This window comes from Sturnus vulgaris, chromosome W, assembly GCF_052056855.1.
Source record: "Sturnus vulgaris isolate bStuVul1 chromosome W, bStuVul1.hap1, whole genome shotgun sequence".
NCBI lineage: Eukaryota > Metazoa > Chordata > Aves > Passeriformes > Sturnidae > Sturnus > Sturnus vulgaris.
Window position 1 is genome coordinate 27,507,070 of NC_142282.1, and position 72,089 is coordinate 27,579,158.

A 72,089-nucleotide genomic window follows, 5' to 3' on the forward strand; every position below is an offset into this window, starting at 1 on the left:
TTGTCAAGACCAGAAAGGGGAACTGAAGCAACTTTTCTTGAAGCCATCAGAGTTGCATTGATGAAGAAAGCCACAGAAACTGAAAAGATGTTAGGGAGCAATGCATGTTGGAGCCAGGACAAGGGAGAAACAGCATTGAGCACCCGTAAGAGGAAGACAAACAGCAATGGCAATGTGGGATCCCTCCAGTGTCTTCCCAGTCACAGGAGCATGTCTACTGTTATTGCACCAAGTGCTGCACAACTTAAGGAGAGATTTTTGTACCATTATAATTAAAGCACTTATTCTCACACACAGACAGTAGTTAGATAATCTAGGTGATCACTTATGTATAGCCTGGAACAGTGCTCCTCATAGCTGTGTAGAGCTCTTTCCACAGCTAAGACTTACTGAAAAGAGGCTATGTAACACTTACAGTGAAGTTTTGTGTTTAGTACTACTTAAGGGACTTGTTCATCTGTCCCTACAAAGAGTGTAAAGCCCATGACAGAAGGACTGGGGAGATGACTCTTCCAAAACAATTCAGGTTAACATTTCAGCATAAGTTCTGCCCTGACAATAGCTTTTAATAACCCTGGATTTTTATATTACCTATACATGTATATGTATTTACATATGTATATGTATTGTCCTGGGTTACAATGTAAAAATGTACCCAAAGTATGTATTCTATCACCATCTGTTGAAACCAGGTGGGGCAGTGTTCTTTATCTTTTTCACGACCCATTCTTCCTCCAGGAAGATATCTTCTGTTAATGGGTCATTGAGTCCCACTGCATGACTGATAAAATTACATCATCCCATTGTGAAATGCTCCATCCAGGGGCAGGAGCCAAGCATTTCCTACCTAGATAAAAACTGAGATTTGGAACACCAAAGTAGCCCTTACCCACTGGTTTCCAGAGGACAAGAGCTACCTGACCTTTTTACAGTATCACTACTTCAACAAGACCACTTCATCTGGAATGCTACCACCACCCTAACTAGCAGGGTGTCAGGTTGTATTCTGACTCTGTCAGTGGTTTTCTTTTGTACTATTGCATGTATTTTATTTTTTCTCTTTTTTCCTATTAAATTGTATTACTGACTTGGAGTCTTTCACTGGTTTTGCTTTCAAACCAATACATAGTTTTGGCTCCCAAAGTGGGGCAGCAAGGTACTGAGAAAAGTCAGAATTACAATCTTGTATTGTAGAAGCCACCTATTCACTATGATACTCAACATGTTTACATGGGTCTTATATCTAGCTCTCTATATTTTTCTGCACATGGGGAACTATCTGCCGGTTGTAATGCTCCCGTGTAGACCAGGGTATGGTATAAAAATTGCTTTATTGGTGTATTACGTCTATTGCATGATAACCTCCAAGGCAATGAACATCATTTGGAATATATACTCAACTTTGTTTGCTTGTCCTAGCCTAGGCTGCTACATCTGGGGCCTCAGCAATCACACCCAGCCCCTGGGGAGGGGGGTAAAGAATGATTTTTTCCAGCCTTTCAGGCCTGACACACCAGTTTTTGGTAATGTTGAGTTCTCTCTGGATGCCAAGGACAGCATAATGTTGTTGTTAGTTCTGCTTTGTCTCCTCTGCACAGCCTGCAACATGCTTAGAAACAAAACACTACAAGGTGTGATGCATCGTCTTCTTGAGGAAGAGGTAAAAAGGAGCAAAGCAACAGCATCCATGTCTGCACAGAATCTCACAAAGGATAGAAGAACCAAACGCAAAGCAACAGTGTCCGTGTCTACAAAGACTGTCACAGAGGAGAGAGGAACCAAAAGCACCATCAGCATCTCCACACAAACCATCACTGAAACACAACAGCCTAGACCAGTGGCAGTTACCCCTGTTCAGAAGAAGAAATCAAAGAGCAAATCAGTCCACATAGTGACTGACGAGGACATGGCCGGATCTTCGCACCCAGCAGAAGAGACAGAGCCGGAAATCATCACTCGCTCTCTATCCCTGGGTGAGCTGCGTGACCTGTGGAGGGAATTCACCTGCCAGACAAACGAGTTCATCCTGACCTGGCTGCTCCGCATCTGGGATGCTGCAGCCAATGACACCATTCTGGATGGATGTGAGGCCAGGCAATTGGGATCGCTGTCCTGGGATGTGGTCAATGACCAGGGGATTGGGAGAACCCAAGAAACTCTCAGCTTCTGGTGGCAACTGCTGACAAGTGTGAAGGACAGATTCCTTTGTAAAGAAGATCTCCAGGTGCACCAAGGAAAATGGAGCACAATGGTACAAGGTATCCAATGCCTGAGGGAATTAGCTGTGCTGGAGATCATTTTCTCAGAAGATGAGAGATTTCCTAAGAGCTCAGATTGTGTCTGGTGCACGTCACAGATGTGGTTGAGATTCACACGGCTTGGACCAGAGATGTACTCCCATTACCTGGCAATGCTGCAATGGAGGGAAGGCGAGGACATGGTAGGTGTCTTGGTCAATAAACTAGGAATTTACGAGAACACTGTCACCACCCCATTTCATACCCATGTCCTGTCCATGGAAACAATGCTGATTAAGCAAGTCTGAAGCTTGATTGAAGAGGGCAATCAGAAACTAAAACAGGGACTTAAGGAAGAAAACTACCACAGCTCACCAGAACCAAGACGAGTCTCTGCCATTAGGAGCTGGCGCTCCCCAGCCAGGGAGAGAGGACACACTCCACGAGGTAACCTCTGGTTTTTCCTTCAGGAGCATGGAGAAGACATGAGGAAGTGGGATGGAAAACCCACCTCCTCCTTAGCAGCCTGGGTACATGAACTGAAAAGGGGAACACTTAACACAAGAAGCTCATCTAGAGTCAACACTGCTCCGTTCTCTCATGCACAGAACTCCAGACAGTATCGGAATGATGATATGACTGATCCTCTTGAAGGGACCACAAGAACCTATTTACATGAAGAGAGCAACGTGTACCAAGACCAGGAATAGAAGAGCCCTGCCTCTAGCCAGGTAGAGGAAAACAACAATCGGTCTATTGGACTGTGTGGATCCGACGGCCTGGCACATCTGCCTGACAAAAACATAAGGCTTTGGTTGACACCGGCACCCAATGTATTCTGGTGGCATCAAGGTATGTAGGAGAAGAATCCATCTCTATTTCTGGGGTAACAGGAGGATCTCAGCAGCTGACTGTATTGGAGGCCGAAGTGAGTTTAACTGGGAACGGGTGGCAGAAACACCCCATCGTGACTGGCCCAGAGGCCCCATGCATCCTCGGCATAAACTATCTCAGAAATGGATATTTCAAAGACCCAAAAGGATATCGTTGGGCTTTCACGATAGCTGCTATAGAGACAGAAGACATAAAAAAACTGAATACCCTACCTGGTCTCTCAGACAACCCCTCTGCTGTGGGACTTCTGAGAGTTGAGGAACAACATGTACCAATCGCCACACCAACAGTACACCGTTGGCAATACCGTACCGACAGAGACTCTGATTCCCATCGATGAGATGATTCACAAACTAAGGAGCCAAGGTGTGGTAAGCAAAACCCATTCACCCTTCAACAGCCCCATCTGGCCTGTGTGCAAATCTGAAGGAGAATGGAGATTGACCGTGGACTATCGTGCATTGAATGAAGTGACTCCACCACTGAGCGCTGCCGTGTTGAATATGCTGGAACTCTAATACAAGCTGGAGTCCAAAGCAGCAAAGTAGTATGCCACCAGACATTGCCAATGCATTTTTCTCCATTCCTCTGGCAGCAGAATGCAGGCCTCAGTTTGTATTCACCTTGAGGGGTGTGCAGTACACCTGGAACCGACTGCCCCAGGGGTGGAAACACAGCCCCACCATCTGCCATGGACTGATCTAAACCGCACTGGACAAGGGCGAGGCTCCCAAACATCTACAGTATATCAATGACATCATTGTATAGGAGAGCACAGCAGGGGAAGTGTTCAAGAAAGGAAAGAACATTTTCCAGATTCTGCTGAAAGCTGGTTTTACCATTAAGCAAAGTAAAGTTAAGCAACTGGATCAAGAAATTCAGTTTCTAGGAGTCAAGTGGCAAGATGGACGTCATCAGATCCCAACAGAGGTAATTACAAGATCACCACTATGTCTCCACCTACCAACAGGAAGGAGACACAAGCTTTCCTAGGTGCCCTTGGCTTTTGGAGAATGCACATTCCTGAGTACAGTCAGATTGTGAGCCCTCTCTACCTGGTTACCTGCAAGAAGAACGATTTCCACTGGGGCCCTGAACAACAACAAACCTTCACCCACATCAAGCAGGAGATCGCTCATGCGGTAACCCTTGGCCCAGTCAGGATGGGACCAGAGGTAAAGAATGTGCTCTACTCTGCAGCCGGGAACCATGGTCGGTCCTGGAGCCTTTGGCAGAAGGTTCCTAGTGAGACTTGGGGTCTACCACTGGGATCCTGTAGCAGAAGCTACAAAGGATCTGAAGCCAACTACACTCCCACAGAGAAGGAGACCACAGCTGTCTATGAAGGAGTTCAAGTGAACTCAGAGGTGATTCACACCGAAACGCAGCTGCTTCTAGCACCTCGACTACTGGTACTGGGATGGATGTTCAAGGGAAAAGTTCCTTCCACACATCAAGCCACCAACACCACATGGAGCGAGTGGATTGCCCTCATCACTCAGCCCGCCCGTATTGGAAATTCAAATCGCCCTGGGATTCTGGAAATAATTATAAATTGGCCTGAAGGTGAGACTTCTGGATTGTCTTCTGAAGAAAAAGAGGAGCAAGTGGCACGTGCCAAGTAAGCCCCACCATATAATGAGCTACAGGAGACTGAAAGATGTTGAGTTCGAATGGCATGGGATCCGAGACAGAAAAACCCCACACTCTGTGATCTATGTGACAAAAGCCTTTATTGAGTTCTGACCTCGCTTTTTATACCCCTTTCAATGTTCCCGGGCAAGCGTCTGTGATTGGTTCCCAGGTCGGGCTGCCCAGCCCTCTGACCAATAGCTGTCTGCAGCCAGGGCTGGAACTCATTGGATTAAATCCTTGTCTCTCTCTAAACTTGTCCTATCTCTGTTCTTTGGGGGCTGGCCTTTTCAGCCAGGCTATTTATCCAATCAGTAGTCAGATTAACTGCCCAGTACAGGCCAGCCTATATTGTGACAATTCCCCGTTTCTTTTTTATTAATTTGAAGAAAAATTTTGAAACACAAATGTGCGGCTTGTTCTCTGTAATCTTGCCTGCAAGGGCCCTTTTGCATGCAAAATTACATTAACAGCATCTATTTAATTGGAATAGGGTTTTACCTAGCTTAATAAATTTGGCTTTTTGGATAGTGATGAGTTCCACATACCAGAAGCTGCAGGGCTTTTGTTCAGGGGCAGTCAGGTGAATTAAACACTTTTGGTTTCACATATAACAATTTAATTGTTTAACATAAAAATATAACTTAACTCTATAACTATAAAACTTTAAACTTTTCTTTTGAAATTATAACTTAATATAACATTCAGTTTTAGAACTGTGCAAAATTCCAACTTGATAAAACAATTGGTAAACATTAAAACATTTAGTAAAGAAACAACTCTGTTATTTCAGTGTCCCATAAATCTGTGAGGTAGGTGCAATTTCTGTCATTTACTTTCTCCACCAATGATACATGAGCTTTTAAGGTCTGATAGATGAACTGGGATTCTCACTCAGGCACTTTGCCTGCTTAACAGGCTGGCTGGGTTTTAACTTGTATATTTTAGAAAAGTTGCAATATTTACTGCCATGAATCCTTTAAATTTAATTTTTTGTTATTGAATCTTATAAGCTTAGTATTCCAAATTATTGATGTGCTTGATGTATCATTGGAGTTATGTTGTTTTTATTTAGAAAACTGTTAACATGATTTTCAGCTTGACATGTTACAGGCTCAATGCTTAATAACTATAGTGTTACAATTCAACAGTAAACAAGAACCACTTAGTTCTAAATCATTAACACTTTTTAAAAACAAGAAACCATTTAACTTAAAACCATTTCAAATAAAAACATATGTATTTCCTTTATTCCTTACTCCCTTTTCTTTGTTTTATTTAAAAAACAATACACTAGATAACTTGAAACTGTTTCAATTAAGAACACATATTTTCTATCCTTTCTCACCCTTTTTTGTTTTTAGAATTCAAAACAAGAAGGAAAACATACACCTTTAAATTATTTTCTATGTGGTGATAATAATAATTACTGATATGTTGTAATCCAATTTTAATGTTTAATACCGTTGAAGAGTTTTCCTTTAAATTATAACTTAGGAGAATCTTTTCTGGATAAGATTCTTCATGTTTATCCAAAAGGAAGGAAATTTAGCTTTAGCAAGGCTAAATCAGATAGTCAAAATGATTTCTTTTCATTTTAAACTTAGAAACTTTTGGATGTTATAATTTTATCTCCTTGTCAGTGAAATTCCAATTTGGCCACAACTGAAAGAGACTGAGAAGGCTTTGATGATACATATTTCCTTTTGCTTAGTTAAAATCCCAAAATGGCCAGAGTTGAGACCTTAGACTAGGCAAAATTCTTTATTATATTTTAAAACAAACCTTTAATAAATTTTAAACATTGTAAACTGAAGTGACAAGTGGTATATACTTTAGAAATTTTGCAACTGTGATTTGCCAATGAAACACCTTTTACTAAACTTATCCATATAAATTTGTTTTGTAGAACTTCGAGTAAACAAGATTTCAATTCTTAAGATAGCTGATTGACTATGATGCTATTGCAATGTATATGAATAAATTTAGCAAACATTCAACTGTGAACTTCAATACACATTTTAAAATTTGTAGACTATATTTGGAACTCTGATAAAATATTCCTTTAGCGCCTGTAAGAAAACAGGTTAACAAAGTGTCCTGGTTTTGGGCAAATTTGGGGGAAAACCTCCAGAAGGAGCCCCCAGACAGCAAACCCCACGACTCCTCCCCCCCACCCCACCGGGTTCGGGAAGAATTTCCTCGGAGAAGAGTGGGAGAAAAAACCTGTTTATTTAACAAGCAAGACACTCCCCAGCACAGGGAAAAAAGACAACACCAGCTGACAAAAAAACTCTTTCACCGTTCTGAAGGGATTACAAACTCAGTCTCTCTGGCGAGTGGTCGCTCAGTTATCAGTCTCTGGCGCTGGGGATGACTGCTGCCGGTGACAGAGTGTAGACTCCCGGTGTTTCTTGGGGTTTCCCAGGTCCCCGTCCGGAACAGGTTCAGATGGTATCCAGGAGAGGGAGGGGACGGGGTGGAAGAGAAAACAGTCCAGGGAAAAGGTTGGACTGCCTAGCTGAACTAACTAATAAGAAAAAAGCAAGGGCAAAGCGAAGGAAAGAAAAAGAGGCAGAAGCGAGCAAGCAGGCAAGCAAGCAAGCAAGCAGGCAAGCAAGCAAGCAAGCAAGCAAGCAAACCGAGCTAAAACCTCTCCTAAACATAGACCATGGGGGAGGTGAGCCGGCTGATAACAAGACAAAACAAAGCTTCACTCTCAGAGTCAGTCCTGGAAGCACAGGACATAATACCAAACATAATCAGGACACACGATTGGAGATACAAACACCATAACATCACCCTAGGACATTCCACCCCTTATCTCCATATCGCGAACATACTAAACAGCATGTAAAAACTTCAGCAAGTAGAAATTTCCATCTTTCACTTACTCGGACACATTTTCTTCCATCTCACTTGCTCAAACCTTTGACACTTACACATTTCCTTCTATCTCACTTGCTCAGACCTTTGACACTTACATATTTCCTTCTGTCTCATGCTGCCTCACCCCACAATCAGATCTCCCTGAGGCACACATCGTGTTGTTCCATCTCTCTGCATTACCCACCATGTACAACCTGGTCCTTGAGCAAAGACAATCCCACGAATGGGTTTGTCTGTACTCGGGGCAGAATTGATCCAAACTGCCTTCCCTAACAAACCTCTGATATGTGCCACTGGGACTTTGTCTCCATCTACTATATTCAGGGACTCAGACTGGGCAGGGCCCGCTCGGTTGGTGGAACCCCGGGTGTTAACTAACCAAGTGTCCTTTGCTAAATGCTGCTCCCAGTTTTTGAATGATCCCCCACCCAATGCTCTCAAGGTGGTTTTTAACAGTCCATTGTACCTTTCCACTTTCCCTGCAGCTGGTGCATGGTAGGGGATATGGTACACCCACTCAATGCCATGTTCCCTAGCCCAAGTGTTGATAAGGCTATTCTTGAAATGAGTCCCATTGTCTGACTCAATCCTCTCAGGGGTGCCATGCCTCCAAAGGACCTGCTTTTCAAGGCCCAGGATGGTGTTCCGAGCAGTGGCATGAGGCACAGGGTAGGTCTCCAACCATCCAGTGGTGGCTTTCACCATGGTCAGTACATAGCGCTTGCCTTGGCGTGTCTGGGGCAGTGTGATGTAATCAATCTGCCAGGCCTCTCCATACTTGTACTTGGACCACCGCCCCCCATACCAGAGGGGCTTCACCCGCTTGGCTTGCTTGATGGCAGCGCACGTCTCACAGTCATGGATAACTTGAGAAATACTGTCCATGGTTAGATCCACCCCTCGGTCTCGTGCCCACTTATATGTGGCATCTCTGCCCTGATGACCTGAGGCATCATGGGCCCATCGAGCCAGGAACAACTCTCCCTTGTGTTCCCAATCAAGGTCTATCTTCGACACCCCTATCTTTGCAGCCTGATCTACCTGCTGATTGTTTTTCTGCTCTTCATTAGCCCTACTTCTGGGAACATGGGCATCTACATGGCGAACCTTCACAGGTAATTTCTCTAACCGGGTAGCGATATCTTTCCACTCTTCAGCAGCCCAAATTGGTTTTCCTCTATGCTGCCAGTTAGCCTCTTTCCATCTCTCCAACCATCCCCACAGAGCATTGGCTACCATCCATGAATCGGTATAAAGGTAAAGCTTTGGCCACTTCTCTCTTCCTGCAATGTCTAAGGCCAGTTGAACCGCTTTGAGTTCAGCAAGTTGACTGGATCCACCCTCTCCTTCAGTGGCCTCTGCTACCCGTCACGTGGGGCTCCATACGGCTGCTTTCCACCTCCGATTCATCCCCACAATGCGACAGGAACCGTCGGTGAATAGAGCATAGCGTGTTTCCTCTGCTGGCAGTTGGTTATATGGTGGAGCTTCTTCAGCCCGTGTCACTGGTTCTTGTTCCTCATCTGTGACACCAAAACTTTCACCTTCAGGCCAATTTGTAATTACTTCCAAAATCCCAGGGCGATTCGGTTTTCCAATCCAGGTGCGCTGTGTAATGAGGGCAATCCACTTGCTCCATGTAGCACTGGTGGCATGGTGGGTTGAGGGAACCTTTCCTCTGAACATCCACCCCAGCACCGGTAGTCGGGGTGCCAGAAGGAGTTGTGCTTCTGTGCCAACCACCTCTGAGGCTGCTTGGACCCCTTCGTAGGCGGCCAAGATCTCCTTCTCTGTTGGGGTGTAGTTAGCTTCAGACCCTCTGTAGCTCCGACTCCAAAATCCTAATGGTCGGCCTCGAGTCTCACCAGGCACCTTCTGCCACAGGCTCCAGGACAGACCATGGTTCCCGGCTGCAGAGTAGAGCACGTTCTTCACATCTGGTCCCGTCCTGACTGGGCCAAGGGCTACTGCATGAGCAATCTCCTGCTTGATCTGGGCAAAAGCTTGTTGCTGCTCAGGGCCCCAATGGAAATCGTTCTTCTTGCGGGTAACCAGGTAAAGAGGGCTCACGATCTGACTGTACTCAGGAATGTGCATTCTCCAAAAACCTATGGCGCCTAAGAAAGCTTGTGTCTCCTTCTTGTTGGTTGGTGGGGACATAGCTGTGATTTTGTTGATGACATCAGTAGGAATCTGATGCCGTCCATCTTGCCACTTCACTCCCAGGAACTGGATCTCTCGAGCAGGTCCCTTAACTTTACTCTTCTTGATGGCGAAGCCGGCTTCCAGGAGGATTTGGATGATTCTCTCTCCTTTCTTGAACACTTCTGCTGCTGTGTTCCCCCACACAATGATATCATCAATATATTGTAAATGTTCTGGAGCCTCACCTTTTTCTAGTGTAGTCTGGATCAGTCCATGGCAGATAGTAGGACTGTGCTTCCACCCCTGGGGCAGTCGATTCCAGGTGTACTGCACTCCCCTCCATGTGAAAGCGAACTGAGGCCTGCACTCTGCTGCCAGAGGAATGGAGAAAAATGCATTGGCAATATCGATAGTGGCATACCACTTTGCTGCCTTGGACTCCAGCTCGTACTGCAGTTCCAGCATGTCCGGCACGGCAGCACTCAGTGGTGGAGTCACTTCATTCAATGCACGATAGTCTACGGTCAGTCTCCATTCTCCTTCAGATTTACGTACAGGCCAGATGGGGCTGTTGAAGGGTGAGTGGGTTTTGCTGACCACCCCTTGGCTCTCCAGCTCACGGATCATTTTATGGATGGGAACCACAGCATCTCGAGTTGTTCTGTATTGTCGGCGATGCACTATGGAAGTGGCAATTGGTACCTTTTGCTCTTCTCCTTTCAGAAGTCCTACAGTACTTGGATTCTCAGACAGTCCAGACAAGGTGTTCAATTGCTGGATGCCCTCTGTCACCACAGCTGCTATCCCAAATGCCCACCTGAATCCTTTTGGGTCTTTAAAATACCCCCTTCGGAGGTAATCTATGCCCAAAATGCATGGGGCCTCTGGGCCAGTCACAATAGGATGTTTTTTCCATTCATGTCCAGTCAAGCTCACATCAGCTTCCACCAAGGTAAAGTCCTGTGATCCACCTGTCACACCAGCAATAGAAACAGATTCTGCCCCCACATATCTTGATGGGACTAATGTGCACTGGGCACCAGTATCAACCAAAGCTTTATACTTTTGTGGTTCCGATGTGCCAGGCCAACGAATCCACACAGTCCAGAAGACACGATTTTCCCTCGCCTCTCCCTGGCTAGAGGCAGGGCCCCTCTAAGCCTGTTTATCCTTCTTTCCTTGGGCATATGTCTTAGAGGTTCCTTCAAGGGGATCAGATATATCATCATCATCATACTTGGCAGCTTGGCTACGGGCAACTGGAGCTGCTCTCCTTTTGGTGGAACTTCCTCTTTGAGTCTTGCCTTCCTTCAATTCACGCACCTGTTGTGCCAGAGCAGCAGTAGATTTTCCATCCCATCTCCTCATGTTTTCTCCGCAATCATGTAGGAAGAACCACAGCTCAGCTCGTGGGGTGTACCTCCTCTCCCCATCAGGGGAACGTCTGCGTTGGATACCAGGGCCTCTAATTTGTACTGCTGAGATTTGGAGAAGGTCCTCTTTAATCTCCTCCCTGAGTCTTTTATGATTCTCCTCTATCTTGTCTTCTAATTTCTGCAGACGTGTTTCCACAGCTGCAATTCTGGCACGTGTTGGGCCATGCACAGCATCTGCATATGCTCAGGGCTTCTTTGCCATATCAAGCACGGTCTCATCCCTCTCGTCCCGCTTCATTATTGCTAAAGCAGAAGCGTATTCATGGGGCCCAAGTCGTACAAGTTTTCGCCACATCACAGATGTACATGGTACCAAGTCCGGATTCCTAGTTGTTATGTCATCTGAGAAGATAATCTCTGCCACTGCCATTTCTCTCAGGCGTTGGATCCCTTGTTCTATCGTCTTCCACTGGGTCTGCTGCATATAAAGATCATCTGCACACAGGTATCTTTGTGCTACACTGTCCAGGACCCGTGCCCAGAGGCTGTGAGGGTTAGGCCCTCTCATCATTCCTTGGTCGATGACAGGATCATGTGACAGGGATCCCAAATGCCTGGCTTCAGTGCCATCCAGAATTGTAGCCTCGCCAGCAGCATCCCAAAGACGGACCAACCAACTAATTATAGACTCATCAGGTCGTCGGGTGTAATCCTTTCTTAGGCCACAGAGGTCCTTTAGGGAAAAAGACTCAATATTGGCCTCTGATCTTTTACCAGTTGCTTTGACTCCTGGTTTTATGTCAGGAGGCGTCGAGGGTCCTTCTCCTGCATCATCATCATCATCATCATCCACTGGTCGATCAGTCTTGTCTGTGCACTTTCCACTTCTCGTGCTGGTAGCAACAGCCATTGGTTGAGGCTTACTGACAGGTTTAGCTGCTGGCTTAGGCTCACTGTCTGGTGTAGTTGTTGGCCTCGAGCCTGGGGTGTTGGCTGCAGCCTGAGTGACTGGGATAGTGGCTGATTTATCTGCCTGTCCCCCTTCCTCTGTCTGCTGCCCTACAGTATCTAGCAGGGTACGGTAAGCATATGCCAGGGCCCAGCTCATTGCAATGATCTTCTTCTCCTTAGAATTACCATGGCACTTCTCTTTCAGGTACTTTGCCACCTCAGCTGGGTTCTGAATTTGTTCACATGGAAAATCCCAGGATGTAGGGTCAGAAAATTCCTTTAAGATTTGGCCCATATCCTCCCATTTCCCACACCATTCAGGATTCCTCACGCCTGGCTCTACTCTGGGGTCAGGGGTCTCAGCCCCTCTAGAAATCTCAGCTCTCATTCTAGAGAAACTGCAGACTGTATAGAGAAAGCTTACTATATTAAACACCAGAAAGATGGTCTCTTTAACACTCAGGGGGAACTGAACATTCTCTAATAAGGATGTAACAAATTCAGAGGAGAAGAAGGAGAACAAAGGCTGAAAAGCCTCATCCCCTGCTTCTCCTCTAACAAACTGAGTGCACAACCACAACCAAGAACCATACATTCCTGGAACAGATTCCAGCACCTTTATAAACCTCCTGCAAGCCATTACAACCAAGCCCAGCCCGATGGATATTTTGGTCAATGCCCCTCTGCTACAGAAACTACGCATTAGGGAAAATACCAGAGCTATTTCTGGATAAGCAAATAAACCCAGGGACCACAAAGGTATTAAGACTTCAAAAAACCCTAGGGACCAAAAACCCATGCAGGCCTCCACCCCAAAAGACATGAATTCCAACAACATAGCCAATAACTGCTCTATACCAACACAAAAGAATTTGAACCAAATTATTATTATTAGAACAGGGTTTTTTCCCACTTTCTCGAGCCCCACGTTGGGCGCCAATTTATTTGTCCTGGTTTTGGGCAAATTTGGGGGAAAACCTCCAGAAGGAGCCCCCAGACAGCAAACCCCACGACTCCTCCCCCCCACCCCACCGGGTTCGGGAAGAATTTCCTCGGAGAAGAGTGGGAGAAAAAACCTGTTTATTTAACAAGCAAGACACTCCCCAGCACAGGGAAAAAAGACAACACCAGCTGACAAAAAAACTCTTTCACCGTTCTGAAGGGATTACAAACTCAGTCTCTCTGGCGAGTGGTCGCTCAGTTATCAGTCTCTGGCGCTGGGGATGACTGCTGCCGGTGACAGAGTGTAGACTCCCGGTGTTTCTTGGGGTTTCCCAGGTCCCCGTCCGGAACAGGTTCAGATGGTATCCAGGAGAGGGAGGGGACGGGGTGGAAGAGAAAACAGTCCAGGGAAAAGGTTGGACTGCCTAGCTGAACTAACTAATAAGAAAAAAGCAAGGGCAAAGCGAAGGAAAGAAAAAGAGGCAGAAGCGAGCAAGCAGGCAAGCAAGCAAGCAAGCAAGCAAGCAAACCGAGCTAAAACCTCTCCTAAACATAGACCATGGGGGAGGTGAGCCGGCTGATAACAAGACAAAACAAAGCTTCACTCTCAGAGTCAGTCCTGGAAGCACAGGACATAATACCAAACATAATCAGGACACACGATTGGAGATACAAACACCATAACATCACCCTAGGACACAAAGCAAATATCAACTTAGTAAAACTTGCAAGATATGCAGGCTTTGCTAAAATCAAGTTGAAGTTGGATGAAGCAGCTGTTGAGCTTTGCTGACGGTGAACATTGCTGGTTGCATTGCCCTGGTTGGTGTAAGTAAATATTCTAATTTTCATTTTTACTGTTCTGGTTTTTCCACCTTGAATACAAGGTGAATTGAGGTTACTATGTCCTCTAGCCTTCTTTTGTAAGGCAGGATTTTTGGGACAGTTTGCTTTCATGTGGCTATGTTGCCTCCGATGGAGGCGATGTGCTCTCAGCCTTACTGCAGTTGTAATAGAGTTAACTAACATTTCTATGTCCTGAGCTGCAGTCTTAAATTTTTCACATGCATTAATCATTTCTTCTAACGATGGGTTTTCTTTGGGCAATGCATTTATGAGTTTTTTGCAGTCTTCATTCGCATTATCTCGTGCTAATTGTAGCAATACTAGATTTTTTGCATCATTATTATCTACTTATCTTTCCATGGTATCTTGCAATCGCTCTATGAACTGTATATATGGTTCATTTGGGTTTTGTTTTATGTTTCTATATCCTAGGGTTGGCTCAGACATGTTTGTAACCTTATTTAGGGCTCTCATTCCTAATTCTTTTGCCTGGTTTAATATCACAGAATTTAAGCATGCTTGTGTTTGAGGATCTTCCATGGGACGTACTCCCAGCAACTGGGGAACCCCCACCCCAAAGCATGGATCTTGCTGTGATAGCCTCGAGTTTTGCAACTCTTGCTCCTCTACATATATTCTCCAGGTCGATTCAAATATCATATACTGTAGTGGATTACAGAGTAACTTTGCAATTTGCTTCATATCATAGGGTGTTAGCTCACTATAAGTTACGAGTTTAAGCATATTTATCACAGCAGGAGATCCCAACCCATGCTTATCGGCTAACTGGTGTAGCTCTAAAATGATTTGCCAATTGAAAGGTACATGTTGATTAGGTGTTGTTCCATTACTAACCGGGAAAGCCTCAACTGTCCCATCCCCCTGTTGCCGGCTGCCTGGTGCTGTTGAACTCACTGGCACAGAAATTAATACAGCAGTTTCTATATCCCCACATTCTATCGCCTTTTGTTTTACCTCTGACCAGAAGATTACTGGGTCCCAGGAAGAGACGACATCTGATTTAAACATTAATGGGGCTGGAGCTTCTGTCAGAAGGTTGGCTGTCAAGGTGCAGCTAGTGTTCTTTTCCGGGATGTGCTGGCTGTTTCTTTGTGCAGAGACCTCTTGGAGCTGTTCTGTGCTCGGCTCCTGGTGTGGAGAAACTGTGGGTGCTTTATCTCCAGCAGGATCGGGGCTGATTCTCGGTTCTGGAGTCGTTTTCGGGGTTTGGTGCTGGCATTCGTCTGTTCCGATGCACTTCGGGGTTTTTCTTGTGTTGCTCCTGGTGTGACGTCATCGCGGCGCGCTTCGGCTCGGGGGTCGGTGGGGGTTTCCATGACGACTCGGGGCGGCGCCACGCCCTCTTGCCGGGGCGGAGACACGCCCTCTGGAGGCTGAGCTGGGGCCAGGGCCCTGCCCGCCGGAGGGTGGACCGAAGCTGGAGGTACCGCCCACCAAGGCGTGGTCAGAACAGGAGGCACGACCCACCAGGGTGGAGCTTGGGGCAAAAGTAGGTCCCAAGAGGGAGGCTGTGTTTCCTTTCCCTCTCCCCCGGCCATGAGGCCGCCACCATTTTGGGATAGTTCTCTGATGTCTCCCGCGGCAGTTTGGGGTGTTTTTAGAGTCTCTGGGCTGGCAACTGAGAAATTATCGGCCAGTAAAGTCTCTCTGCATAGAGTAAGTACTTTTTCTTCCATGCTTTTGCTGGATAAATCAGCTTTTATCTCTTTTATCAGCTTTAAGATAGTTTTCCAAGGCTTTAAAACTCTAATTGCATTTTTATCATTTTTTAAGGCAGCATTTAGTATTTCTTCTCCAGTTTTAGTCCAATAGTCTGTATTTAATGCAGTTTCTACAGTCGGTTCCACCCCCTTTTCTTTTGTCCATAGTATTAAATCAAAAAGCAATTCTTTTTCATATTCAATTTTCCACTCCTCCAAAAACTCTGTCCATACCTGTATAACTGGATGCGTGTTTGTAGAAAAGATGCTTCCTATGATTTTCTTGTAGATTTTCGGCTGAAGTTTTCCTCCATCTCTAGGACGCTCTAGCTCTGGTCCAATCCTGTCGCCTCTCTTTTTGGGTGTCTTTCTCGTCTACTGGACGTATTCCTGACTCTGGCCAGTGTCCCCCCTGCCTCTATGGGTAGATCTCTGACTATAGGCCAGAATTCCCCTCGCTCTCAGCTAGTGTCCACCGTCTCTGTGGACGGTCTGTCTCCCCCGCTCGCGGCGGTATGGCTATGCCAGATCAAGTCTGGGCTCACCAGATGTTGAGTTCGAACGGCGTGGGATCCGAGACAGAAAAACCCCACACTCTGTGATCTATGTGACAAAAGCCTTTATTGAGTTCTGACCTCGCTTTTTATACCCCTTTCAATGTTCCCGGGCAAGCGTCTGTGATTGGTTCCCAGGTCAGGCTGCCCAGCCCTCTGACCAATAGCTGTCTGCAGCCAGGGCTGGAACTCATTGGATTAAATCCTTGTTTCTCTCTAAACTTGTCCTATCTATGTTCTTTGGGGGCTGGCCTTTTCAGCCAGGCTATTTATCCAATCAGTAGTCAGATTAACTGACCAGTACAGGCCAGCCTATACTCTGACAGAAAGACGATATGCCCTCTTCACTGCTAGTTCCTGCCAAATTGTAGGCACTAACCAGAAATGGAAAGCTGCAGTATGGAGCCCCACATGACAAGTTGCACAAGCTACCGAGGGACAAGATGGATCGAGTCAGGTTGCAGAGCTAAAAGCCGTCCAGTTGGCTTTGGATATTGCTGAACGAGAGAAGTGGCCAAGGCTCTATCTCTACACTGACTCATGGATGGTAGCTAATGCTCTGTGGGGATGGCTGGATCGCTGGAAAAAGGCCAACTGGCAGCGCAGATGGAAACCGATGTGGGCCTCTGAGATTTGGCAGGACATTGCTGTCTGAGTAGAGAGACTGACCATGAAGGTTCGACACATGGATGCGCACATACCCAAGAGTCAAACTAATGAAGAACATCACAACAATGAGCAGGTGGACCGAGCTGCCAAAGTGAAAGTATCACAGGTGGATCTAGACTGGCAGCACAAGGGAGAAGCATTCCTAGCTCGTTGGGCCCATGATGTCTCTGGTCATCAGGGGAGAGATGCAACATACCGATGGGCCCGTGACCGAGGGGTGGACCTTACCATGGACAGCATCTCACAGGTCATCCACAACTGCGAAACCTGTGCCGCAATCAAACAGGCCAAGCGGGTGAAGCCACTGTGGTACGGTGGACGATGGTTGAAGTACAGGTATGGGGAATCCTGGGAAATTGACTACATCACCCTTCCTCAAACTTGCCAAGGCAAGCGCTACATACTGACCATGGTAGAAGCAACCACAGAATGGTTAGTAATCTACCCTGTACCTCATGCTACTACCCGGAACACCATCTTGGGCCTAGACAAACAAGTCCTTTGGAGGCATGGTACCCCTGAAAAAATTGAGTCAAACAACAGAACCCATTTCAAGAACGGCCTTATCCACACCTGGGCCAAAGAACATGGCATTGAATGGATATATCATATCCCTTACCACACGCCAGCTGACGGGAAAGTTGAACAGTACAATGGACTTCTTAAAACTGCCCTGAAAACACTTGGTAGGGGAACCTTCAAAAATTTAGAAATGAATTTGGCAAAAGCCACCTGGATAATCAACACCCGAGGGTCCATCAATTGAGCCGGTCCTGCCCAGTCTGAACCCCTGTACACAGTGGATGAAGACAAAGTCCCTGTGGTACATATAAAAAGTATTTTAAGAAACACTGTTTGGATTAATCCCACCACAGGCAAAGGCAAACCAATCCGTGGGATTGTTTTTGCTCAAAGACCTGGTTACACTTGGTGGGTAATGCAGAAAGATGGGGAAACCCGTTGTGTACCGCAAGGAGACCTAATTTTAAGTGAGAACTGTGTGTACGGTTTCATTCTGTATTTTATATGTATATATATCTGTAAGAGGGTATTGGTTTGGGTATGATGTAGATGGTAATAGAATAAGGGGTAGATTATGTCCTGGGTTACAATGTTACAATGTAAAGATGTGCCTAAAGTATGTATTCTATCACCATCTGTTGAAACCAGGTGGGGCAGTGTTCTTTATCTTTTCCACGACCCATTCTTCCTCCAGGAAGATATCTTCTGTTAATGGGTCATTGAGTCCCACTGCATGACTGATAAAATTACATCATCCCATTGTGAAATGCTCCATCCAGGGGCAGGAGCCAAGCATTTCCTACCTAGATAAAAACTGAGATTTGGAACACCAAAGTAGCCCTTACCCACTGGTTTCCAGAGGACAAGAGCTACCTGACCTTTTTACAGTATCACTACTTCAACAAGACCACTTCATCTGGAATGCTACCACCACCCTAACTAGCAGGGTGTCAGGTTGTATTCTGACTCTGTCAGTGGTTTTCTTTTGTACTATTGCATGTATTTTATTTTTTCTCTTTTTTCCTATTAAATTGTATTACTGACTTGGGTCTCTCACTGGTTTTGCTTTCAAACCAGTACATATTATATGCACTGTCTTGGTTTAGGGCAAATTTGGGAGGAAGCTCCTAAAGGAATCCCTCTAGAAAAGCAGATTCAAGTGACCCCTCTCCCAACTGGTTCGGTAAAAGATTTCCTTGGAGTAAAGTGGAAAAACCTGTTTTTTTAACAAGCAAAGTATTCAGAAGCATAAAAAAATAATAAAATTAAACAATAAAACCTCTCACTGTTCTGAAGGAAACCTTTACAAACCACAATTTAATTTCTTCCCATGTATAAATATTGGGCCCCATAAATTGATCTAACTCTTATGCTAGTCCAAGGGATTCCTCTTGTAATCCTTTTAATTCTTTCTTGAACATACTCACATTAGAGGTATTGAGTAGTACAGTTATAAACCCAATTCTTCCCTGAGCCCCACCCGGTGGTACTTCCCTCAGAGGATATAATCCCATTGCTTGACTCCTGTCCCCTGACCTGTTTACCTCTCATTGTGCCACTCGGTTCCTAGTATTTTGACTAGGCCCATCAGGGGATAAAGGAGGTGCAGTTGGTGTTAGCGGTGGTGTGTAGCTTCCCCCAAGACTTCACCCTTGTTCTTGACTACCTCAGATGTTAGGATGAAGCCTCTGGGGTCCACTACATGGACGTGAATAAAAGATAACAAAAGAGGCTCTTTCCCCCCTGGGGAGAATTGAGGTTTATTTCATGTAGTCTTCCAGGAGCGAAAAGAGGGTGAGGTCAGGGGACATAGGTCTTTTCTAGGGTCTGTAAGGGGGTGGGGGGAAATTGGATCTCGGCCAACTAAGCATGGCCAGAGGGGAGAGGGACCAGACCACAGGACACTACAGGGGTCACGGAATCTACCATTTTCAATACATCTAGTGAGTTACAACAGTGGTGGAGGAGGCAAATAGTCTAACGGGTTTCATTCTTTGTTTTCTGATACTTTATACACACTCACCCTCGAGGGCGAAGTCTCCCCTTCCTAGCAGGCAGCATAGTTTCTCTCTTCCTTAATGAATGGTTGTTTAGCTCTTACATAGATGTTTAAAGCCCGACATAGCCACCCTTCATGCGACCCATACCTCCATGTGGTGGTTTGTAAAGATTTCCTGAAATTTTTACCTGTCAAGACCTGGGCAACCTTGTTTGAACCTGACAAATACCAATCTGTGTCAGATTTTTAATACTGACACATTGTTACACCAATGAGAAAGCTTAGGTGTTTTTGTCAAACACACGTGTAAAAATGAAAAACCCCGGGAAAGCTCTTTTTCCCTTCTGGCCGCATTACAGGAAACAGCCTGGCCCTACCCCTCCGTGCGGCCGGGCAATGCTGGACCAGGGAGGAGGGGGGCTCATCCTGGCAGAGCTGGGCCCCAGTGATTGCTAGGGCAGGAGGAGGGGAGGCCATTGGCCGCTGAAATCTTGACTGCTTCCCTCCTCTTCCCCTAGCGTGGCAGAAATGCTCCAGTTTGGTGGGGGCTGGGCTGGGCCTACCTGCCATAGCCCCTGTGGCTGGGGGGGGGAAGGGGGGCTGAGCCCCTGAATGGAATGCAGCCAAGTAACACACTGCTGTTTCTGGCTGGGCCCTTGCTAAGATCTTAGTCCAGCCCAGCACAGCTGCTGAAAAGACTCTGTATCATAAATAGCTCCCAGCCACGGCCCAGAAGAAATCACATGATCATCTGCAGGCCCGGACAAGATATGAACTCTTTCACTGCCCAGAATGAGACTTGCAGATACTTTGTTCTCTCTCCTGAGTGAAAGAAGACCAAGATGAAGACACTCACAGAAACAGCATGAAAACACTGAGGTCAGACAAAAGGAATAGTCAGGTCCCAGATAAGGAAAAGAGGAGAGGCGTGGATGGAAATTTCTCATTTTTTAAGCTATGGAGAAGAGACTCTTGTTTCCCTATAACACATAGATATTATGGGGTAGATATGATTGTTCTAACTGTAGATATGAGCAGAAGCATTGGTACTAGACTAAGCAAATGTTAAAATGGCTGTGATCCTGTAAGTTTGAATAAAGCGGAGATGAAAATCCCTGCTTCCCCCCAGGGAAGAAGAAAGACTCCTGGTCTCAAAGATGAAGGGATTTTTACATAGTGATCAGGTTTTCATTCTCCTGGGCAGCTGATCACTGTGACATCGAGGCCACGAGAAAACTGTTTCTTGTGGAGAAATCTCCATAAACTGAAGAGAGAAGTCTCCTCTCCCAAGTGAATTAGTGAAAGACTGTTTTAGAGATGGTAAACTGACTGAATTGTTTCTGTATGTGGTTGGTGTGAAAGAAAACAAGTTGGGGGGGGAAGAGAAAGTGTTCTTAAAGTTTTATTCTGATTCTCATTATTTTTCCTTATAGTTTCTAGTAATAAAAGTTTTCTTTGTACCCTTTAAAGTTTGAGCCTGTTTTGCCTTCCTCCTAATTCTATCTCACAGCAGGAAATGAGTAAATAATTCTGATAGGTGCACTGGTAATACTGTTAACACTAAAACCCTCAACATAAATTAGTGCATTGGCCAGGAAGTTTCAAATTGGCAAACCAAAACCACTGCACTTGTCCGGTGCACATGATCAGTCCTAATTTCCCCCTTAGTCCACTCTACCATATAGTGCTGTATTATTTTGAGCTCATCCTTATCTCTGGTCTTGGGGTCATATTTCCATTTAGCTACTTTTCTTCCCAATGGGCTATCTGGGGGTATTCCTGTTGGTATCTCTTCACTTCCTCCTTCACCCCCGGTGGATTCCCTACTTGTCCCCAATCCTATCTCGTCCACCAGCCACAGGTCCTCCCAGAAAGGCCCGCCTCCCAATTAGCCAAAAGGAAAAAAGAAGGGAAAAGAAAGAAGAAAAAAACCCTTACCTTCCTCTTGGAAAGCAAAAACACCTCGCCTACAATCCAGGGACCCCCCTGTGCCACGGGGTCAATTCCACCGTTCCTCTCCTCCTTGGCCTGGCGCCCCCGAGACCCTGGAACAACCAGTGCAGCCCTTGACAAAAGCGACGCCCCATGCAAACTGCACGCTGCCTCCGCCGCCGAGCCAGCGAACCCCGCAGCCCCCCAAGACCCCTGCACAACCAGAAGCTCCCCATCCTCAGACTGGGTCAGCGAAAACTGGAATTTACTGTGCTGGCTTCTTACTGGTCTCCACCTCACACAGACCAGCTCCCAGTTGCTGTTTCTCTGTTCGGGACACCACAGTCCGCGGTTCCCGCCTCTGCCCAGGAAACCCTGTGCAGCTTGTGACTCCACTGCCGCTGCTGCCTCCTATTCAGTGAGCCCGCAGCCCCCCCAAGACCCGGGCAGAACCCAAGCTTCTGATCCTTAGATTGGGTCAATGAAAACTGAAATTTACTGTGCGGGGTTTTCTGGCTGCCACCTACACAGACTAGCTCTCAGGAGTGGCTTTTCCCACTCGGGAGACCCCATTCCACAGCCTCTGCCCCGTCCGGGAAACCCCCGAGCCACCCACAGGTCTGCCACCACCGCTGCCTAAGTCAGGAAGGCTCTCTCCGGGCGTGGGTTCCCGCTTTTCAATAGGTCCCCGCAAAAGACATGAAGCTCTGTCTGGGCGGCGCACGCCTCCCGCTGCCAGCGCTGGCCCTGCTCAGCTGAGAAAGACACACGGCTCTCTCCAGGCGGGGCCCCACTTTCTTCTACTACACGTAAACTCCATAACTCTTCACATGACGTTCCCAGGTGGTCTTGAGTTCCCTAAATCCCTCTATTACATGCTTCCCACGAGCCACAGGGTCCCTGGTCAGCTTTTCTCCACCACTCATCCAGCCCTATATGTCCAACCTTCTAATGTCCTGTAAACTCCAACGGAGCAAGAATGGATCCCATGTGTTACTTGCTTGGAGCTGGCATTTACACACACAAATTACGGACGAATCATGATACCATGGTACTCACCTTCCCCTCTTCTTTCTCGTTATTCAGTCCTCTGCTGTCCTTGGGGTTTTGACCTGTGATCACTGACGGTCCCAGGAGGAATCGATTTTGAGCCACCAAACTCACAGCGGGTGCACACCTCTCGAAAACTCCTAGAGCCACGGGACCGAGGTGTATATATCCCGGACGAGTCCCCAAATTGTGAGAAACGATACTCACTAAAGGTTGATTAAACTTTAACAAAAATTCAACAAAGGACTGGAGAAGGAGCAGCGCTGAGAGCCCAGGAATAAACTACCATGTGCGCACCCACAAAATGGATGCTCTGATTTTTATGCCCCTAGGCCCTCCCAAAGTCTTGTCAGTTAACTCCTTCTCTGCCGTCCATTGGTGGAGACTACTTTCTTACATCTTGATTGGAGGTTAGGTGTAGTATCATGACGGCCCTCCCCAAATGCCCTGATTACCCAGCTATCCCATGACCACAAGGGGGAGGGGAAGAGTACTAGGGGGGATATATTACAATAACATATACATCCTCAAAACTTATCTTAACAGACACAGAATATTTATCCTTTAATTGTGAGAGCCAACCATTACAATACTCATCTATAACAAACATGATGTCTTTTCCTCAGTCATATGCCACCTAGCCAGTCTGCCATTTTCCTGTGTTGGAGACTGAAATGTTATGGTTTATGGCTTAAACACCTTTATGAAGGACTTTTGCCTGTTATACCAAAAGTGTATAATAAAATTGCACCACCGAAGCCCACCCTGGATTGGCCTCTGACTGAAGTCCTGAGCTGTGAGTTAAACCACCCAATGCAACTTGAGATAAGGAAAATAACACTATTGTTCAAAGCATCTGGAAGATCATCCATGGCATGGCCTAACTCAGCACCTTTGGGGTGGTGGCCACAGCCTCAGGTTTATCTGCTCCCAAGCTTGCACAGACCCTTACACCAAATGGGGAAGGAGGAGAGGTTTTGGGTGTGTGGCACAACCTCTGGTCAAAGGCAGTCAATGTCCATCATCTGCTGTGTAGACCAGCCCAGCTGCCCCCTTCACCCTGAGAAAAGCCAGATCTATGGGACATCCACATGAGGGACAGCAGAGGCAGTGTCATGGCCCATCAAAGGCTCCCCCCCAAAGAGATCCCCAGACCCTGCACCAGAGAACTGCACGTGATGCAAGATGATGTAACAGATCCAGAGTCTTGCAAGGGACAGTGTCAAACTTGCCCCCTCCTCAGGGGAGACACCTGGGTGTTCCCACCTGGCCCAAATTTATATTAATCCATTGAATTCTATACTTTTTCGGCAGGGAACCCTCACCACCAAGAAGACCAGATGGAGGGGAGCAATGAGATGTTACTGGGACCCATGGAAATCTGATATGTTTACTTAATCTCTGTCATTCTCCGTCCCCCACAGCACACACATCTTCTTTTTCTTTCTTTTCTTTCTTCTCTCTTTTCTTTTTGTTCTCTCTCTTTCTTATCTTTCCTTTTCTTCCCTTTTATTTTTCTCTCTTTGCCTCTTCTGCTATTAAATAAAATACATACATTTTTTGGTATCAACATCTAACTTTGATTTTAATCACGTTTTTTGAGTATATTCGAACCTTTAATGGTTCAATCTGTTTTATTCACAGAGAGTTAGTTCTCTTTACTCCTCTGTAATTAAACCAGATTGCAATATTCTGGAGACAGTCCTTGCCTTCATGCCTGCCTTAAAAGTACTAGCTTGCTGAAGGTGGGCTACAAAGCAGGTGCAGTTAATGTTAATTTCCAAGTAAAAAAGCATGGTCCTTCAGGCAGAAGTACTCTGAGGAGTCATCTCATTGGAAGCCCAAACTCAGTGTGGGTTTCTCCAGGCAAGTGAAACTCAACATAAAAGTCAGTAGGAAAAAATTGCTAGGATGATGGTTGAATGCGAAGATCAAACTCTAAAAGAACACTCGACATTTTTTTTCCCAGAGAATGCTGTTTTAATAACAGTGGAAATTCCCCCTGCACTTCTCTGCCAACTGGGATTATAAGGTCTTTCTGCTGGGTACCTCTGATGGTGCTGTTGCAAAGATGGATAGTACTCAGTGCAGAAGATGAATAAAGAGGCAAGGGAGGATGGGATTTATCTCATATTCCAGCTACCTAAAAGTTATTTATCTAATCTTAGGCAGTCATTTAGTCTGCCTCCATAAGGATTGGCACCTGCCATGTTGATTAAATCTTTGGTCCTATCTCCAAGTTGATCTTAACTGCAAACTAATTTCAGGCTGAAAATTCATTACACTACAATTGTCACTGAGTATTCATCTGGATGAGATTTCATCTGAAATGTCTGGAATAAAGGATTGCTTCCTTAGGCTTGTGAGCCAAGTAAGCATCATGTATTACATCAGTTATCAGGCTTTGATGTTTCATAACTCATGCAAGACAGTTCAAACTTATTCTTTGTTGCTTTACATGCCATTGAATTAAAATTGGAAATTACTCTGAAGCCTTTTTCTGGTAATAGTACTTTATACATAAAAGCTCTCCTTCATCTTTGTTGAAATTCTTTGAGCTGGTACCAATTACTTAGTTTAGCACCAGTGTAATTTTCTACTTAATATAACACTGAAAAGAGAACAATATATTTAGGATAAATTTGTTTTTCTTAGAAATTGTTTTATTTCTGCCAGATCTAGTTAATTCTGTTTATTGCTCAATTCCCATCGATGGTGAGAAACCTGTAATGTTTTGATCTTTCAAACATTCTTCACAGAATGCTCCAAGGTCTTTATCTTACAGATAAATCTGTTTTATTATTTGTTTGGGCAGAGTTATTCCAAACTAAGAATTTAAACATTGTGTTTCTCACCACAAGCGTAAGCTGAAAGGGAAAGGCAAAGTGCACTTTTTTTCCTTACTGATGTGAACTGTCTCAATCAAAAGTTAAAATAGAAAATGAATTAAAACATTACACGAAATATAACTTCACTGGCTCTTTTCAAGTATTCTGACAATTTTCCAAAATCATTCAGTATCAAAATAATGGATCATTGTCTTGGTATCTGAGGGCTATTAGCTACTCCTTTGTATAACTCAATCACCCACCATCCATCTCGGGGCATCACACCCTCCTTCTCCCTCTTTGATGGTGACAATGGGAAAAATTCACTAAGAAGCTTAAACCCATAACAATCATTAAAACAAAGCCATGAGAATGTTATTAGCTATTATACATGAGTAATGTGAAGGCTGACTCTCACAATTAAGGGATAAATATTATGTGTATGTTAAGAGAAGTTTTGTAGATGTATAGTTATGCTATTGTAATATGTCCTCTTTCCCCTCCCCCTTGTATTGTTGTCATGGGATAGCCTTGGTAATCAGGACATTGGGGGAGGGTCAGCTTGTTACTATAGCAACACTTAACCTTCAGTCAAGATGTAAGAAGATTATATCTACCAATAAAACATAAAATAACATAATGTACCATAACAAGGTGATTTTAAACAGAATGATTTTATCATATAATTTCCTTTATCTAGTGTCCATGCTTCACTTCAGAGCTTAGTATTCTGGTTTATACAAACCCCAATGCTTTTGTGATTAACACCGATCTTTCAAAAATTATCACAATTTCCCCACTTCTTTTTTTTTTTATCATATTGATTCGTGTTCTGGCTTCAAATTTTGTCAGTACCCCTTGTACTAGATTTAATTAATTTACTGCCATTAATTTTGTTGCCTTCTCAGGGTCTATTGTTATTGTAGCAACTTGCATTCCTTGAACCCCTGACTGGATTAGTTGAATGAAGCATGGAACAAGACAAGGGATGAACAGCAGTTCTAATAATGCACATGTTAACATAAACCCTATTTTTTTTCCACCAAGCTCCCCCTCAACAGGTTATTCCACCAATTATCATTAAGCATAGAGTTCCAGGTTTGTACAGGTACATGGGCTATTCGTTTTATTTCTTCTGCAATTTTAGTAATTACTTCACCATTATCATCCATTTCTAAGCAGCATTCAGAATTATTAAATTTCCCACACACTCCCCCTTGATATTTCTGTTTGATTTCACTGTAACAACTGTTCTGGCCCTAATCCTTCCCCCCCTCCATGGCCATTGTTCAGTCATCTGCATTCCTCCACAGATCCAACAGTGAGTTAAGTTCAGTTCAGTAGTGATTTCTTTCATTAATTCTACAAATAAATTTTTTCCCAAGGTGGGCAAGTCCCGTGCACTGAGTTGTTGTTTTATTTTCTTATACGAGTTAAAACTTCCCCCACGGTTTGACCTTGTTCCTTTGAACATTTTAGTTATATTTTTTTTAATCAATTCCTCCTTGTAGTGATCTTGCACTCCTCCCTGATCTGAATATCCCCACAAGCCTTTTTTTGTGAAGCAGAGGTATGTCTCTCCTACGGGGCAACTTTGGTATGCCGATGGAGCCCACCCTTTTTTCCCAAATTGGTGGCTACCCAGTAACTTCTTTCCATAATAGTGCATGATGTGTTTATTATAGCAGGCCGAATTGATATGTGTATGGAAGGTAAGGATGGATACCGTGCATCCCCGTACCTAATTGTCTGGTAACACTTGGAACAAGCATCAGCACTATTTCCTTTTATCATCATTAGCAATAGGATGACTCCCATGACCATTTTCATCCCTCTGCCTCCCTCAAGGCCTACAGGGTTGCTGCCAGTAGCCGAGGTTTGTTTGATCTTCTCGGCAGCAGGGAATATGTCCTGGGGTCTCCCACTTTGTCTTTTTCTTTTGGTAGTGTTTCTTAATTTTGTCCCAGCTTTTAGCTTTAACATTCCAGTACGAGGTACAGCAGTAACAGCACGGTATACACAACCCTTTCTGACACTCTTTTGCCAATACCTCTGCTCTGGCTCTCTTTTTTTCCTTGTTCCATTCTCGAATAACTCCTACCAGTTATGATCATCAATTTCGATTTCTCCTTGTGCTGATAGGGTATTAAGTACCTTAATAGTTTCCTTACATTCATTTCTTCTACACTGAACACATAATGTGAATGGGGGATACCCACCATAGGAATGACACCACCACAACTCAGTACAATATGGACACCTTTTTTTTTTAAATGAACGGGCTACAATCACATCCCTTCTGGTGACTCAAAAGACTGCATTAATTCTTCTAGGGCTTGTCCAAAGAGATTGGGAGATTCTGTAAAGCCCTGAGGCAATACTGTCCAACGCAGTTGTTTTTTTCTGCCCTTATCAGGATCTTCCCATTCAAAGGCAAAGTAATCTCTACTACTTTCCTCTAATGGGCATTGTTGGGGAAGATGAAAATGGAAAACCTTATAAATATGATTGCCTGTCTAAAGATTTTGAGAAAATGGAAACTATAAGCAAGATCGAAATGAAAGCCATCTTTGAGATACAAAACCTTAGTTACTGAACAACTAGGAAATAATAGTATGGCCAGCTGAAAGTAATCCCCCCTTGATTGAACAATCCCCTCTGCTTGCAGACAGGTCCAAGGGTCAGAAAAGACCCTACTAGCTTGATAAAGAGGGTACAAAGAGTAGTTTTTAGGGTTTAAAGTGTAACACAGTATGGTAATGTAGTGATTCTTATAGGCTGTATGTAAATGCTATAGGATTTGTATCTTGTATTAGATTGGTTAGTGAAAATTAGAATATTCAACACAGAAGAAGATTTATTGTATTGTAACGGGAACCTCGCTCTCTTACTTTACTCTCTTACTTCTCTTACCTCTCTTACTTTACTCTCTTCTCTTACCACTCTTGCGGTGCTGCCTCTTACCACCCTTACTCCTCTTATCTCTTACCCCCTGCCCTCTCTTTACTCCTTTTACTCTTGCCCTCCTGTTCTCACAAGCCTGCTTCGAGCTGGGGCTGGCAGCTCCAAGCAGGGCCCTTTCACCCATGCCCCTATGCAATAAACCATAAGTTCCAAAACCTGGCTTTAGAGATCTCTCAGTCCCGACCGTCTGGACCAGCAGCTCCTACAGGGCATGCCCAGAAGGCATCTTTTAGATCTATTACAATATACCAAGTGTAGTCAGGGGAGAACTCTTTTAGAGAGTGTAAGGGTTTGGTACTACAGGAAATATGGTAACAGTTCGCTGATTTATAGCCCTCAAGTCCTGTACCAATCTGTAATTCCCGTCTGTCTTTTTGACAGGCAGAATAGGAGTATTATGTGGGGACATACATGGTTCCAAAGCCCCCTGTTGCAAAAGGTTTTCTATGAGAGGCTTAAGGCCCTGTCTCCTTTTTCAGTGATATTGGATATTGACGAACTCGGATAGGCAAATCGGGATCAGTGATTTTCACTTTGATAGGTTTCATTTTTAACTTCCCTATTTCTCCAGGGGTGTACCACACCTCAGGACATATTTGCTCCTCGTCCTTTTGGGTTAAAGCAAAAATATTAAGCTGCCCTTGGGATACTTCGATTTTCAAATCCAATGCTATTATTAAATCCCTCCCCAATAAATTATTTTCTGCCTCTGGCAGTAACAGCAGATCCTTTAATTCAATTTTGTTCCGGGTCTCAGTTTGCACATTTTTAATAATAGGGACCCGAAATGGTTCACCTTTTGCTCCAACCACTAGTGCTGTTTCTCTACTATGTTTACAGCCTTTTGGTACGTGTTTAATTGTGTATTTTTCGGTTTCTGTATCTACTAAAAATTCCACCTCCTCTCCCTGGGGACCAATCTTTAATTTTATCAAGGGCTCTTTGGATGGTATGGTCGCTAATACATACAGCCCCTGACACCCCTATTCGTCTCCCTGGAACTTTTTTTTTCATCCCGTATCCGCTCTTTACAATTTTTCTTTATATGAACTTTCTTGTTACATTAAAAGCAGGTTTGCATTGGTGAATTATTTCCTGCTTAATTTCCTTGCTTCGGTGGGGGGTTTCGTGGTTTCCCTCCCACTTTCTGCTGGGTTTCTTTCTGTGTTTCACGAACTGCAGCTATAAAGATTTTTGCTTTTGCTTTCTGCTTCTCTTCATCCCTCCTTACATAAACTTTTTGTGCTTCTCTTGGCAATTCTTGTAACCCCCGATCTTGCCAATCATCTAACTTTCCTAATTTCTTTCTAATATCTCCCCATGATCGAGCAACAAATTGGGTTTTGAGGAGTGCCTGACCCACTTGTGTATCAGAGTCTATCCCGGAGTACATTTGGAGATCTTTCCTCAGCTGCTCCAACCAGTCAGTCGGGGATTCATCCTTTTTTTGTTGTTCACTAAAGGCTTTATTAATATTTTGTCCTTTAGGAACTGATTCTCGGATACCTTTAACGAGTATCCATCTTCAGTCCATCATATTCTGGCGATGGACATCATTCTGATTATCCCAGTTAGGATTATTTAATGGCCATTTCTGGTCTCCCCTAGGTCCAATCTGATGCTCCCGGTCCCATACCCTCATTCCAGCCTGTCTGATCATTTCCCGTTCCTCCGTGGTGAATAGGATACTTAATATAGATTGTAATTTCATCCAAGTATACATGGTCTGAGGAATTGATCTAGTCTCTCTGATACCCCTATAGGATCTTCTAATAGTTTTCCCATTTATTTTTTAGAGTTCCTCACTTCCCCTGTGTTCAAGGGAACATTTACAAATCCATTTAATCCAGCCTGTTGTCCTGCTAATGGCACTTCCCTCAGGGGGTAAAGGCGAGCCTTTGTGTCATTATCTCCCTCCTCTCTGGTGATACTATCTCTCCTGGTATTTCTTTGACTGAAGCAAGTTCTTAGAGCTATGGGAGTACCAGGAGGAGAAGTGGGTGCAGGGGGGGGGGGGGGGGTGTCTCCTGTATTTTCTGTATTATACGGAGGTGGGAGATTATCGAGGGGTTCCCAGGTAACCCTTTTTTTATCCTCATCCTCTTTTTCTTTTAAAGTATATATCAAGGATGGCTTGGACTGTTTTGCCCACAGGGCAGCATAATCACATTCCTCTCTGTTAAATGGTTCTTTACAAGCCACATATGTGTGACAAATCCAACCCTCAAATTGTGGGACACATATTGAGAAAGTAAGAATATTCCAGGCTGGAGCTTTTCAGCTCTGTTCTCAACCGATAAGCTGGTCCAGCTCAAGGCTAGGGAGAATTTCTCCCAGGGTGATAATTTGGACAAAATAAAAATAAATTAATAACAAGATAGAACACCTGTTGTGGTACGTGACCAGGCCCTGGGAATGGGGTGCCTTCTTTCTGAGCCAATCACATCTTCTCTACTCTTGGAATTGCAAGTCATGTTATAAAACCAAGTGTGTTTCTGAATAAACTTGTCTCTCATTCATTCTGTCATGAAAGACGACCATGTAGCTGTGCATCTTATTTCCACCGCACTTAAAGGGTTAAAACCCCTTTCTACAGCTAGATCAAATGATCCGAACATGGGCCAGTATAGGTTATCTTTACGGATCATTTCTTTGGTTCATTCACCATGCAATATTGAATCAATTTTTCTTTACTTTTTCCTCTGTATACCACCCCTGTGTCCCAACGTCTTAATATTACTCCCAAAGGGCTGCCTGGTGGCATTTCTGGCAACCTACTTGTCTTGTCTTTATTTTCCTGGTCTCCTTGTGGACCAAATGAACTTGAACCTCTTAATTGGTCCCTTGGACTCAGAATCTTACTCTCTCTTTGTCCCATTTTTACTTCAAGCGACTGTCTTGAGGTGTTTACACTCCCCGATGTATTCTGCCCAAACCCCTGCCTCTCCTTGGGTCAGGATGGACTGGAACCCGCCTCTACCTGGGCTGGGATGGGAAAAGCAGCTTTTCCCTTCTCCCTCCGTGACTGGTGTGTTGCAATCTGCTTTTCTTTTCTTCCCCCTTCCTCCCCCCTCCCTCCTTCCCGGGTCCTGCCTTTGCCTGGACTAGGATGGGAACGACCTAGTATCTACCTGGGCTAGGACAAGAAAAGCAGTTGCTCCCTTTGTGCTCACTCGCTTTGTCCGGTCACCGGCCAGGTCCCTCGCGGGATGCTGGAAACGCGGATAGAAGGACTCTGCTCTCGCTTCGCAGCAAAGGCCACGTCTCATTCAGGCAAGCACACAGTCATCCCCACCAAACCAGACAGATACTCACAGTCCAATACTCCTTTCTGGGTCTTCGTCCAGCAGAATTACAGGTGATTTTGCCACGGTCTTCCGGGGAGCTTTTTCCTTGCTCAGTCTATATTGTGAGGTATGTCGTTAGGTCCTGAGAATCACTGACGAACCGGGGCCACAGCAGTGGGGCACCTCCCCGAAATCGCAGTGCCTCTCAGGGCTCCAAGGACATCCCGGGTTTCGGCACCAAATTGTTATAAATGAGAGACAAAAGTCTCGATATTCAGCAAAATTTAGATTGTTTTATTTGATATAGACGGAGCAAGCAGCGCACTGGGGAACGTGAGGGGTCACCGCCCACTCCACGCTCCATCGAACCTTGGTTTGCAGCCTCTTCTTATACTGTGGTTTCTCGTTGTAATCACTAATTTTGGGGTTTTTTTTCCTGTCATAATTTTGCCAGGTAAGCAGTGGTGGTCGAATAAACATCCTTACATAAATTCACAAAGCCTCTGGGTGATAATCAGTCACAGATAGCCATCTGGTCCTTGTAGATGACCACCAGAGAAGTTCTGGAAGTCTAGTCCTTGAGATAGGCAGCATTGATCAGACAAAGGCAGGAAGGGCTATTGGGAAGTCTGATTTTGCAAGCTGGTAGCCGATACAACTTATTTGGAAAACATAACGTAATATAACATATAACATAACATAATATACCATAACAAGGTGATTTTAAACAGAATGATTTTATCATATAATTTCCTTTATCTAGTGTCCATGCTTCACTTCAGAGCTTAGTATTCTGGTTTATACAAACCCCAATGCTTTTGTGATTAACACGAATCTTTTATCAATTATCACAACCCCTTATGAAAATATCCTGTGTAGCAATGTATTTGAACCGTTTAGGCCACAGTGTGTTCCAGCCAGTGCTCCAGCCAAACCATTTTTAGTTATTCTTATCAAACACTCTGGAATTCGGCAAGGCTATTGAAACATATATTGTGCTAAATTCGGAAAGAAGAGGCTGAAAAACAGAATACTAAGATTGCGAGTATTAAGATAAAAGAAGGGCCGTGAAACACTGGACTGTAATCAATCATATTTCCTGAAAGGTGTGTGCAGAGCTCGTGGACAAGATAGAGGCACCGATCAAGTAATGCGTGATCACGTGGACAATAGTTTTATAATGTATAAGTAGAGCATAATGTGAACAAAAAAGGGGCTTCTGCTTTATCACGCTTGTTAGTCATTCAGAAGTCCTGAGCTCCCGCATATTGGTGACCAATGACATGATTAGCGCTGTGATATGAAGCAGACCAACGACCCTTTGGACTCTGAAGGGGGCTCTGCAGAATGAATGGTGTGAGGCCCGGTTGGAGATCACCGCGGCTGGACTGCGGTGGGGGGAGGGGTCGGAGGACGGCTCCATGGAGTATGGGAGAAAGAAGGTTCCCAAGAAAGGCTCCGGAAAAAATACGTACACTGCAGCGGGTACACCAGAAAAAGCTGAGAGGCCGGGGGCTGGGAGGATGGGAAAGGCACTGTCAAAAGAAGAGCAGACCACCCTGAATGTCCTCCGGCATATTCTCTCTAAGAGAGCGCTTAAATATCACCTGGAGATCTTAACAATACTATTGAGATGGGGTCGGGAGAGAGGATTTTTTGCCGCCTTCAGGAGTCAGGGAAAGGCTGGGAATAATTCTCTGGGATGCAGTAAGTGATGGATCAAAAGAAACCAAGGGACTCAGCATGGCGTGGAAGTTAATAATAACAGTGCTAAACAAATAAAAGCAGAAAGAACAGCTGCGGCAGGGGCAGCAGCCACTTTAGAGCCAGACAATCTCGCGACTGCCTTCCTGATGTTTGCACGAGAATTCTTTGGGGGGTAGACCAAATTATACCGTCTCTACCTTCTGCATCACCTGAGACATAGTTGCAGGCTCAACAGGTGATTTCAGACAGTAACAAAGCAGAGTCACAGCCTGCACCAGCTCTGCAGCTTGAGCTAGCACCAGAAAAAATTGAAGTAGAGACTCCTCTCCCTCTGCCAGCACCAGAACTACCTACAGGGTGCCCCGTGGTATCCCCTGAAGAGTTAACAATAGCTGCAGGAGGGAGCATATGGCTTTCCCCCCTTGCCACTTGACTCACCTGGGCTTAGTCATCACGGGTATTCAAATACGGATCGCGGGTATTCACATGCAGAGCATATGCGCTGCTTTGAAGAAGAAGAGTCAGCGGCAGGAGAAAGAGTTAGCTGAACTCAAGGCTTTAATAGATCAACAAATAAGGGAAAGAGAAAAAAACAGACCGCTGCTAATAGCGGACGAAGGAGTCAGGACTCGATCAAGATCTGCTTATCGCAGTACTGATCCTCCAGACTGTACAGCAGCGAGGATCACCAAGCCCAGCTGTCCAGAGAAGGTAGCCTGTTGTGTAGGTTTTGAGAGGAATGTTGAATTTGTCTTTACAAATGAGTTGTGGATCAGCCTATAGATAAGGCTAGCACTGAGAGATAAAAGAAACAATGGGATGGATTCCACTGATTGATGAATGGAAAGAGATATTTGCCTTTACAAACAAACTGTAGGGCTGCTGATAAATGAAATTGGATATCGAAAGATGAAAGAAGTAACGGGGGGAAAACTATGAATTCTATAAGAATTAAAAATTAAAAGGGAGGGTTATACATTAGAGGGGAATTTCAGGTATCAGGCGTTCCGGGAAGTCTGTGCCTCTCAAGTACCTAAGCCAATGGGGAAAGAGAGAGGGAAATGCGGCCGGGAAAATAGGATAAAAAGGAGGCTGCGTCCTCCGAAAATTTGAGAGATCCCAGGGGAATGTCCCATGGCCTCTCCCTTTATTCGAATAAAGCAAAAAGGACTCCTCTGTCTCCTTTTTGGACATAAACCTCTGGTGTTTGTGGATTAATTTTCCTGACAATTTGGGGGCTCGTCCGGGATCTTTCCACCGTCCGGGGCGGCGGGCGGCGAGCGGAGCTGAAGGCGCGCCTCACCCAGTTTGGGTGATCAGCTCCCCTTGGTGCCGGCCGGCACCGGGCGATTGATTGGGTTCCCGAGACTGTCCAGGAGACAGACGAGTGGCGGACCAGGGGGGTCCGTGAAGAGTCCGCAGGGAAGGACTACTGAAAATCTCACCGGTGAGTAAAATGGGATCTTCGGGGAGCAAACCTGGGAGGGCACCCATGGAGGGTAGCACAGGTAAACCTGGGAGGGCACCCATGGAGGGTAGCACAGGTAAAACGGGGCACCCAGAGAGGGTTGGAAAGGTAAAGCCGCGAAGGGGCCCCGGCAAATGGGATGACGATCCCATAATACCCCCGGAGAGTCCCTTGGGGTGAATGCTGAGGTCTTGGGAAAGATTGTATATTCACCCAGAAGTAACTATGGAAATTATGGTAAAATATTGTTATTTTGTGTGGCCAGAGTATAAGTTGGCAAGGGGACTTATATGGCTACTTATGGAACAGATAAAATTCATTTGTGTCGAATTTTGTGAAGGTATTTAGAGGAAAGTGGTGAGGATTGGAATGTTTTTCAGCACCTTCCCCCGTCTTGTCCTCCAGTGTTGCTAGCTGACCCAGAGCCAGCTGCAGGTCGTCTGTATCCTCAACTTTCAGAGCAAGGGGATCAGGGAAATGTTATTCCTACAGCCCCACCTGAAAAGGATAATGGTGTAGGGGGAGGGGAGCAGCATGTTGTATCACCCCCCAGAACTAGAAGAGGAACTCAGTTTAGGGCATCAGAAGCCCCCCAAGAGACAGGGGTACACCAGATGCCACTCTGTCAAGTTCCTTTGGGGGGGTCAAGGGGGAGGATTTGGGTTTGTAATTGTACCACTTACTACCCAGGATATAAGAGGGTTGAAAAAAGAATTACCCCCATATTTGGATGATCCCATAGGGGTGGGGGAAAAGATAGAGGAATATTTGGGAAATGCGGATTATACATGGAAAGATTGGGATTTTCTTTTGGGAATTTTATTTGGGTCATCAGAGAAACGAATGATTTTGCAGAAAGCTCGGCAGCTGTGGGAGGATGAACACCCACAAGCAGCAAGGGGGGCTGGACCCAATGCACCTACAGTGGGTGATGCCATCCCCAGGCAGACCCCCAGTGGGACCCAAATAACCAGGCCAGTCTGGCTCGCCTTCACGATTACCGTGCTTATTTGATCAGGGCAATCAAGTCTGCGGCTCCCAGAACTAACAACATAGCTAAGGCTCTGTCGTTAGAACAGGAGAAACAGGAAAGCCCTCATTGGTTGGAGAGGATTAGGGATGCCTTGAGGAAGCACGGGGGGATGGATCCTGAAGGGCCAGCCTTCAACACATTGCTTGAGGTGCAATTTGTTACTAAGGCCTGGCCTGATATAAGGAAAGGGGTACAAAAAGATAAAAAGTGGCAAAATAAGCCTCTAAAGGAATTGGTTAGAAAACCGCAGCAGATATGTGTAAGAAGGGATGAGGAAAAGGCAGAAGCTAAAGCAAAGATGATGGCAGAGTTTTTGCAGCCCCAGAGGAATAAACCGCAGGGTCCAAGGGGTCCCCAGCGACAGAGGGGACGGGGTCGGTCACAAGGAAGTGGCAGAGGGATTCCCTCCTCGGCAGGGGACAGCCGATCCAAACAGCGGCTGGGGAAGAACCAGTGTGCTGTCTGCAAGGCAGAAGGGCATTGGAAAAACGAGTGTCCGCAAAAACAACTGGACCCTCAGGAGGAGGAAGTCCAGAGAATAATAGGAATGGATTGTTAGGGGTGTCAGGGGCTCCTATTATACCAAGGACCCACCACTCAGGAGCCCTTGATAACTTTTAAGGTGGGTCCGGATCGAGAGGAGGTGTGTTTTTTGGTAGACACGGGGGCCTCTCGGTCCACCTTAAATTTTATACCTAAGGGGGGGAAATTGTCAAAAAGATCCTTGGTTATTCAAGGAGTAAGCGGGAAGGATGAGCGACTGCATTTTATTCAACCGCTGTTAATAGATGTGGGGGACAGATTTGAACTGCATTAATTCTTGTTTGTTCCTAATTGTGATTGTAATTTACTGGGAAGAGATTTGATGGCTAGAATGGGAATGCAAATTAGTATTGTACGAAGTGACACGGAGTCCGAAACTGTGATATCTTTGTGTAAAATGTCTGAAAAGGCTTATGCTAAAATAAATCCAGAAGTATGGGCAGCTCCAGGGAAATATGGGAAACTGGACATAGAGCCTCTCCAATTTGAAGCAACCAGGACAAGTGGTGTCTAAAAAGCAATACCCTCTTTCAAGGGAGGGAAAGAAGGGGTTACAGCCTGTTATTGAGTCCCTGCTAAAAGCAGGTCTTTTAGAGCCGTGTATGTCTCCCTATAACACTCCTATCCTGCCGGTTAAGAAACCAGATGGAACCTACAGAATGGTGCAGGATTTAAGAATAATAAATGAGATTGTCAAACCAAGGCATCCCACAGTTCCAGATCCATACACAATCCTAAATCAAATCCCTTCTTCACATCAGTATTATTCTGTACTGGATTTGAAGGATGCTTTCTGGGGGTGTCCAATCACAGAAGATAGTAAACAGTATTTTGCTTTTGAGTGGGAACAGGAGGAAGGAGGGAAAATGATAAAACAACAATTGACATGAACAGTACTCCCTCAAGGATATACAGAGTCACCAGTTCTGTTTGGGCAAGCTTTGCAGAAAATATTAAGAGAGTTTACTCCACCCTTAGGAGTCAAGTTGTTGCAGTATGTAGATGATTTGCTCTTATCAGGGGAACAGGAAAAGGTGGTTGAAGAGGCTACTGTAAAGCTGCTTAATTTTCTTGCAAAAAAGGGACTTAGAGTATCCAAAAAGAAAGCACAGTTAGTAGAAAAGAAGGTCAAATATTTGGGACACATTCTGTCCGAAGGGTTACGGTGTATTGATCCAGAAAGGATACAAGGGATTTTACAGGTACCATTACCCCAGACTAAAAAGGAGTTACGGCAGTTTTTAGGGTTGGTGGGGTACTGTAGAGCATGGATCGAGGATTTTTCTGTGGTGGCCAGACCTTTATATAACTTTTTAACTCAAAACAGTCCTAATGTTGTGGTATGGACACCAGAAGGAGAAAAAAGCTTTAAGAAATTAAAAGACAAATTGGTTAAGGCCCCAGTCTTGGCTCTTCCAGACGCAGAAAAAGAATTTCAGCTATATGTGGATGTCAAACAGGGTCATGCTAAAGGAATTTTGGTGCAAGAGCATAGGGGAACACGGAGGCCTGTTGCCTGTTTTTCTAAGTTGTTAGACCCGGTGCCAGAGGCTGGCCCCATTGTCTGCAGTACTTTGCAGCCACAGCTCTGATGGTGGCTGAGGCCCGAAAGCTGACAAGGGGAGGGGATCTCATTGCTAAAGTCCCACATCAGATTAAAGCTTTGTTAACTGAGAGAGCCTCTAAGTGGATGACGAGTGCTCGATTATTACAGTATGGATCTTGTTTAATGGAACAGGAGGATTTAGAATTTAAAGGTGGGGAAATTTTTAATCCAGCCTCTTATTTAAATGGCCCTGGAGAAAAGGGGGGCCAGAAAGAAATCCATGATTGTATCCAGGTTATAGACCTCCAGACACGGGCTAGGGAAGATCTACGGGATATTCCCTGGCCTGAGGGAGAGAATGTGTTCATTGCTGGGTCCTCCAAGGTGGTAGAAGGGAAACGATTTACAGGATACTCTATCGTGAATGGGAAGCAATTAAGGGAAGGGGGGAGGTTACCACACACCTGATCAGCTCAGACAGCAGAGCTGTACGCGCTTGTGAGAGCCTGTGAATTATACCAGGACAAGAGAGTAAATATATTTACTGATTCTAAATATGCATATGGGGTAATACATGCATTTAGAAAACTATGGGAAGAAAGAGGTTTATTAAGCTGCAAAGGAAAGACATTAGCTCACGAGAACTTAATCTCTCGCCTATTGGAGGCAGTGAATTTACCAAAAAAGGTGGCGATAATCCACATTAAGGGGCATCAGGCAGGATGGTCGGAGGAGGCAATAGGAAACCGACTGGCTGATGAAGAAGCTCTCAAAGCTGCATTGTTGCCAGAAGTCTCTAAGATCCTGCCTTTGCTCCCAGTAACTGCACCGCTGCCAGAGAAACTCTCTTTTCCACCAGAGGAACTTGAGATAATTAAAAAAAGTGGGGCAGAGAAAAGAGAAAATAATTGGTTTACAAGGGATGGTAAGCAGTGGATACCAAAAGCTCTAGCCTTACAATTGTTAAAAGAACTTAATGAAGGGAGTCATTGGGGCTCCCGAGGACTGGCAGAAGCCTTCCTCAAAATGAACACTGCTGTTGGTCTCTTTAGCCTGGCAAAGCGAGCCACTGAAGGCTGTTTGACTTGTGCTAAAACCAACAACAAAGTTACAAAGAAACTGGCCAGGGGAGGGAGGCGTTGGGCAGTACGTCCCTTCCAGAGATGCCGGGTGGATTTTACTGAAATGCCTCGAGTGGCAAGATTTAAATATCTTCTGGTAATAGTATGTCAATTAACCGGGTAGCCAGAAGCATTTCCAACTGTGTCAGCAACTACAGGATCAGTTGTTAAAATATTTTTGGAACAAAAAAATTCCAAGATAAGAGATGGTGGAAGTGATAGATTCAGATAGGGAAACTCATTTTACAGGAAAAATTCTTCAAGGAGTTATGACTGCTTTAGGAATACGGTGGAACCTCCATACCCCCTAGCACCCACAAAGTTCGGGCCAGGTTGAGAGGATGAATGGAGAAATAAGGAAACATCTCCTGAAGCTGGTAATAGAAACTAAGATGCCGTAGGTATGGCTCCTGCCCCCGGCTTTAGCAAGGATAAGAGCCAGACCCAGGGAAGATATTCAATTATCTCCCTTTGAATTGATCTTTGGAATTCCTTACCCTTGTAATTCTCAGCCGAGTGGGGGGATAAAGATAAGTGATGTGTATTTAAAACAATATATGGCTCGGATACTGTCTCTTGTGAAATCTCTTTGACAGGAAGCTCAGCTGGCACAGACCCTGCCTTTGGACTTTGCTGTTCACAACATCCAACCGGGACACTGGGTCCTAGTTAAGGAGTGGGAAGAAGCACCACTGGTGGCGAAGTGGCGTGGACCTTTCCAGGTGTTGCTGAGCACAGGAATAGCCGTCAAGACAGCTGAACACGGCTGGACCCATCACACTCGGGCCAAGGTCTCTGCAGCCCCAGAGATTTGGACATCTCAACTGGAGGAGAAGGACGGGAAGCCGCGACTGACACTCCACAGGAGTGGACTGGAGCAGCAGCCAGTGCGTCGACATCGGGGGAAGCCTCGTGTGCCCACCCACAGAGTGCCTGCTGAAATAGTCTGTGTAGGCATCCCTCCTCTCAGATCTCCAGTCACTGGAGGCCAACCCTTGCTGTCATTGTTTTCTTTATATTAAGCCGTTTCTGTGCCTTCACTCGCCACAAGTGGTGTGAAAGACAACGTGAAAGTAAAAAATTAAGTTAGGAAATTAGATTACACAATCAGAATGTTTCTCTTAATAATGTTACCTTTATATTATCAGTTAGGTTGGAGCCAAAAATGGGAAAATAATTGTTTTGACCTTAGGAGAAAAAGTAGCAAAAACCTTTATGGGAATGGGACATGTTTTCTTGGCTACCTGGTGGACTATAGGTTAAACAATTACTTTTTTTCCTCTTATGTGCTGTAGCAACTCTAATCTTTTTACCATGCACGATCCCTTGCTTAGTACAACTTATTCAACATGTGATCAAAGGGATGCAGGTAATAGCCACGCCTACTGATCCAGAAATGGTTACAAAAGGATAGAAATTGATGTCACTCCAAATAATTACAAAACCAAAAAGAACTCAGGAACAAGAAATTAAGTCAATGATAGCTAAAATTTGTAAAGACAATTATTAAAAATAAAAGAGGAGGGATTGACAGGAATGTTGAATTTGTCTTTACAAATGAGTTGTGGATCAGCCTATAGATAAGGCTAGCACTGAGAGATAAAAGAAACAATGGGATGGATTCCACTGATTGATGAATGGAAAGAGATATTTGCCTTTACAAACAAACTGTAGGGCTGCTGATAAATGAAATTGGATATCGAAAGATGAAAGAAGTAACGGGGGGAAAACTATGAATTCTATAAGAATTAAAAATTAAAAGGGAGGGTTATACATTAGAGGGGAATTTCAGGTATCAGGCGTTCCGGGAAGTCTGTGCCTCTCAAGTACCTAAGCCAATGGGGAAAGAGAGAGGGAAATGCGGCCGGGAAAATAGGATAAAAAGGAGGCTGCGTCCTCCGAAAATTTGAGAGATCCCAGGGGAATGTCCCATGGCCTCTCCCTTTATTCGAATAAAGCAAAAAGGACTCCTCTGTCTCCTTTTTGGACATAAACCTCTGGTGTTTGTGGATTAATTTTCCTGACAGTTTGAAAGTAAAACCAGTGCCAGACTCCAAGTCAGTAATACAATTTAATAGGAGAAAAGAGAAAAAATAAAATACATGCAATAATATAAAAGAAACAACCACCAACACAGTCAGAAATACAACCTGACACCCTGTCAGTCAGGGTGTTGGAAGCAGTCCGTATAAATGGTGGCTGCAGTCCTCCTGGATGATGGATGCGGTTCCGTTGAAGCAGTGCTCCTGTAGAAGGTGCAGTTTTCCTCCGAAGATCCAGCGATGATGTGGAAAAGGTCCGACTTTCCTCTGGGATCCAGTGGAAAAGTCTGCCTTTGCGTCCCAAACCCCAGTTTTTTATCTAGGTAGGAAAGGCTTGGCTCCTGCCTCTGGCTGGGACATCTCCCAATGGGATGATGTAATCTTATCAGTCACACAATAGGACTTAATGGCCCATTAACAGAATATATCTTCTGGAGGAAGGATGGGTTGTGAATAGATAACGATGATCATCCCCGATCTTATCAGATGGCACATCAGCAGAAGATATCTCCCACAGAGATAAGGATCACCACCCCTCCCACATTTTAACAGATGGTGATAGAATACACATTTTTGCATTGTACCCCAGGACAGTTGTGTTATGTTGTTTAATGTTAATTTTCCTTCTGTGTTGATGGTTCATCCCAGTTTCTTTCCCCTAAGTTAAGTACATAATGGTTTTTCCCTTTCCTGTCCTTGTCCTAGTCAGTCATCCAAAACCCCTCCCCTTTATCTGGAACCTTCCCTGTCCCTCACCCTAAACCCTGCCCCACTGGATGTCAATCCTTTGTAGCCCCTCCCTTTGTTCTAGAAGTTTCTGTGTCAAGCATTCCCTTTTGTATTCATGATTGGTTATATTGTATGTATCCCCACTCTCGGTTTACCATATTGGCTCAATGTACCCCTTTCCCCACCTTCTGTACCTCCCCCCATTAACCGTTATTGGCCAGAGTTTTGTGCCTTCCCCTTGCTCCTCCCCCGTACTTAAGCCTGTGTAGAACCCCTTCAAACTGCCTTTTGCGGTTCCCCCTCCCAACCTCCGGACTTGTTACCTTTTCCTTCAATAAATCCCTTCCCCCAGAACCGTAAAAGGTCTCTCCTGTGCCTCTTTATCCCTCCCTGATGACTCGCCCAGGCGTAGCTGTTGCTACACCCCTTCTGCGGCTCCCAGAGTGGTGCCGGGGAGGGGCCACTCACTGATGCAGGCTTCCCGGAGCTAGCTGTTAGCCCAGGTGAGGTGGGCAGTGGGTGGAAGAAACGTCAGAACTCCCATTTATATGCTTAACAGAATTATTAGACTTCAAGCAGTGATAGAAATAATAACCAATAAAAGAGCCCAAGGTTTAGCACTAATAGCTAAACAAATGTCTCAAACCCGAGCAGCAGTGTACCAAAACCGCGTGACATTGGATTATTTGTTAGCTGAGGAAGGTGGAGTTTGTGGAAAGTTTAACACGTCTGAATGTTGTTTACAAATTGATGATAACAGAGAAGTTGTTACTCACCTAGCAGAAGACATCAAAAGACTAGCACATGTCCCAGTTCAGAAATGGAACTCCATCCTTCAAGGAACTTGGTGGAACCAATTGTTTGATGGAGTCTGGTGGAAGAAAGCAGGACTCAAGATACTGTGTTCAGTACTAGGGTTACTGTTTTTGTCATGTTTAATTCCATGTCTAATTCCATGTTTTACTCGACTCATACACTCAATAATCCAAGGCATGCAAATTTCAGCCAACCCCATTGATCCTGAACTTTTTGACTCAGAGAAAACTCACAAACTAATGATATTAACTAAAAATGAAAAGAAACAGACCCCCGCACAAAAAACACTATCACTATTTGAAGAACAGACACAAATCAATGAGGTAAAGAAGAAGATGGGGGATTATGAGATGTTACATAGTGATTCATGTCATTATGAAAATACACAATGGGATCAATATAAACAAGAATGCTGAATCCAAAGTAAAGCATGGGAATGAGACACAGGAAAATCTAATGATTTCATTGTATTTGTTTAAATCACTTTGCCCTAAATTGTCGGCCTTTTTTTTTTTTAATGTGGTTTTTTTTTATTTTGTCACTATAATTATGAGTTGTATCCACTTTTTATGTACAAGGAAGTGCGGGGTTGTGTGGACATGAACAGACTTGTCATTGCTGTTACCTGCTTGCTAAGAGTGTAACCTGACAACATGTTCGAGCCTTGTCCAGGCCTGGTGGGGGCTTGTAGCTACTGCTACCTGAATGGTAGCCAACGTGTTCAAGCTTGCTCGGGCTTGTACCCTAGCACAGTAAGCAGGACACGACCCCACCAGAAACTGCCTATAAAAGGGGCAGTGACCAGGAGTAGGATGGACGTGTTGACAGAGCGCAGACTCCCCGTGTCCCCAATGCTGCTTGCCTGTTCCTTATCAATGAATTAATAAATTGCCTTATTGATTGACCTACCCGATTGTGGTGACTAACTTTATAACAGGAAGAAATCTCATCTGGATAAATGACACTTTTGAGCAGAGCATGGCTATTTATATGTGTGTTTGTACTGACATCAGATGAATGATGCTTTTTCATCTGATTGTCACTTCTCCCTTCTTCCGGTATTCCTCCAACTCTCCCTTTGGAAGGTCTAATCACCCAATGTAAGGCTTTTAAGAGGAATATGGTGGGACCATAAACCAGTGGGAGAAATTAACCCCCATACAAATACCTTGCTAGAGATTTTAAGTCAGATAATACAAAGATTATAATAAATGCAATGATACAGAAAAACTGTCTTAAAACTACAAAGTCAGAGTATAACCTAGCCCCTGTTGGTCAGGGGTGGTGGTCACAATCCAATTAAGCAGTGTTTGCAGTGCTGTTCAAGTGATGGTTGTGGTCTTGTTGAAAGCTGTGGTCCTGTGGAAATTTGGGTCCTCCTCTGGATGCCCAGTGGTGGTGTCCCAAGTCCCCAAACCTCGAGATTATATAAAATGGTGTTCAGGTAGTACCTCCCCCAGGGTGGGGAGTTTCACGGTGGAGTGATGTAATCCTAGGAGTCATAGGATATTTTGGGGATTTCTTACTGGCCTGGGTCATTACAGCTTCCCATTATGCTGCTGAGCCATTATGGCCCATTAACGGTGATGGCCCTCTCAGGGTGGGTGTAACTCTGTTGGTGCTACCCTTGAGGGAGTTGTCATTTGTGAAGATAAAGAGACACTACTCCACCATTAACAGTTCATCAGAAGGTGATGTAGATGGTGGTAGAATATATACTTTGGTTACATCCCTCATTGTAACCCAGGACAAGGAACAAGAGCTCTTTTAAGATAAAAATCTTGGAAAATAACTTTAAAAAATAAACATACATTTGTGCATTTCATAAGTGTGACTTGCATATATTTGCATGCACCACACAGCACTAGGAAATAGCCATATGCATTAACATTGCACATTTAACCCCAAGATGTCCTAAGAGATGTAAAATAAGTCAAAGCTCACAAGACTCTCTAAGGAATGGCCAGTGATAGTCCAAGTTGGTGCAGTACAAGGAATGGACTTTTGCTGTGGCCAACCAAAGTAGTTGGTGGCACTGCCTCAATGGGACACTTCACTCTTGGTACAGGTTTCTTGTGGCAGGACTGTGTGGCAGGACATTCCCCCCTACCACAGAAGAGCTTATTTGTTCAGTCCATCAGCTGGTGTGATAGCTCTGGGCATTCTCCCCCTCACATGCATTGGTTAGATAGCCCAGGCTGGACATGTCATAGTGAGTTATCTATGGCGCCAGAGGGGTGCAATCCCCAGCTGACAGTAAGCATCTTGCCTTGAGAACAAGATGTAGGGAGATAAGACGGAATTTCTGACTGACAGACACTTCACTTTACAAGCTATAAAAGCTACAGAAAACTTTCACAAAACAGAAGTCTTCTGCACACACCATGGAAATTTCATCAAAGTTTGGACACATCTTTGTGGTTACTTTCCTGGGAATTGAGTGAAAGGGCTCTATGTGTACTCCATCATCAATTTGGTGGTAAGCTACATTGACTCATAACCTATACTATTTCTTCACTAGCTGTAATATAGGTACCTTTTATTGTGCACTGTATTTTTATCTACTAAAAGTTCTTTTTGTTTATCCTGTGTAGTAAGTAAATAAGCCTGTTTAAAGTATTCTGTCTGGTAATCTTGTGTCTATTCAACAAATAATTAATTTTATAATAGACGAAATCAGCCATTCTTAAGAACTTGTGAGTGAGAGTCATCTGGGGTACAGGCCACCTCAAACAGAGCTACTGCCAGAAATCTGAGTCAAGGGCAGGACTTGTCTAAGCTCTCACTTTATTTGTAACAGACTGCAACCAGCTCCTCCAGAAAATAAGAGGGAAAACTCTTCCCTTGACATCCTGATGTTTCTAGATTGTAAAATCATACACAGACTTTAAGGTTATATGACAGGACTGTTTTCTACCATATGCATGACCACTACATAGCACCAGAGAACACGGAACTTTTCAAAAATGGCTAAATGCTGTTACAACACAAAAATTTTAAAATAGCAACAATTCAATAGCACCTGCACCAGAACACTACATTGAAACAAACTGCAATTCTTGAATGCCTAAGAGCATTAAATGGTTCTCTCAACCCTTGTATCACAGATATCTCCACTGAATGTGAGTGGGTTTGCTCCATATTTCATCTCCAGCAACATATAGTGAAGTTGCAAACGGTATTTCTGAGCATACCAAAATGTTCACTCAGTAAAGATAACACTAAAATTGTGATATAAATCTATTTTCAGCTTTCATCTAAATATTTAGGGTGTCTCCTTTTATGTCTTATATATATTTTTACATTGTGAAAGATGAAAAATATTAAATTAAAAGAGCAATTAAGCTATGGAAGTGGTTTCCTGGGACAAAGCTATATGATCTTATAGGACTTTTTTTCTTTTCTCTTATTTTCTGATTAGCCAATAACTGTTTAGCCACCACATGGAAATGTAAGGTGAATTAGCAGAAAGAAGGTCAAGATTATAATGGAAAAGTTTAATTACCCCCTGTGTTGGTTTGAAAGTAAAACCAGTGCGAGACTCCAAGTCAGTAATACAATTTAATAGGAGAAAAGAGAAAAAAAAATAAAATACATGCAATAATATAAAAGAAACAACCACCAACACAGTCAGAAATACAACCTGACACCCTGTCAGTCAGGGTGTTGGTAGCAGTCCCTATAAATGGTGGCTGCAGTCCTCCTGGATGACAGATGTGGTTCTGTTGAAGCAGTGCTCCTGTAGAAGGTGCAGTTTTCCTCCGAAGATCCAGCGATGATGTGGAAAAAGGTCCGACTTTCCTCTGGGATCCAGTAGAAAGGTCTGCCCTCGGGTCCCAAACCCCAGTTTTTTATCTAGGTAGGAAAGGCTTGGCTCCTGCCCCTGGTTGGGGCATCTCCCAATGGGGTGATGTAATCTTATCAGTCACACAATAGGACTTAATGGCCCATTAACAGAATATATCTTCTGGAGGAAGGATGGGTTGTGAATAGATAACGATGATCATCCCCGATCTTATCAGATGGCACATCAGCAGAGGATATCTCCCACAGAGATAAGGATCACCACCCCTCCCACATTTTAACAGATGGTGATAGAATACACATTTTTGCATTGTACCCCAGGACACCCCCTCAGTGAGAACTGGTCAATGGTTAGGGCTAGACTCAAGTGCGGACCTATGTTGGGAATCCCAGTGAAGGTCAAAGGCAGAGAGGATAAAAAGCTGCACTGAGATCTTAGACAGTATCATGGTTTAAAAAGCACTTTAAAAAGTTTAAAAAGTTTAAACAGCAAATCTGAGGGAGCTCCTACTGCAAGTTCTACCACACCATCTAATGTCTTTATTGGCATGGACAATAAACAAGGAAAATAACATGAAATGGCCTTTTTTTTGCTAATTATATTTCCAAGTAAGCGTGGTGGGGATCATGCCTCTACTTTGAAAATGCTTTTGGGTTCAGCAGTATTGAAAATTTTGACAATTTGTTGCATCTAAGTGAAATATATTAAATTGGAAGTAAATGTTTAGCAAACATCTGTTCAAAAAGTAAAAAGGTTACAAATCCAACTGTCATCAAACTGTGAAATCATAAACTTCCACTAAAAGACCGATAAATAGACTTGTTAAAAAATTTGAAGACTTTTAACCCTTGTCTTCTAGGACACAACTTCCTTAATGCAATAGACAGTGGAGCATTTGATGGAGAATATTTTTGTTACTTGTCAGGCATGTAGTAACCCTGATACAACCAGTGATGGAATTCAGTCTCTTTTCCAATATGTTTCAGTGTCTAATTTCTGGGTGTCACAATTGGTCTGATATAATACAGTGTCAGGAATGATAATCTTTTAATTGGGTAAGCTCTCATTTTAGACTGTTTTTCATTTCTATAGTCCAGATACTGGTCTCAGTGAAGGAAATGGAAATGCCTAGGTGGCTTGAGCCTGAGCAGTCTTTGGAACTCAGTTAGAAGTAAAAAAAAAATTTTCGAGCCTTAGTTTGGTAGGTTATACAAATTCTCAGCTGATTCTCTTTTCATTTTGGAGGCTATGAATTATGGGGTTTTTTTAAGCTCTTTTTTTAGCACATGACAATGTCATCCACCACTGGTTGGTTCAGTAAAGCTCACCCTTTTCCAGAACCTGGTGTGAAATCTGCTTGTGATAAATACCTGATGGTGCAGGAGCTCTGGGCTTGCTTCCAAGCTAAATTCATTTATATTGCAGCAAAACACCTGCCTCTGTGTCATCACAAAAGCAGGTCCCTTTTGTAAAGTACAATTCAGTCTCTCAGACAAGATTCAGATTCCTTTTTTTTTGCCCCTCTGAAGGAGACGAACAGATGTTCTTAGCATCTGAAAGGAGTTTCTTCCTTCATCTACCCAGCTTATATATCCAAGCCATGAGACCTAAAACTCTTCAGTCAGTTGGTAAGGGTTTATTGCTTCCATTACACCAGTCCCTTCCCATAGCCATTCAATGCTCAGGATAATTACTTTACATGACACCTGCCAACTGGAAGGGACAGATTTACACTGGTATTGTACCCAGGATCTCCATATATTCAGCACAGCCATCAGCGTGATGGATCCCTCTGGATCAGCAGTACACCACAGTGATGGGTCATGGAACAGTCATGGGACACAGACCCAGCTCCACAACTTCCCATGCATCTGGTCCTTCTCATCAACACATGGCTTTTGTATGCTTTGTGAGACAGAGTAGAGATTCTTCAATCTGTACTGTGGCTGTTTTCCCAAAGACTGGGCAACAACTACCACCCCACAAGAGTAGACAGCAGTAAGAGGGATACCTACCTTGCCAATGGGTATTATAATTGATGCTGTTGCAGAATGTAATGGCAAGATTTTTTGAGGAAGCTCAACAGGCTATAAGAGATAGATGAAGGCAGGACAAATATTCCAAAAAATGTTGTGCAACAACTCAAAGATTTTTAAAGGTTTTGGCTTAAGATATGCACAACTTTCTTGTTGATGCCTCCAGAGTGTGTATGCAGACTGGCAGTCAATTACAAAAAGCCAGAGAAGTTATTGACTCACAAATATATTTGGTGCAAATGGCAAGTCCCTCTTTGTTTGACATTAAAATTTAAATGCAGTAAAGTAAAACAGAATAAAACAGAGTTTACCCGAAGAAACTGAAGAATCATAAGTACTTCTGTTCTTCTTATTTGTCCTGAAGGTCTGAATGTCCTTTCCCCTGTAAGTTCCAAACCCTTCAAAGCTTCTTCTTTTATTCTCACTTGCATCATTGTCCTGCTTCTCACTTGAGGAATTCATTTCACCAAACATGTCCAGGGACTCTGACCTTCCATTACTGTCAGTATTACCAGAGTATCTCTGTGCAAAAGTCAACGGGATCATTGCTTGAGTCACTATTATCTTTACTCTGTGTCCACTGCTGGGCATCAGAAAGTGATAACATAGTGTATCCACTTCAAAGTTACTCTTTGAGCCTTTGTGTCTGGTTTCACAATGCTGGTGCTTCTGCTTCTTGTGTTTTCTCGTTGAGCAAGAAGTCTTCATCTGAGCTTCTTAGCCTTTCATTGATTGCAAGGCTGGGGAAGCCAGTGGACTTGCTAGCAAAGAGACCACTCAGATCTTCATGTGTCCCCAATATCTGCTCATCCCTATGTTTGTGCTTATGTTTGTGTTTCCTTTGAAGTCGGCCACTTGAAAGGCTTGTTCCTCCAACCTTTGGAGGAGCCAAAGAGGACTGCATGTCTCCAAGGCCCATAGGGGCCTGTTGGTGCATTCCATGTTTTGCTTTATGTTTGGCAGTGGTGGACATCTTCATATGAGAGCTTGCATGGAATTGGGGTGGGGGCATGGTAGGTCTCATAAATGGGGAAGCCGCTCCAAGCGTGTGAGACAGGTACAGAGGGGCTGGATACTGACCATAGTCAAGATTCATCATAGGCGATGATGTGTAAGGCATTCCATAGGGTGCATAGTAATTCCCACTGGGAATAGGTTAATCAAACCCTTGTAAAAAAGGCACCTTTGTCATGGTGTCATTGGTTTTGGGAGGTCTACCACGCTTCTTCTTAGACTTTATATCAGAGGTCTTGCGAAGATAGAGCAATGGGTCATAATTTATATATGGCACAGGGTAGTAGTGATCAAAATTAATCCTGAATATGCTGGGATATGGATTTTCATGATAAAATGTATAACTTTTATGGGAAATCCTGTACACTTGAAACTTATTGATGAGTTCCTCAAGGTCTGCCTGGAGGTAATCTCTGTTCTGCAGGCTTTTCCTTTTCCTCTTGTGCTTTGGCTTTTTAAGACCCTCATGAAAGATAAAGCTATCCACAATGAGATGTTTCTGCCGCTGACCATGCCTGTTCTTTGTACTGGTGTCAGATGGGATAGCGTCTAGATTGCCCAGGGTGCAGAAATCAAAGGAGTATCTCCGGTGGGATTCTGAGCTTTTCTCGCCTTGGTCAGTTGTACCATTGTTGTCTGTACCGATCCCACTGTCACTTGGTATGGTTTCCTCACTGTGAGACTCGCTCACTGGCGACAGCGTGACTTCTTTCAGAGAACCTATTTCACAGAGGTGAGAAGGTGAAATAGCCATTAGCCAGGGTGGAGATAGCTTCCAAGTTTTACTGTGCATTCCTTTCTGAGTTTTTGTAGGAAGAGCACTGATAGGTTGAAGATTTGGCATAGTTTTTAACTCTGAAAAATTAGTTTCAGTGCTTGCAGGGCTGAGATTGTCATTAATCCCCACTAACTGTGTTGAAAGTGGATGAATAGCTGCTGGTGATGATACCACAAGTGACTGCAGGTTGGAAGGCACTGCTGGGTTTTCTGGCTGATTGGAAACAGGCCTTGTCTGCTTGATGGCTGTCTTAGGTTCTTCTGACTGAGGCTGAAGCTCTGCCCTTGGCTTTCTGCCCCGTTTTTTACCAATGTAGATAGTCCCCCTCTTGCTGACATTGATCTGCTTCCCCAGGCTAGCACCAATGGTGGTTGGCCCAACACTAAACAGGGTCTGGACTTTTGCTTTCAGAACTATGCTGCTGGAGCAGGAGGACAAGATCTGATTGAGAATTATTTTCCTCTTGAGGGTTTTCATTATATTAATGGTCTTGATGGTCTTCTTATCTAAGACCCCAAGCTTTGTGACCCTTTTATGAAACTTGAGTTCACTGATGAACTTGTCCTCTCCTGGAACTATCTGGGCCAACTTGGGCAGATTCCTTCTCCTCTTCCTTTTCTTTGTTCCTGGTAATTTGTGATTGATTGGACTCACTTGGCTGGTGGAGGTTCCCTCATGAATGGTTTCAACAGTGAGCAAAGGCTGTTTCTTTGGTCGTTTTCTTTTTTTTTTTTTGACAGGTGTGATCACAGTAAGACTGTCTGTATTGGTATAAAGAGGGCTGGATGGTGTGATGGGATAGGCTGAAGGAGGCTCCACCATCAGTTTCTCAGATGTTGTCATGGAGGTCTCTTGAAGGATAGATTTAGGTTGGCTACAGGTCCATCGCCACTTAGATGCATGTTTGGGGTGCTGGATCTCAGATAATTTACTGACTGTGGGAAGATCGGTGGATAAGGGAGTGGATGTCACAGATACAGATTTTCTGAATCTGGTGGCACAGTTGGGGGAGACTTTGTCAGTGAACACACCGCTGTCAATAGCTACTAAGGGGGACATATTTTCCCTCACTTTTCCTGTCTTTGTGGCTTGAAGATCTTTTGTAGTCCCCTCTGGCTGAGAGCTAGTCCTGTTTGCTACTTCACTGCTCATAGCAAGTCGAGAAGGCAGGCTTTTCTCCTGGATAGTTTTCTCTATGAAAGATTTTATGGAGTGCCTTTTTCTTCTTTTGTAGCCAGATGTATCTGTTGCTGGAGACTTTATTGGGATAGTAATTTGTATGCGACTGGTGTCACTTTCACAACTGCTAGCAGAAATGAGATTCTGATTTGAGGGTGATGTATCCAACACACTGTCCATTGAATATGACTCCTTTTTACCTTCCATGCTGTCATGGGATTTGCTGTAAAATGCTTTCTGAGCACTTTTTATCCATTCGATGTTTGTGGTTTGGATGGCTTGACTTAGCAAGTTGTTTTTGCAAGACTTCTTCTTTGTACTCCTGGTGGGCTGATTGGGGGCTTCCAGCTGCACACCACCCTCTTGATCTCCAAGAGGCAAAAGCCCATTGCACTCAGAGGCACTGCTCATCTGGGCAGCCCCGCTGATGCTGTTGGGTGATGAGACTGCACTGTAAATGGCAAGATCTTTACTACTGGCTGACAGCTGCCCCCATGTGCTGCTGACACAGGACTTTATTGCCTGGGATTTGCTGAAGGAAACTCCTGGCTCCAGAGTGGAGACCTTGGTGGCACTAACTGCTTCTCTACTCGGTTCTGTGTTAATAAAGCAACTTTGAGAAGTGGATCCAGTATCAGAGCTTGCTGACCAGTCAAGATGGTGCTGATTGCTACTTTTCTGCTGGTGCTTTGATTTTAAGGTGTCACTGGTGAAGTCTTGTTGGAGACCTGGATCATAGTGCAGAGCAGAATGTTTTTGTGGTCTATCATAAACCTGGAAGGTAGAAGAAAATAAACAGAAAGAAAAAAAGTTTATCAGTCCATTTATAACCCCTGGTTGCAGCTCTTTATTTTGTATAGTGAATGATAACTCTTCTTAACCAATGCTCTCGTAAGGGTTAGAAACCTTTATAGAGTCTTATATTTGAGCCAAATTTGCATTTAGATCCATGCACTGTAAACAAGTTTTGTTTGGTTTTCCCACTCTAAAAAAATTTGAAATATTTCTATAAATTCAAAATTGCTAAGGAAACATATTTTACTGATTTTTAATTTAAAGCACAAGTAAAATCACAGAATCAATTAGGTTGGAAAAGACCTCTGAGATCGAATCCAACCTATGACCAAACACCATCATCTCAACTAGGCCATGGCACTACATGCCATGTCCAGTCTGTCCTTAAATACCTCCAGGGCTGGTGATTCCACCACCTCTCTGCACAGCCCATTCCAATATCTAATCAAATTTCTTCCTAATGTCCAACCTAATCCTTCCCTGGTGCGGCTTGAGGCTATGTCCTCTCATCCTGTCACTGGTTGCCTGGGAGAAGACGCTGATCCCCACCTGGCTACAACCTCCTTTCAGGTAATTGTAGAGAGTATAAATATTCCCTTTCAATGGATGAATGGTGCAACTCAGCCTCCTGGTAAGAATTCCTTTTTCCTAAAAAATAATCCTTCATCTTGAGGTTCAACAACAACAATTAAGCTCATTATTGAAAACAAGAAGAATGCAAAATTATCTCTGAAGCTGCTAACAAGAGGAAAACCCATAGGCCCACTTTGCTATGAAGCCAGAATCTGCAAAGATTTACTTGCCTAAATTTCCCCACAAACTTAGTGCTTAAAATCATATGCAGAGCATTGAGTGTGTGAGGCACACTTGACAGGTTCAAGATTTGCTTTACTCTCTTTCCATTTTAATAATCTGCTATTTGCAATGTTGGTGAGAGATATTTTCAATATTATTTCAAATCTTCTGACAGGAGTTCTTCAAGCCACAGGGGTTACCGCAAGGGCAGATTTATACTGAAGACTGTAGTAGAACATTCCCTGACAAAGGAGGGTTTATCTGTTCTGCCTATCAGCTGGCATGATAGCTCAGGACATCTTCCCCCTCACATGAATCTGCGAATTGGTGAGATAATCCAAGCCAGACATCTGTCTGGTAGTGAGTTATCTCTGGCACCATGTAGGTGGTAGTCCTAGCTGACAATAAACATCTTGCTTTGAGACCAGATTGAAGGGAGATAAGCTATAACGTTGACTGGGGTTGTTGGTGGAGACAGACACAGCACAATCCTCTGTGATCCATGTGACAAAAGCCTTTTTATTGTTCTGCACTGTCCTTAAATAGAGGATCTGAATTTCTTGGGCATACACATGTGATTGGTTACGGTCCCAGTCACTCATTTCCATGGCCAGTGATACATCTGCACTTAGGGTTCAATAGATTGGCTGGGATTCTCTGTATTGGTTCAAATCCATCCTATCATCACTCATTCAGGTACCTGCCTACTTACAGGCTGGTTGAGTTTCAGGCTGCAGATTTTAGACCAGCTGCAATGTGACAATAAGCCTTGAAATTCTAACTGAAAGATGCTTCACTTTACAAACTATAAAAGCTACAAAAAACTTTCACAAGGCAGAAGTCTTCTGAACATTCTCTGGAAATATGTAGGTGTGAGGTTTCGTGGAACCCTCCGGGTGCCTCTTGGGCACCCACACTGTTTGGCTTATTCTCCTTTTGTGTAAAAAGCAAAGCGGCTAATAGTTGCTGTAAAGTTATTTCTTGTAGAAGCACATCAGTCTCAAAAGCAAAAACAAAGCAAAGCAAAGCAATGGCATAAAGCAATGGCAAAACTGCAGTGGCAAAATGCAATGGCAAAATGCACATGGCATAAAGCCATGGCATAGAGCCCCAGCTCTCCCTGATGCATGTTCTTTTATAGAAACTTTCCAACTTGCTAAGACACAAACTCGGACCACTATTCCTTAACCTATTAGAATTCTGGTTTCTTAGCACTCCAGGCTACGTATAGACTATGTTCATGGCCTATCTTGTTCTAACTAAAAAAATGTAAGCAATATTCTTAACTCTAACTCTGTTATGTCTGAAGCTAGGTTCTTGGAGCCTCTAAGAAAACACTAGTATGTTTTTCAACCTTCACTAGAACATGTACTACTTCTCAGGCATCTAAGACCTTTTGCTTACTAAAAGCACTTAAAACTTATTCCATTTACTTACTTACTTATTCACTCCATCTATTCACTTACTCATTCCATTCAAAGACTTTAATTCCATTCCTGCACTCTGATTTCTCTCTAAAGAAATCAGAGAGACTCTTGACTTACTGACTCCAACATGTAGGGCTTTTCCCTGAAGCTGGGACCCTACTTCATGGATACTCTTCCAGAAGTTGAGTGAAAGGACTCTATGTGTACTCCATCATCAATTTGGTGGCAAGTTAAATTGACTTGAAACACTAATCTTAGAGAAATTAGGATTCCTGTTAAAAGTTAGAAGAAACTGGTTATCTGAAACTTAAATAATTAATTGCCTGTCATTTTATCTTTGCTCAGCTGTGCTTGCAATGGGAAAAGATGAAACTAGTAAGTAGATCCAAAGAATGCAAACAAACAATGCAACCAGAAACTTATTCTTCGAAAAATTTTACTTCCCCCAGAAGCCATTTGTATTGTCAAAAAAAGGTCAAGAGTTGAGGATGAGGAAGACTCACTTCCTGTTTTTAACACCCCTCCCCACAAAAATGACCCCAGACAATTCAAAAAGCCAACCACACACGCTTAATAGCTATTCAAGCTAATTACCATAGGAAGTGAGGAATGGGAGGTACTGTTATTATGAATATGTATGTGTTTGAAGCTTTTGTCAATAAATAGACCCTGTGATCACCTGTAATTTTGCAGTGTGTATTGGAGGGTTACCTCATGATGCTGCCCAGCGCTGAATAAACATGCACTTTCTAACTTCAAATTGTTAGAGACTCTTTTGTCCGTCACAGTTGAGTATTGGTATTAGACCAATATTCATATTTTGGTAAATCAGACACCTAATCTATACTATTTCTTTGCTAGCTATAATATAGGTACTTTTATGTTGTACACTGTTTTATGTAAATCTACTAGTAGTTCTTTGTTTTAACCTGTGTAGTAAGTAACTGTTTAAAGTCTTTTGTCTGTTAATCTCCTGTCTATGAAATAAATAGCTCATTTTATAATAGACCAGATTTGCCATTTTTAAGAACTTGTGAGTCAGGGTGGTTTAGGTGTGGGTGACCTGAATTTAAGCTGCTGCCAAAAATCTGAACCTAGGGCAGGGCTTGCCTAACGCTTTCACTCAATTCCTAACACTGTTGCAGAACAAAATAAATTTTCTTTTTTTTCTTGCTGGGGCCCCTTCAGCTGAAGAAATTATGTTTGTTACAGCTGTAACTTTTTGAGAAGTCTCTTAAAGCAGAAACATTATTTTTCTTTTGCTTTCGTTAACTGACCTTTTCTAGTAATTTGTTTTCTTCTGTTACATTTAGGAGATTTTTTTGGTAAAGCTCTGGATCAAACTGTGCAAGTGATTTTGTACAGCTAGTACTGCAGACAACTGTTCTAAGCAAACTGTCATGACACAGTTCCGAATGCCATTATTTGGGCATGATGGGAGACTTAAATGTGTAACCAAGAAAAGAGTAGAAAACAACTGCTAAGTATCTTGTATTTATGCAAACACTGTTACAATTAAGTTTCTACCAGTAGTGTTTCATTAGATCCCTGTTCAGGCTGTTTGCAACAGAAGTTTTGGGGCAGGGAGTCTGTCAACATAAGATGATTTTGACCTGGGAAATTAGATGTCCCCAGTTCTGAGCAACTTCAGAGCGATTTGAAAAGGACTAAACACTCCCTAGCCCATGGTGCATTATCTAGTGACCACTAAGCATACAAGTTATTAGCAAACTGATCTTGAGGTATCCTTCATGAGCATATAAAAATGGGCATGTGACTTTTCTGCTTATGGGCAATAACAATGAAGGTGTTCTGGTCCGTCATGTGAGGAATAATCAGGGATTCTAAAATCCTGTGGCTAGTTCAGCTGTTGTGCACATGGACCAGCCATGCTCAGGTAAAAGAGATTTCCAAGAATTGTGGAGTGAGAAAATGAAAGCATGCAGCTGCAGTGAAGCTGCAGATATTGCAGGCAAGTGACACATGGTTTCTCCAGCCTGCAAAAAAAGCCAAAAGCATAAACAGCCCTCAGGCAATGAATCACTTGTTGTTCCTCCTCCTCGCAGCAACCTCCTGAGTGTGAGCCACACAGCATATAGTGGCCATGATGACCTCTTTCAGAAAATGGAGCCCATCTGTGCCCATGTCCTTGGGATGAGGCATGGGAGGGTTCAAAACAAAACCAGCACCACTGTCATTGGAGTTTGATAGCTTGTTCTTATTTTAATTTTTTTCAACTGACTGAAAAGCTCCTGAGCTTCATTTTGCCTCAGCCATTTGGGGCTTCTCCTGCCCCCTGACCACTAGGCTAGGTATGCTGTCATCTGGGCAGGAGAAGATGAGTGGGAGGTGACTGTTCCCTGATGTGGTTCCAGGGGGATGGAGGTGGGTGCTGTCCACCCAAGCCTCACATGAAACGTCATCTTCCCAAGGTACCATGATTTGTGAAGTGGAAAAGCTCTGGAAATACTATGCTGAGGCCTCTCATGGCCCTCATGACCCACATCAAGACAGGACCAGGCTTTTTCTGCACAGATCCTGGCCTTACAGCTGCAGTTAAAGGAACTCCTTACACTCATGCTATTTCCAAAATGCTGAGCCATGAAACTAAATTATCTGAAAAATTTAATTTGGAAGAGGAAAAAAATAATAAAAAAAACCCAAAAACAAGAAAAACAAGAGTATTATAGCAGTTAGGGAAACATACCCTGGCAACACCCCAGTCCCTTCAAGTCCACCACACACACAGACATCTAAAAGGAGCAATAATCTCTCATCTATATTTTAAGGCAATTAATAAAGGCTCAGAAGGGAGAGGCCAGCTATAGATCAGCGATGGATGCTGATATATTGCTTGGCTCCTCCAGCCTCATTTCCTCCACCTGTACATTATAAAATGATCATGCAACTTCCAACACATCCCTAATGAGAGCCCTGTCATTACTCCAGCAACACAGGCCACCACCACATCAATCTTAAAATTCCTGAAAAATATATGTCTATGTCATCAAAGGTGCCAACTCTGGAGGTATTTAATCACACTGATAAGCACTATGATTTCATCAGGCCTTCAAAAAATGACCAGTCTAGTCTGCAGGATCAGGAAGCTCCCATTTCCAAAGCAGGATGTCAGAACCATATATCTGCCCAAGCTCATAACAGTCCACTTTGTTTCCTCATGCAACTTCTTCCAGCATAGCGTTTACTATTTTCTCTACCTTGCCAGACACATTCATATGACCATAAAATAATTTGTCTGCAGCACAGCAATCAAAGATCATTTGGCTGTAGCAGGTTGGGTTTCTCTGGCTACAATGGAAATGCAGGTGCTGTTTTCCTAAAAGCACTACTAAATCAGTTGAAAGTAATGCAGACAAATGTATTTTATTCCTCATGCATCCACCTGGCTTGCTGTCTGATCCCATTGGTCCTAATGTTTAGGCTTCAGTTTTCCCTGCTGGGTGAGTATCACCCTGAGAAGCCAACAAGCCCCAGCTCAGCTAAGCTAAGCTTCTGCTGAACTAGTGGAGGGTGCCAGAGCTGCCAGTAGGGTGAGGGCAAACAGGACTCTTCAAAAACTTGTCTTGATGCCTTTCACACAAATTCATTATTTTATTCATCACTGAGTGTGCAATATACTGCAGCCCCATAGGTCTGAATGCCAAGGCCAACAAGAAGGGCTTTTTCAAATACATCAGCAACAAAAGGAAAACAAAGGATAATGTGGGGTCATTACTAAATAGAGGGGGGACCCTGGTAACAGAGGATGCAGAGAAGGCAGAGTTATTGAATGCCTTCTTTCCATTGATCTTCATTGACAAGACCAGCCCTCAGGGATCTCTGACCCAAGAGACTAGGGTAAAGGAATGGTGGAAAGAAGAATTTCCCTTGGTCAAGGAGGATTGGATTAGAGAACACCTAGGCAAACTTAACATCCATAAGTTCATGGACCCCAAAGGGATGCATTCATGAGTGCTGAGAGAGCTGGCGAAATGTCAGCCCGATCTTCAAAAAGGAGGACCCAAGGAAGTACCAGTCAGTCAGCCTCACCTCAATCCCTGGAAAGGTGATGGAGCTCCTCATTCTGGAGGCCATCTCTACCCATATGGATGGCAAGGTGATGAGGAGTAATCAGCATGGAATCACTAAAGATAAATCATGCTTGACCAACCTGATTGCCTTTTATGATGAAACAACTACCTGGATGGATGAGGAGAAAGCAGTGGATATTGTCTACCTTGACTTCAGCAAAGCTTTTGACACTGCCTCTCACAACATACTCATAGGCAAACTCAGGAAGTGTGGGTTGAACAAGTGTGATGTCTTTTCCTGGTCTTAAAAAACTGAGAGCCAGACATGGTTAAGGGATAAAGGGTTTTTACCTCAGTATTTAATAAGGATCCTTATGGTGCACCACTTTGCCAAGGTGGAATGCGGCAACATGCTCACCCCGATAGATTGCGTATACAATTTATAGACCTTACAAATTAGTATATCTAACAAAGATGCCCCAATTAGAGGCTTGGATGAATAGCATGATATCCCCCCATCCCAAGGAATTCCCCCCTGGATGGGCCAAATCTTAGTTTACAGGATATGTTCTAGAGGGGGCGTTGGTTTCTCAAGATAGCGTAGGACTTTCTGGCCTCCAACTGTGAGGCCTCTAGGATGTTTGGTCTCTGGGCCTAACAGAACACTAGGACTATGCTGTTATCAGACTTAAGGAATTACAAGCATGCATGCTAAGAATACTGAGGATACATAAAAGTTATATAAAAGGTATATAAAAGAAAAGGCAAAAAATCATGTGGGCATCAAGTGGACAGTGTATTGGGTTTGCATGGCCTGGTTTTGGTAGCAGGGGAGCTACAGAGGTGGCTTCTGAGAGAAGCTGCTAGAAGCTTCTTCCATGTCTGGCATAGCCAATCCCTGACAGCTCCAAAGATGGATGCGCCGCTGGTCAAGGCTGGGCCAATTAGAAATGGTGGCAATGCCTCTGTGATATCATATTTAAGAAGAATGAAAAGAAAGTTATTGTGCAGTTGCAATTGTGGCCAGAGAAAAGCCTTGTAAGAATATGTGAGAGGAATGACTATGCAGACACCAAGGTTAGTGGAGAAGGAGGGGGAGGAGGTTCTCCAGTCACTGGAGCTGGGATTCCTCTGCAGCCCATGGTGAAGACCGTGGTGAAGACCATAGTGAAGCAGCTGTGCCCCTGCAGCCCATGGAGATCCACGAGGATGCAGAGATGCACCCGCGGCCTGTGGAGGAGCCCCACACTGGAGCAGGTGGATGTCTGAGCTTACACTGTGATCCCACAGGGGAGATCCATGGAGAGAGGAGCCCTTGATAGAACAGCCTGTCCTTGAAGGACTGCACCCCATTGTGGAGGGAGCAGAAAACATTCATAAAGAAGAAAGTCTCCCTCCATCCTCAGGACAAGCCCCTTGGAAAACCATAGCTTAAAGATAAGAAATGGCTTGTGAAATGACAAATACAAAAAGGAATCCAGCTTCACCCCCTTGGTAGACCCTCTTATCTATCTTCAATATTAGTGGCTCATTCTCTTTTAGTATCCATAGGTCAGCTTTGAATGTGAAATCCCTCGGGGATTAGTTAGAATGTAGAATTCCCTTCGTAATTGGTGCAAACTGTAAAACCCTCAAAAGATATAAAAACCCCTGTAAAACCCTAACCGTTGTATATGCTAGATGGAATGCCTTCATAGAATAAACTATGGATTTGTGCCTTTCTACATATTCCAATCTCTGGTCTGAGAGCTCACTGCGAGCCAAAATTCTATCTGGGCAAGGCTCGGGAACTTGCTCTGTGGCTGAGGGCTGCAGAAGCAGTCTCAGGGATCCCAAAGGGACCCCAAAACCCTGCCAGCAGCACCCCGTGGAAGAGTGGCCCATGCTGCAGCAGTTTGGATAGGACTGTCAATCGTGAGATGGACTCACCTTGGAGAAGTTTGTGGAGAACTGTCTCCCATGGGAGGGCCCTCACAGTGAGCAGGAAAAACACTCCTTTCCCTGAGCAAAAGGGAGAAACCACTAGTGATGAACTGAACAGAACCTGCAATCCCTGTCTCCTTATGCTGTTGGGGTTCGAGGTAGAGCTGGGAAGGGGGGGGGGGTAGGTGCTTTTAAGATTTATTTTACTTATTATCCTGCTCTCATTTTGTTAGCAATAAATTCAGTTAATATCTCTAATTTGAGTCTGGTTTACCCGTGATGGTATTTGGTGAGTGATCTCTCCTGGTCCTTTTCTCAACCCATGAACCCTTTGCTATATTTTCCCTCCCCTATCCAGCTGTGGAGGGGAGTGAGAGAGCAGCTTTGGTGGGCATCTGGCATCCGGCCAGCATCAACCCACTACAGACAGTGATGTGGATTGAGAACTAGCTGAACAGCAGATTCCAGAGGGTTGTAATCAGTGGCACAGGGTCTAGTTGGAGGCCTGTCTCTAGTGGTATCCCCCAATGTTCAGTAGTCGCCCATTATTGTTTAACTTGTTCACCAATGACTTGGATGAAGGAGTAGATGCCTCCTCAGCAAGTTTGCTGATGACACAAAGCTGAGAAGAGTGGCCGATATCCCAGAGTGCTGTGTAGGCCTTCAGAAGGACCTCGACAGGTTGGAGAGATGGGCAGAGAAGAATCTTCTTAAATTCAACAAAGTCAAATGCAAGATCTTGCACCTGGGGAAGAATAACTCCAGGCACCAGCACAGGCTGGGGTCTGACCTGCTGGAAAACAGCTCTGCAGAGAACGAGCTGGGGGTCCTGGTGGACAACGAGCTGTCCATGAGCCAGCAGTGTTCCCTTGTGGCCAAGAAGGCAAATGGTATCATGGGGTGCATTAGGAAGAGCATTGCCAGCAGGTCAAGGGAGGTGATCCAGACCCTCTACTCAGCCCTGGTGAGGCCACATTTGGAGTGATGTGTCCAGTTCTGGGCTCCTCAGTACAAGAGAGACATGGAGCTCCTGGAGCAAGTTCGTTGGAGGGCTACAAATATGATTAAGGGACTGGAGCATTTCTTACGAGGAAAGGCTGAGGGAGCTGGGCCTGTTCAGCCTTGAGAAGAGATGGCTGAGAGGGGACTTCATGAGTGTGTATAAATATCTGAAAGGAGGGTGTCAAGAGGATGGAGCCAGGCTCTTCTTGGTGATGCCAACCACTGGGACATGAAACAACAAGGCAGAAACTGATGCACAGGAAGTTCCACCTGAATATGAGGAAGAACTTCTTTACTGTGCTGGTGGCCATGCACTGGAACAGGTTGCCCAAAGAGGTTCTGGAGTCTCCCTCATCAGAGATATTCATGAAACATCTGGACAGAATCCTGTGCCATGTGCTCTGGGATGATCCTGCTTGAGCAGGGAGGTTGGACCAGAAGACTCACTGTGGTCCCTTCTGACCTGACCCATTCTGTGACTGTGATTCTGTCTTGTGAAGGGGCTGTTCACTTGAATAGAGCTCCTGTGGCAGCACAGCCAAAACCAGCATCAAGAATAGTGAGTTTTTAATGAAAATAGAAATATTTACCTGTATTTACCTTTTGCTTTATCAGACCCTAAAAATACTTCAAACTTCACTGCCTGCCTCTGTAGTTTGCCCTTTTATTAAATGGGATTTTCTTCAGCAGCCATCTATTTTGCACTGGGAGTCTGTTCTTTCTTCTTTTGTGAAAGTAGAAACGCAAATCAACAGCTCACCAGACTTGATCAATATTTCTCTTCATATTCAGTTTACTGGATGTGTTTAGCAGGTAATAATTTCATCTTTCCTTTAAAGAAAATGAAATACACATAAAGAAGCTAATAGCTTTTGTAACTGCAAAGAACCTTGAGCAATGTGATTAAGTGCATGCTAAACCTTAAACTAAAAATTAAAGTTTGAATCCTCCTATTGGGTCTGGTTGAGCTGGAGTTCGTTTTTCCTTAGCAACCCCGACAGTGCTGTGCTTTGTATTGGGAGCTGGAAAGGTGTTGATAACACACCAGTGTTTTGGCTACTGCTGAGAAACAATGTCTCTCAACAGTCCCCCCTCACATCAAGGGGCTGGGAGTGGGCAAGATGCTGTATAAGCTCCCGTGCAGGACACAGAGTTTGTCAGTTGCACTGCTTACCTCTTTGTTTTGCTGAGTTTCAGAACATGTTAACACAACTGATGGCTCTGTGCTTTGCCCTTACACTGACGGCCTCATTATGCTGGGAGAGCTATCTTCTGGGGACAATGAGAGAAAACATCTCCCTTTCCCTGCCCAATATTGATGTGAATGCTTATTGTCAGAGACTAAAACAGTTCATGCCTTAAACATTGTTATGAAGGAGTTTTGCCCATTATAGCAAAAACTGTATAAAGAAGCTATAACCACAGAAGCCCACCCCTCCTTGAAGATGCCTGGCTGTAATTTGGACTGTGAGTTAAGGCACCTAGATAAGATAAAGGGGACACTATTGTTGAATCATCTCAGGTCTAGGGAGAAATAAACAAGGCTGAGGGAAAAGAATGCATCCACAAAAAAAGCCAAACGCAGCAGAAAATCATCCCTGGCTGGGTTTGGGCTGGGAGAGATCACAGCCCACAGAGGCCAGGTTTACACAGACTCCCCCTGAACTGAGGTGGGAGGAGGAAGCTTTGGGTGTGTGGTGCAACCTTTAGTCAGAGACACTGAACACCCATCCTCCCTTATACAAACCGGCCCAGCTGTGAAACCCCCAACCCCATAGGCCATATCCACAGGACATTAACGTGGGAGGCAGCTGAGGGGGTATTATAATCCACCAACGACCCCCCGAAGTGCTCCCCAGACTAATTCCTGAGGCCTTGCACCACAGGACTGCATGAGATGCAAAGTGATGCAACAAACCCAGAGTCTACTGCAAGAGACTGTGTCAAACTGCCGTCCTCCCCTCAGGGGGGGAGGTACCTGGGCATTCCCACCTGGCCTGGTGTATATTAATCCATTGAATTCTATCATTTTTGCGGGACCTTCACCACCAAGAAAAACAGCTGGAGAGGATCATCGAGATGCCAGTGAGATCCACAGAGTGGCAATATTTTCTTTATTCTGTCTCTATCACTCTTCTTTTGCCCCACCTCTTTTCTGTTTCTTTCTTTCTCTGCCTTTGTCTCTCTCTCATATTTACTCTAAAATAAAACCCATACTATTGACTTTGATATATGGTCTAATTTGCATCTTAATTCGGGCACAGACATTTCTAATAACTTTAAAAACCAGACTGTAACACTTCTATAATGCAGTCTCTCATGGTCTTGGCTCATCTTTATGTAAGCTGTTTAGTACTGTGTCTTGAGGTGACTATATGATACTATATCCGCTATCGTCTGCTTTATGCCCAGATATGGGTGCTGGAACTTTAAGATGGGTTCAGGGGGGCTGTGGACACACACGTTTAGAGAGCTAGGGAATTACAGCTTGAAAATTCTTTCTCAGGCCTGAACTTCTCCTGACTCTCAGGTCCATTCCCAGACTGATAAGCTGTCTATGGCTTCAGTTAGGGAGGAAGTCTCCCAGGGTGATAATACGGTGAAAAACAGAATGGAATTAATAATAAAGATTAACACCTGGTGTTTTTCCCGTGGGACACATCCTGAGGTACGGTCTCATGGATGTTTTTCCCAATTGTCCAATGAGCTACTGTCCTGTCCTAGCTCCGCGTAATATGCTTTAAATACGGGCTGTCCGATCAATAAAGTTGGCCCTTTTTTCCCTAAAGAGGTCCATGTGTGTTGCTGTCCTAGCTCTTTCTCTTTTTTCTAGCTCAGTAACCACAGGGGGTGGGGTTGGGGGGGGTCGCTGGTGGAATTCTTTCGATGGTCTGTGTTCAAGCATCGATATTCCCCTGGATCTTTCTCAGGAGAGAGACAGAGAGTTGCATTCTTTGCTTTTAGCTAGCTTCTGTTCTGTTAGCTGAGTGTGATAGGTTGACTTGGGAAGAAGAAACTCAGAGAGAGGTTCTCTCTAAGAGAATTTCCTCTGTGGGGGTTGGGACACCTGCAACAGCCAATTAGAGATAGTTCACTCCGTGAACACACATTTTGAAGGAGGCAATCAGGAAACTGAGGCTCTTTGTCCTTCCGGCGGCTGAGCAGGTAACATCAACCCGAGTTTTCCGCCCCCCCCCATGTGGGGGGGGGGGAGGCTCAGGAGGCTGCTTGGGCCCCGTTTGCAAACAAGGGGACCCGATGGCCGGGAGGAGAAAAAAGTTTTTTGATAAGACCTTTACTGCTTCCTCCTCCACAGGCCTGCGGCTCTGGGGTGGAGGGGGGCCGGCCCCTGCTGCTAGCTCGAAGCAGTGTCAGACGAGCCGGGCCTGCCCAGGTGGCCATGAGCAGTGTGGGGCTGCAGCCCAGCCCCAGAAAGGCTGATTGACACCTCAGCTGCCCTCCCCAGCACGGCCTGAGTCTGGCCCAACTTTTGTAGTTGTGTTAAACTTTAACTCTTTAGTGCTCAGATAAGATTTGCAAAGTCTCCAGCCTTTCCTTTAAATATGAAAGGGAATAAGAAGATTTCTGAAGTCAGTGATGTAAGAGCTAAGTTTTTTAGATGGAAGGAGAATGAGAAGATGCTAAAATGGCTGAAAATCTTTTTGTAAAATTGTAGGGATGAACTGATGTACTGGATATTCCTATAAACCATGAAAAAGATATGGGGGGATGGAAATGTTCCATTTAATAGATGATTTGACCAAAGATCACTTGTGTTGAGAATTTTTGCCTTGAGAAAAGAAGAGGATTTCAGTTTTCTAAGGATGAAGCCTGAACAGAGAGAAAGGAGATGAAGAAAACTTTTGCTGTAAAACATTTCATTCTTAAAAGTAAAACCCCATGAGACAGACATGGCCCACATCTACAGCTACGGGAAGGCTATGGAGCTGGGAGGAGCGTCACGATTGCAAGTCCGGGCAGATGAAAATCGTGAAAGATAAAACCACGAGAAGACTGTTTTCTTCCTTCTTGTGGAAAATTCCCTACAACTATGTCTTGGTTTGAAAGACAGGTATGGTCTAAGGAAAGGCAGGAGCCCCTTTTCTGTGATGCAGAGTGCAACCCCCCTCCCTTTTAATTATTTTAGGTCCAATTCAGACACCTTCAGGCAGGAGATATGGGGATAAGAATAACAGTTCTTTACTGGTATTTAACAAAGCAGAAAAACAACAACAGCTATAAAAATTGGCAACAGAACAGTCTAGCTCCGCTCCCGTCCCTTCTGGCCGCAGGCCGTCTCCCTGTGCTGTTACCAGTGCTGTGGGGGCAGGGCAGGTCCCGCGCAGTTGAAGAGGGCTGGGTGATGGCGGCCGCGGCCCAGGGGTGAGACGGGATGAGGAAAATTACTCCCCCCTCACGGTGTCGGTCGTGGTGCTCAGCAGAGTGTCCGGAGGTAGTAGGGTGAGCTAGGAGAGCAGCAGAGCGATGTCCAAAGGCAGGGAGCGTGGATCTCAGCGCTGGGATGGCAGGGGGAGATGCCAGAGCAGAGCCCAGGTTGTCTTCCCACTCCAGGAGCCAAGCGAGAGAGAGCCCCGCTCCAGACCCCCCCCCGTCCCACCTTTCCTTTTCCGGTTCCCCCCCTCCCCCTTCACCCACCCCCCTACGAGAGAACATTATCTGTCGTTTTAAGGTGTAGCCACAATTACTTAGCATAACAATGGGAGAAAATTCCACTGAAAGAAAAGGGCATGATTCAACCTCCAACAAACTATCAACAAGAAGAGGCTTCTCTCTCCAGAAGTGAACTGAAATAGACTAAATTAGGGACTGACCGAAGTATTTGTTATGTTTGTTTTGTTGTTATAAAGGTTGGGGGGGGAAGGAAGGAGGAGTTTGAAAAAATCTTACTCTGAATTTGTTTTTTTCCCTTCTCTTTGTTTGTGTAGTTAATACATTTCTTTTTTTTTCATACTCTCAAGTTTTAAGCCTGCCTTGCTCTTTTGCTCCTGGTTCTGTCTCACAACAGAAAAATGAGTTTATTTAAATTGGCAAATCAAAACGAAGACACTGAGGAAAGAAGTTTTTCCAGGGACTGTGACTTCTTCTGGAACTGTTCAGCTTTGCTCCGGTCTGAAACACCTGAACATCGCCAGGAGCCCCACGCCACGGCCCGGTGGGGGAGGCTGCAGGGAAGCCGCATCCTGGCTCCAGACCTCGGAAGAAGCCAAGCAGGACTCTAAAATCCACCAGCTTTCTCCACAATGAGAAGGTTTTATTATCTAACATTTTTCATTCTTTTTCCTGTGCCTGTGTACAGTCTGTTAAATAAACATGTTTTTTTTTTTCACTCTCCTCCAAGAAATTCCTTTCGAACCGGTGAGGGAAGGGAGTGTGGAAACCTGCCTTTGCAGCAGAGGGGACGCCCTTTCTGGACGTTTGCTCCTAATTTGTCTCAAATCGAGACATACTGTTAATAATATTAGCTAATACCGTTGGCACACTATGGGGCTTGTGGAATCTGGTGTCATCCTGGTGTAAGAGAAAACAAACTTTAGAGGAGGAGATATTGAAATATGTCCCGAGACGTCCAGTTCCTGGGTGGCACGGTGTGTAGGACTGCAGTAGGTTCCTAGGGTGATTATCACCTCCCATTACCTGGGACTTCACACCTGAACAGGCAATCAACCCTGACAAACTGATGTGTCATCTGATAGAAGGGTGCCTTGCCTACTCCAATGAAAACCAACAGCTTTTCACCCTGTACTGAGGTCTCTATCTGTGAAAGAATAGGGGTATAGTAGTTAATGAAAATGTATATTTGGTATAGAGATGGTTTGAAGATGTAGTTTAAGTTGTATGTGTGGGTAAGAAGGGATTCCAGTAATGAGAAATAAATAAAATTGAACAGTTAGAAGATATATAAATTATGTGAGATCTGAGTATGATTCAAATGGTATGGAATAAGGGGTGGATATAGTGTTGGGTCTGAGATTTTTTTCCTTAACAGTCCTCACAGTACTGTGCTTTGCATTGGTAGCAGGAAAGGTGTTGAAAACACACCAGTGTTTTGGCTACTGCTGAGCAGCGCTAGAACAGCATCAGTGCTCTCTCTCAACATGTTTCCCTGCCCATCAAGGAGCTGGGAGTGGGCAAGATCCTGGGAGGGGACACAACCAGGCCATCTGACCCAAATTAACCAAAGGGATATTCCATACCATATGACACCAGCTCAGATATAAAAGCTAAGGGAAGGAGGAGGAAGAACATTTGTTATTTCCAGTGTTTGCCTTCTGGACCAACTGCTCTACGTGCTGAAGCCCTGCTTCCTGGGAGGTAGTGAACATTGCTTGCTGATATGGAGATTTTTTCCCCCTTTGCCTATGTGCGTGCAAAGTTTTGATTTTGCTTACTTTAGTAAACTGCCTTATCCTAACCTACCAGTTGTTTTCCATCTTATTTTTCTCTCCCCTTTCCTACTGGGGAGTGACAGAGTGGTTTGGTGGGCACCTGGCATCCAGCCAAGATTAACCCACTACATAGTAGGATACAATTTGAATGTCAAATTCATGAGTTTCAGTCCTCAGCTTTGGCAACGGTGGGTAGACCCATGAACAGGATACATCCCATACTCTGGCAACTGAAGAGCAATGGCCAAAGAACAGATAAGTTGTTTACACTATCTAATTACATCTGCCTTGCCAGACCTCTGCAACCCTGCACCTGCAGAGTTAATTACTCCTCTTAACAGTTTTATTCTGGCATGGAGCCCTTGCAGCTGAGGAGATGGGACTGTATCAGTTTCATGATGAGCACCACTCTACTCTGCAAGTAGTATCCAGCAGCAGAATCCATCATTCAAGCACTCTTCATTTAACTACTGGCTGTCTTATTCTGCCCCCCCTTTCCCTTGCCTGAGCTTCTGTCTATATCAACATGCTTCTTCCAATTCCAAACCAAAAAGTGGAAGGACATGCCAGCAGCCAAATCAATAGCTTAGGAAAACAATGTAATAGTAATAGAATTAGAGAAACCAGTCTTCTGAAAAAAATCTGACTGCTTACAAGAGATGGCCCCCTCCTGCTCCAAATACATGTTTATAAAGAGATAACACACATACAGATTTTCAAGAATCTGGCTTGCAAATCAAAGTTAATACTACAATGCCCCCTCTAAATCGTTTAGAGAACCATCTGTGTAATGGTTCCTCAAGTGTGATTCCCTATTAAGAGACTTTATATGGAGAGATAAGCAGCTGGTTCCCATGTCACTAATTGTTGCCTGCTGTGTTTTTAAAACATCTGCATCATTGTGCTCTTCATTTTCATATTCTAATTACCCTGAAACTTGAAAAAAGTACATATTTGTTTCTGTGGGTTAATTAGTACACAGTCTCCTTGTAGAGACAATTTAAAGGTAGTCAGAATCTCAATCAGCAAGTTTGTTTTAAAAATTAATAGCATTGGGAGCATTTGTGGGGGTTGGTATCCACAGTAACACATCAGAGTGTGCTCGGGGGACAGACCATCCTTTGATATCTTTTTCATAGGAAGAAAAAAGAGAAAAGAAAAGAAAAGAAAAGAAAAGAAAAGAAAAGAAAAGAAAAGAAAAGAAAAGAAAAGAAAAGAAAAGAAAAGAAAAGAAAAGAAAAGAAAAGAAAAGAAAAGAAAAGAAAAGAAAAGAAAAGAAAAGGAGAAAAACTTTTTTAAACTAATAATGTCACTTAGAGTCTTGGGAAGTGCTTACATTAATCTGAGGGCAACCTCTAACTCTCAAGCGAGACTAAATCTCATCAAAATACCAAGTGTCCTGGTTTAGGGCAAATTTGGGTGAAAACCTCCAGAAGGAGCCCCCAGAAAGCAAACCCCCACGACTCCTCCCCCCACCACCAGGTTCGGGAAGAATTTCCTCAGAGAGGAGTGGAAAAAAACCCTGTTTATTTAACAAGCAAAACACTCCCCAGCACAAAAAAAAAAATGAACAACACCAGATGACAAAAACTCACCACTCTGAATAGATGACAAACTCAGAAAGTCTCTCCTGCGAGTGGTCGCCCAGTTATCAGTCTCCGGCGCTGGGGGATGACTGCTGCAGGTCACAGAATGCAGACTCCCGGTGTTTCTTGGTGTTTCCCAGGTCCCCATCCGGAACAGGTTCAGATGGTATTCAGGAAAGGGAAAGAAAAAAAAACAGTCCAGGGAAAAAATTGGACTGCCTGGCTAAACTAAGTAATAAGCAAAAGCAAAAGCAAGGGCAAAAGCAGAAAGTAGCAGGTAGAGCAAAGCAAAAGCAAGCAAGCAAGCAAGCAAGCAAAGCCTAGACTCTCCTAAACACAGACCATGGAGGAGCTGAGCCGGCTGATAACAAGACAAAACAAACCTTCACTTTCAGAGTCAGTCCTGAAAGCACAGAACATAATACCAAGCACAAACAGAACACACAATTGGGGATACAAGCACCATAACATCACCCTAGGACATTCCACCCCTTATCTCCATATCGTGAACATACTACTAAACACCATGTAAAAACTTCATCAAGTAAAAACTTCCATCTTTCACTTACTCAGACACATTTCCTTCCATCTCACCTGCTCAGACCTTTGACACTTACACATTTCCTTCTGTGTCATGTCTGTGTGATCTAATGTACAGACAATGGTAGTAACATCCAGCAAACAATGATATTTGCATATGAGCCTCACTCCACAATCAGATCTCCCTGAGGTACACATCGTGTTGTTCCATCTCTCTGCATTATCCACCATGTACAACCTGGTCCTTGAGCAAAGACAATCCCACGAATGGGTTTGTCTGTACTCGAGGCAGAATTGATCCACACTGTCTTCCCTAACAAACTTCTGACATGTGCCACTGGGACTTTGTCTCCATCTACTATATTCAGGGACGCAGACAGTGCAGGATCTGCTTGGTTGGTGGAACCTCGGGTGTTAACTAACCAGGTGGCCTTTGCTAAATGCTGCTCCCAGTTTTTGAAAGATCCCCCACCCAATGCTTTCAAGGTGGTTTTTAACAGTCCATTGTACCTCTCCACTTTATCTGCAGCTGGTGCATGGTAGGGGATATGGTACACCTACTCAATGCCATGTTCCCTAGCCCAGGTGTTGATAAGGCTATTCTTGAAATGAGTCCCATTGTCTGACTCAATCCTCTCAGGGGTACCATGCCTTCAAAGGACCTGCTTTTCAAGGCCCAGGATGGTGTTACGAGCTGTAGCATGAGACACAGGGTAGGTTTCCAACCATTCTGTGGTGGGTTTTACCATGGGGAGCACGTAGCGCTTGCCTTGGAGTGTTTCGGGCAGTGTGATGTAATCAATATGCTAGGCCTCCCCATATTTGTACTTGGACCACCGCCCACCATACCAGAGGGGCTTCATCCACTTGGCCTGTTTGATGGCAGCACACGTCTCACAGTCATGGATAACTTGAGAAATACTGTCCATAGTTAGATCCACCCCTCAGTCTCATGCCCACTTATAGGTGGCATCTCTACTCTGGTGGCCTGAGGCATCATGGGTCCATCGTGCTAGGAACAACTCTCCCTTGTGTTCCCAATCAAGGTCTATCTTCGACACTCCTATCTTTGCAGCCTGATCTACCTGCTGATTGTTTTGCTGCTCTTCATTAGCTCTACTTCTGGGCACATGGGCATCTACATGGCGAACCTTCACAGGTAGTTTCTCTAACTGGGTAGCAATGTCTTTCCACTCTTCAGCAATCCAAATTGGTTTTCCTCTACGCTGCCAGTTAGCCTCTTTCCATGTCTCCAGCCATCCCCACAGAGCATTGGCTGCCATCCATGAATCAGTGTAGCGATAAAGCTTTGGCCACTTCTCTCTTTCGGCAATGTCTAGGGCCAGTTGAATGGCTTTTGAGTTCAGCAAGTTGACTTGAACCACCCTCTCCTTCAGTGGCCTCTGTGACCCGTCGTGTGAGGCTCCATACAGCTGCTTTCCACCTCCGATTCATCCCTACGATGCGACAGGAACCGTCGGTGAATAGAGTGTAATGTGTTTCCTCTGCTGGCAGTTGGTTGTATGGCAGAGCTTCTTCAGCCCTTGTCACTGGTTCTTGCTCCTCAACTGTGACACCAAAACTTCCACCTTTGGGCCAATTTTTAATTACTTCCAAAATCCCAGGGCGATTCAGTCTTCCAATCAGGGAGAGCTGTGTGATGAGGGCAATCCACTTGCTCCAGGTAGCACTGGTGGCATGGTGGGTGGAGGGAACCTTTCCTCTGAACATCCACCCCAGCACTGGTAGTCAGGGTGCCAGAAGGAGTTGTGCTTCTGTACCAATCACCTCTGAGGTGGCCTGGACTCCTTCGTAGTCAACCAAGATTTCCTTCTCTGTTGGGGTGTAGTTAGCTTCAGACCCTCTGTAGCTCTGACTCCAAAATCCTCAAATCTCATCAGGCACCTTCTGCCAAAGGCTCCTCTGTCTCAGACTCTGCACCGTCACACTCAACATCTGGTGAGTCCCGACCTGATCCGACAGCCATATGGCCGCGAGTGGGGGAGACAGGCCGTCCTAGAGACGGGAAATTCTGGCTGAGAGCCAGGGCCGTCCTAGAGACGGGTGCTGCCTGAGAGGCAGAGAAGCGCTGGCCAGAGTCAGGAAAACGTCCGAGAGACGAGAAGACGTCCACAAAGAGAGGCGGGGAGAACTGACCAGAGCCAGGAAGTCCTAGAGATGGGAAAAACTTCAGCCAAAAATCTAAATGAAAATCATGGGAAGCATCTTTTCTGCAAACACTCACCCAGTGATTGAGGTATGGACAGAGTTTTTAGAAGAGTGGGAAATTGAATATGAAAAGAAATCGCTCTTTGATTTAATACTATG

At 44.4% G+C, this 72,089-nt stretch overlaps 1 protein-coding gene across 1 annotated transcript; it reads right to left on the minus strand.

Moving 5' to 3' along the window:
• Window positions 1–14,976: 14,976 nt before the first annotated feature.
• LOC148220063 (SET-binding protein-like) lies at window positions 14,977–54,401 on the minus strand. Its single transcript, XM_088155773.1, is given in 6 exon segments — window positions 14,977–15,410; window positions 48,596–48,810; window positions 48,812–48,890; window positions 48,893–48,969; window positions 48,971–52,029; window positions 54,390–54,401. Coding segments are annotated over 6 exon segments (3,876 nt in total).
• Window positions 54,402–72,089: the final 17,688 nt, after the last annotated feature.